Consider the following 72,089-nt stretch of genomic DNA (forward strand, 5'->3'; position numbering starts at 1 on the left):
ACAGGACACACAGCATCAGCAGGTGTAGACTACAGCTAGGGTGTGGAAAGCTGAACAGCTGCTTCAAAGCCATCGACCTTACACAAAATATAGTATTACAGCCTTCCCATACACCATGCATGTGCCCGCTGGACACGTCAACACATAACAAGCATAAGCATACTACATGCCAAATACTAAACATGCACATTAGAAGGACATGTCCGTTGACATGAAGGCGGCAGAATCTTAAAAATAAACACACGTCATGCACAACATGAGTTAATTACATTGTGAGCCCATGGAGCACTGTCAAACATACATGTGCATTGGCAAGGACTCAAAATGACACTATTAATGATGTCACCTGTAATGCAGCAGTAATATTGGGTAGAAGCCTGTCAAGGACTGGCCGTACCTTTCTTCATCAGAGTGGTGTGATGCTCAAAGGGTTCCACCTCCAAATAGCCCCTTGGTCTGAGTACAAATGATAGACACAAAAGGGTGATCAAGCGACGGAAGGAGAGGATGGGAACTGCTGGGAGGGAGACCTGAAACAGAGGCAAATAACCATTAGGAGTACATTCTCATGTCACTGCTAATACAAAAACCTCATGTGATACACTGTACCAGTCACACCTGGTAAAATGACTGGAGACAACATTACATTAGTCATCATGCTATCACATCAGATCCGATGCAATGACACGGACACATAAAACCTAGGACAGTCTGTGATCCATTAGAGTATTGTGAAACGCTCACAAGTGAGCAACCATGCAATGAGACCTATGTTGGTAAAAATACATTCACTGGCTCAGATGCGGTGGACCTCACAAACAAATGAAAACAGTTGGCAATGCTACTTACGCAGACTGTGATATCTGTTTTTGATCATGTGTACCCATAAGGGCCATGTAGGCAAAATTTACTTCACCCACAACAGCTGTAAGAATCACATATGATGAGGAAGCTAATGACCTACATGCAATGAAGGCACTGTGTAGCCAGTCTTTTGATCTATCAACATAGCATTACTAAGCTAAACATGAGATGCTGTTAGAAGAAATATCAACTGGAAGTAAAGTTGAACCAAACCACAAAATGATACCCTACCATTGCACATAAATGCTGCACAGGACTCGAGAATGCTCCACTGGTGCAACACAATAATTAAGATATGCATCATCCCAACATTGTCATGTCTCAAGCAAAACATACATGGCATCATGTGATTCAAAACAGAAGTGCTACTCACTGTGAAGGCTGGTGGAGCAGTATTTTCAACCTGCACGGCGGTAACGACATGACAGTGACATGAAATAGTGCAACAAGGGGCAATGCATCCATGTCCACAGATTCACAGGACAATTCTCAGGACATGTGGAACATACAGTGGGCAACACCTACACGACATGGTAGAATGGCAACCAAACTGGACTGTCCCACAAGGTGGAGGTGAGGATCCAGTCACATTCAAATGCACACAGTGATGCTGCAATCCCCCACAGAGTCCGTGTTTGAGACCTCTGACACAATGTCAAACCATGGTATATGCAATGTTGCAGTGGCAATGTCTACACACATTGATGCATCCACCAGAGTATACAACTACAACACATGACTGTCAGATGGGGTGACTATCCTGTCATGGGAGTGGGCATACAGGTAATAAGTAACATATTGTTGTTGCATGTATTCATGGTCACACTACATGCACATGAACATGTACCACACGTTTCAACACATACCAACGGTAAACAGCCTCGTATGAGTCCTTACCAAAAATGACTTCTCCACATGTCCATGCATTCTCCTTTGATTAGGCTGACGTTGCAATCATCTTCAGCAATAGCAGGGTGACCACGATGACCCAAACGGACAACAGGCAGGGTGAGCTGTGGATGAGAGTGGCACACAAGGGGTCAAATTCTGTACAATGTCATTCAGACAATGTCCTGTACAATATCCAGTTGTTATAGTACACCTGTACATTCCAAGTACACACATAGCACGTATGTGTGTTGCATTACATCTGCACCTGTGTGACACAGCACTACAGACATCCAAGTGACATTGCATACAGTCTGCTGCATACACATCATGCTACCCATGCAACTCTGTAATACATGTATTACATATAACCAGCTATCACTCACCATTATGAGAAGAAGTTGCGGATGAGGTGACTCCGGGTATCATATTCTACCTCCTCATCACTGGTATCCTGGGCAAGGCCTTCATCCTCTACGGGCAGATGACAGCTCATCAGGGTCAAGGTAGAGCGGCACGGCCTTCTCCACTGCCATGTTGTAAAGCATGCAACACGCAGTGAAGATGTCACACACCTTGCGTGGGCTGTATTGGAGGGCTCCGCCTGTCCTGTCCAGGCACCTGAACCGGCTCTTCGGGACTCCAAATGTCCGCTCAATCACCCGCCTGGTCTTCCCATGAGCATTGTTGTACCGCTGGTCTGCAGCTGTCCTGGGGTTGCGTAGTGGAGTCATTAGCCACGGCATGTTTGGATATCCAGCGTCTCCTGCAAATCCACATCATGGAAATGAGTTTGTAATATGATTCAGATGAAGAAGGTGTGACATACTGCCATACATAGCTGACAGAGTATACTCACCAACAAGACATGCCCGGTGGTTGTGCAGCTGCAGCATCATCTGTGGTACCCTGCTACGCCTCATGATGAAAGCATTGTGGCACGATCCTGGAAAACGTGCAGAGACATGTGAGATAATCATGTTGGCAAGACACACCACCAGGGCATTTATTGAGTGGTAGTGTTTCCTGTTGCGATACGCTTGCTCCTGAGCCTGTGGTGGCACCAGACTAACATGTGTACCATCAATTGCACCAATTACATGTGGCATGCGTCCCAGGGCATAGAATTCCCCCTTGACATCTGTCAACTGTTCTGGAGTAGGGAATGTGATGAATTCATCAAGGTGGAGCAACATCGCAGCCAAAACATCTGTCAATACACGGCTGAACATGGTCTGAGACATCCCTCCCACATCAGCTATGGTCAATTGGAACGTACCTGTGGCAAAGAAATTGAGGGCTGCCATCACCTTTACCTTGGGTGTCAGCACCGTTGGATACCTGTGTCGTGGTTGCAGGTGAGCCTCCAGTCTGTCCGTCAGGTCCTTGATCATCTGTCTGGTGAAGCGATAACGACGGATGCAATTGCGTTCCCTCATGCCTTCCAAGTCAGGTAACGGCCATTCCAGAGGGGGTGCCCTGCAATACACCAATATTAGGAAATGTGTTCAACTGTCTGACTAAGACAATAACAATGTACATGGCTCAAGCAACACTGCTTCAACAAATCTAGACAAGTGTGAGTGTGGCGTGGGAGACACACTGTTGTAACATCTTCCTACTCCCAGCCACTCCTCCGTGAACAGTACAAGACCTGTGGTCTGTGGAATGGATATGACATGCATACAAAATATCGGATGGAAAGGTCTTATTGAGCATGACAATGTATCATCTCAGTGACACACGGCATGTGAATGTCAGTAGGAGGCTGACCTGCACATCCAGACAGCTTACAGCAATACACACACCACATGTGGCATCATTTGCACAGTTCTGACATAGTTATGTTGCGGTGTGATATTTCCCTAACTATTACATGAACATCATCATACTGCATTAATGTTTGATTAGTCACAAATGGTCTGTGATGCCATCACACATATGAGCGCTTCATTAACACAAGTGGCATGGTGTGCGTACATTAGAAACTCTGTAATCACGGCAAGGACACAATATGGATGCTCCTACAGAAGATGTACTGAAATGTATGAACTGGTTACTTACCTTGCGTAACAAAATATCATAATGGAACAGTGGTAAGTAGCATGTTCCTGACTTTGAATACATACCAATCTTCAGACAACTTTGCCTCCCTGGATGCCATCTATGTGAGTCGGGGATATTGAGCCATCACTGGATGAAATACGGTGTCGCTGACTGGCATCCTACAAGTGCTTGGCCAAGTATTGCCCGTACCTACAACGCACACTCTGCCAGCAGTTACACAACCATGTCCCACAGACAGTGTGGAAAGCGGACAAAGAGGCATGTGATGTTGTAAGACCTCAGTCCCAGACTCAGGGAGGATGATGACATCTGTCCGTACTGCTCAGATCTCTTGGATACCCTCTACAGCGGAGCTATGGGTAATGTGTTCTGTGATTTGGCGGGCAGGATGCCCATGCTCTCTGGGGTGGGGTGGGAGGACAGGGCACATGGCCGGTCCGGGGAGGGGTGTGGTCGTCTGACAACGTGCCTATCTACAGCCAAACATGCAGCGTGCCTGTACATGCAGAACAATATAGATACAGTACATTCCTCAGGATAGGCCTGCAGACGCTCAGTGAAGCGTGACTGCACTTGAAGGACCTCAGTGAGGAGGTTGGTCCTCACCGCCGCAACGGGGAAATGATTGGGCAAGGCTATGGCCGCCCACATAAACATTACACTGTACGTTGGCCGCTCATCCATTAACACGTTTGGAGTAGAGACATCACCAGTGCCTGGCTAGGTGTCCAGACCACTTGCATGCCCCAGTCCACTTGTCCTGCCACCTTGGGACCGACACTCATGTGTCAGTGGGTCTTCAAGTCCCTCCCAATACTCATTGACACCCATTTCCTGATAATCAGGCCTGTCATGAGCTGTGGCAGGCTCGTAGGAGTTGAACCCCCCCTGCAGCATTAATGGCGGTATACTGCCGCACAGTTCCCACGCCAATGCCATACAGGGTGTGGTATCGGGGACACCACCACCCAAGAACGGCGCAAAGGCTGGCACCTGGGGGACAGTTGCCAGTGAGGTTGTGAGGTGAACCAGCGAGGACCAGGATCAACATTCAGATCCTTTCTGTCTCAGCGGGTCTGGCACAAATGCGCCGCCTGCGTCAGGGACGAAGTGAGTGATGGCGTCACGGGCAAATCACCAGACGCGCAAGTGCCCCCAGACGGGTCCGCTGGGCCCGAATCTGCCGCGTAGGCCTTTGGTGGTGTGAGGGACATCATGGACATGAGTACCACAGGTCATGGTGCAGGCTACAACGGCTGCAAATCTGACAGAGCCGCGTGGGTGGTGTCACCTGAATCCCATGCAGCGTTGCATGTGCATTGTGTAGATTTGGAAGTGTAATGACATCTCTTTCACATATATGGGTTACCTGACGACTTGGCCCTGGAGGACTGATGTCAAATCCAGGGGCTATGATGTCTCAACACCCACGCCCAGGCACTCCTCCTATGTCCAGACCATGAGCCATTGTGCTGCAGGGACAACTGCTGGAATCTGAGCGGCATGTGTGACCAATCACACCTGCATTCATATGTCTGGTCCCAGCAGTTGGAGCAGCTCTACTTGTCTTGCTTGACGTGAACACTGTGGAGACACCGACGGTGAGGGTCAGTCACCAACATGAGAGGGTTGCAATCCTCACAGGCTTTGAAATGGACATCCCTATTGGCACCGTCCTGAGTCAGACAATCCAAGTGAAATGGTCAGAAGTGATCGTACTATGATCTTGTTTCAAAAATGAGTTAGGTTACACTTATACGGGACCAGCGCAGGTGTTGTTAATACAGAGGACCTGACATGAGCATGCTGAGGTCACGTATGAGTACCCAGACAATGTCATCACGGCACACACAACGCCAACAACACACGGTGGGCCGCAGGACATGCCTACCGACACACAAGTGTACTACTGAGCGGAAATTGGCATGTCCGGGATGACACGTGGGGATATTCTAAGCTGAGTAATATGATACTGTCCTGAACATTTCATATGCAAACAGCAGGCACAATATCACATATGGCACACACATGACGTGGTGACTCACGGTCATGCTGTGCGTCTATTACACCTCTGTCACCGTGGGCATGTTGCTGTCATCATGTGCCAGTTCCCTGTACTGAATGGTGTGGCAGTCCAGTGTTGATGTGCATCGCAATATGTTGTAGACGTTACGCCGGTGCAAAGTGTTGTATGCATGTGATGCACATGTGCTGAAGGAGTAATGACAAGTCTTGCCAGCTCTTCACACATCAACTGAGGCACTAGGTCACAGTCCCTGTGCTTCTTCAATGTCTACAACGGTTGAGTGATGGAGTCGAGTTCCACTCCAATCCCAGCGCACAGCGTCAGACGTGTTTAGTAACTTTTCACCAAATTCAGTAATTCCAACTCATACTCTCAAATTATTCTTCGTTCAGTTTTTATTTTTCAAATTCATTTCACACGTAATATGCGCATGTGTTAATAACTTCTCATGACACGGATATGCTCCAGGCCTTTTTCCGTGCACGTTATGTCAACAATAAACATCCTTGGTTGTGAGATTTAATATACCCAATGCATTTCGGATTGTTCAAAATCCTTCATCAGGGGTTCACTACAAAATAAAAGACATTGCTGTCACCATCTGATTCAAAATTCTCTAACATTTTGTCCATTAAAATTACATTTCAACAAATCCATACTTTGTTTTAGGCAAAACATATCAACAGCGCTTTCCCTCTAAACATAGAACTGAGTGCCCCCGTTATCAAACCTATCATAACTTTTATCAACCTATACGATGTCTTTTAAATTAAATTGCATCCAATTTCTCTCATACCTGCCCCGCCTCTAAATTTTAACCTCTTAATTTAGAGGCGGGGCATTCCCGCAGGTGCTTTATCAGTAGCATTTTGTGGCGCATTGTAAGAAGGACTCGTTAGTGAAAGCAACGACGAGAGCAACACTAGACCCGGTATGAGAGAAATTGGATGCAATTTAATTTATAAGACATCGTGGGTATATTAAATCTCACAACCAAGGATGTTTATTGTTGACATAACGTGCACGGAAAAAGGCCTGGAGCATATCCGTGTCATGAGAAGTTATTAACACATGCGCATATTACGTGTGAAATGAATTTGAAAAATAAAAACTGAACGAAGAATAATTTGAGAGTATGAGTTGGAATTATTGAATTTGGTGAAAAGTTACTAAACACGTCTGACGCTGTGCGCTGGGATTGGAGTGGAACTCGACTCCATCACTCAGCCGTTGTAAACGTTTACGTGAATGAGGGGCGGATCACGTATCCCATGGCGCACGCATTAAGCATAAAAACCAAGTTAAAAAATGAATACCTGGACTTTAAACGAGGTGTGCACGACAAACTTCTCCAATTGATATCTTCTTCAATGTCTGCCACACTTGGGGCATGCTGATGTGAGGATGCCATGCTGATGTATGCATCCACATTGTCAACATGAGGGTAGACTACATCCCTGCTATGTGATGTCCTGGAGTCACTCTCCCAATGGTGACATGAAGGAGGTCAGGAACGCAGCCTACACAAACGTTCACTTGAGCATGTCTGACGCACTGTACATACGCCTCGTTTCCCTATTGCATTTCAGCCCTACGCGAGCAAAGCGTACCCCAATGGTACGTGCGTGTGTACGCCTCGTTTCCCTATTGCATTTCAGCCCTACGCGAACAAAGCGTACCCCAATGGTACGTGTGTGTGTACGCCTCGTTTCCCTATTGCTTTTCAGCCCTACGCGAGCAAAGCGTACCCCAATGGTACGTGCGTGTGTACGCCTCGTTTCCCTATTGCTTTTCAGCCCTACGCGAGCAAAGCGTACCCCAATGGTACGTGCGTGTGTACGCATCGTTTCCCTATTGCATTTCAGCCCTACGCGAGCAAAGCATATCCCAATGGTACGTGCGTGTGTACGCATCGTTTTCCTATTGCATTTCAGCCCTACGCGAGCAAAGCGTACCCCAATGGTACGTGCGTGTGTACGCCTCGTTTCCCTATTGCATTTCAGCCCTACGCGAGCAAAGCGTACCCCAATGGTACGCGTGTGTGTACGCCTCGTTTCCCTATTGCTTTTCAGCCCTACGCGAGCAAAGCGTACCCCAATGGTACCTGCGTGTGTACACCTTGTTTCCCTATTGCATTTCAGCCCTACGCGAGCAAAGCGTACCCCAATGGTACGTGCGTGTGTACGCCTCATTTCCCTATTGCTTTTCAGCCCTACGCGAGCAAAGCGTACCCCAATGGTACGTGCATGTGTACGCCTCGTTTCCCTATTGCTTTTCAGCCCTACGCAAGCAAAGCGTACCCCAATGGTAAGTGCGTGTGTACGCCTCGTTACACCATTGAATGGGTTGCATTGGCAACGGCAATGTCACCTTACTTGTGTGGGTATTTGATTGAATACATAGGGAACATCTAGGGGAACAGTGGACAGATCAAAATGCAACCAGGTTGTCATGGATACTGAATTTTTTGAGCCTCCTACAGGTGTTAGAGAAAATTCAGTTGGGCAAAAGTATACAATGTTGCATAAGTTGTTGTTCAGCTCAGGCTCAGTTTTCAAACCATGCATATGTGTGTCATGTCCTTATGTGTGAAGTGATTGGATGGAACGTAGGATGCTAACTATGGTGGCCTATCAAACACTACTCCTTGGACTCACAGCCCCTCTGCAGCACAGATATAAGGCAGCATGTGGCTGTGGTAGGGCACTTGCCTGCACAACATTGGTGTGGTAACCACAGCTGCTGTCTCTGAATCCTCTGGACCCTGATTGGCTTAGCATGGAGAGGGCACCTGCATTCACTGATGGTGAGAACAAGGCCCTGCTGGATGCCCTCCTGCCTAACTACAGCAAGCTGTATGGGAGACCAGAGGATCAGGTGAGTGATGTGTGCAATACCTTGCAGTGTGCACCTGTTGTGTGTGTGACATTATAGCCACTGTGTATGTATAGTGTCTAGATGCAATGTTGTTGGGAGTGAGTGCCAGGGTGTACAGTGTTGTTACTAGAGGGTTATTTGTTGCAGTGGGGTGTGTGACAGCGTGTCACGTGCTGCAGTGCACCCAGACGTAGCATACATTGCTCAGTGAGTGCCATGCTCGGAGAGTGTTTAGCACCCATCATGTCATCTGTAGCCTTTCAATGGCATGTCATGCAGTGGTGTTTGCTCACACGCCACATACTCGTGGCCAAAAATGCTAATGTGTTTAGCTTACAATGCCCTGTTATCATCAAGTTTTTTGTGCACATATGTGTGTGTTTGGAACATGGACCAGGTGTACTGATGCTGTTTTACTTTACATTTGTGACAGGTATCTGCCTATGAGAAGGGTGAAATCTGGCTGGACATCGCCAGGGCTGTCAGGAGCGAGTGGGGGCCTCACAGGAGGCTCCTGAACATCAAGAAGAGGTGGCAGGACATCCGGTGCTGGAGCCGCCGCATCGCCAGAGTACAGCTAAAGCTGGAAGCTCCACGCCGGCATGGCGGCACCCGCCACCTCACCCCCAACATGCTCTGGGTCCTGTAACTGGTGTTCCCAGACCTCCATAGGCAGTTGCAGGAGGGACAGCAGCAAGTAGTGGGTAGGTTTATGTCTGTTTGTTGTGATGTGTGTCACATGCTCCCTGCAGTGCTCAAAGACATGGTTACACTCCCATAGTTTGAGTGTTGTGGTCAGACAGGCACTCCATGCATTGGCCTCAGAATGTCCCCGTTTCTGCAGCTGCTTCTTTACATGCCTTGCCCTAATCCACTTTTGACCTGCGCTTTGGATGATGTTTGTTTTTCACATGTACTCCTATGGTGCAATGTCTATGTATGCATCTTCCTTTGCACATCATCATTTTGGAGGGGGGTCTGTGACACCTGTTGGAACCTTACATGTACTATTAACCAACAGAAAAGCCAATACTGGAGTCTCAATAAATCAACGAGCTGATTTCAATAAAGGTTGCTTTGATTGGAGCAAAAAACAACCGTTTGTCTTATTAAACCATGCAAATTTATTTAATTTTTGCAAGCGTTCTTTTTTTCTTTTTTCAGCACATTATTCGTCGTGCATGGAAAATACAAAATGAACAATGAAATAAGTTTTATATACAATATATACAAACATGTAAATGCACCATTTCATATACACTTGGCCATACATTCATACACAAACCATTCAAAACAGATGACAGTACAAGAAACACTGTGTCCAGGCATCGGAAAATAAATCAGTGGAAAATATTTCTTTTCATATTTTTGCAATGTCGTTGTAATTATCACGAGATCCCTCGTGGACCCAAATGAATGCAATAACTATTCCAACGTGATAATAGTAACCAGATGCGGGACTGAAAAGCTGGTCGACGCGTTTCAAACCCCTAGAAATTGGTGGGGTTCTCCTCAGGACCGTGTTGGTTCTCAATCCAATAGTTAAACCGACAACTTGAGGGTTTCCAAAAAGAATCGTATTTCCCAATAGGTGTAGTCACAGCAGCCGCGAGCGGGCAGCTTCAGACTCGCTGCTCTAATAGTTTCTTGGGCGGCCGCTCCTTTTCGAAGAGGGAGCAAGGCGGTAATCCTTCTCCTTAGCTGGTGTGCATAGTTCATCCGGCTGGAGTCCTCGGCCGCCCAAGAAACTATTAGAGCAGCGAGTCTGAAGCTGCCCGCTCGCGGCTGCTGTGACTACACCTATTGGGAAATACGATTCTTTTTGGAAACCCTCAAGTTGTCGGTTTAACTATTGGATTGAGAACCAACACGGTCCTGAGGAGAACCCCACCAATTTCTAGGGGTTTGAAACGCGTCGACCAGCTTTTCAGTCCCGCATCTGGTTACTATTATCACGTTGGAATAGTTATTGCATTCATTTGGGTCCACGAGGGATCTCGTGATAATTACAACGACATTGCAAAAATATGAAAAGAAATATTTTCCACTGATTTATTTTCCGATGCCTGGACACAGTGTTTCTTGTACTGTCATCTGTTTTGAATGGTTTGTGTATGAATGTATGGCCAAGTGTGTATGAAATGGTGCATTTACATGTTTGTATATATTGTATATAAAACTTATTTCATTGTTCATTTTGTATTTTCCATGCACGACGAATAATGTGCTGAAAAAAGAAAAAAAGAACGCTTGCAAAAATTAAATAAATTTGCATGGTTTAATAAGACAAACGGTTGTTTTTTGCTCCAATCAAAGCAACCTTTATTGAAATCAGCTCGTTGATTTATTGAGACTCCAGTATTGGCTTTTCTGTTGGTTAATAGTATTAGTTGGACTCAGCCTTTCTGAGTAATGAGTCAAGGCCCTCTTTTGATTCTGGAACCTTACATGTGGCACCACATGTGCACTGTGTCTGCCGTTCTCCATATTTAGGCACTGATCTTGAGTCTAAACATGTGTCTTCTGCACGAGTCAGCCTCAGTGGCCTTTGTCCATGGTATTCTTTCAAATAGTCATGTGTTGGCTACAGGTGCACAATGTACATGTGCAATATTTTGGGCTTATGCATACTCACACTGGGCAGTGCGTGTGTGCATAGTTGCCACATGAGTCAAATGTTCTTTGTAATTACTATTGATGGCCAGTCACACAATGAGGCTTGGGGTGTCAACAGCTGTGATGCCAGTGTGAGGTGATGTTACACTTGGTTCAGGTCCCAGGATGGCATCACATGTCACTTCAGGAAGGACTTTTCCCATGTGGCACAAGGTGTAAGGAAATTCAACATGTGCAGGTCTGGGTTTGGGTGGCAGGGTGTGTAAATGAGCTGTGATGCTTCATCAGCTATCCCGTTGTCAGGCAGTCAATCATCATTGTGTCGCTCATGATAGATTTTTCCCTTCACTGTTGCTTGTATCCTACTATACATTATGCTTAGTGTCTCTCGCAATTGGCCACAACTAGACTTATCATTGTGCAGTGTTCAGTCTCCTGTGACTCATGATGCATGCCATGTTCAGAAATAAAGCCTAATGAATTGTAGCTGACATGTCTGATGTGTACAGGTGACTGATATGTTTTTATTCTTCTCCTTGGCCACAGCATCATCATCTGAATCTGGAGGGGACACAGGCGCGGACCAGGAAGAGGGACACACCGACAGTGCCACCTGCTTTGAGGAGTCAGAGGGAGGCAGTGGCACGGAGGGTGATGAGAGTCTGCTGGCCGGACGACATGTGACTGACACATCTTACCATGCCGACAACTCCGAGTCAGACTCTCAGGAGGAGGGGGAATATGCAGCAATGGTCTCTCCATCATCTTTGGCTGGCGTCCCCTCCTCCAGTACCATCTCCACCCTCCCTGTCGTTAGTGTCCCTAGGGTCCGTGCTAGCACCTGTGTCTCCTTTATTCCCTGCACCGCAGCCCCTGTCCCTGTGTCCCCTGCTGCCCTCAGTGCTGAGACTGTGGACCTACTCCGGCAGATTGCATTAGGTCAGACATCCATACTGACTGTCCTCCATGGACATACACAACTGATTACACAGTTGGTGTCGTTCATGGAGGGCATGTCGTCGGCCATGTCTGATCTACGTCGGAGTGTGGCTGCCATAGAGTCAACACTGACGGCAGCAATGTACTCCGAGCAGCATCTGTCTCCCCCCCATCCTTCAGACCCATCCAGCTCTGCCTCTCCCATATCTACACAACATACACGCAGACGCCACAGGTCACACACACCCAGCACACCCACACGTCAGAAAAAGCTCAAAGCTCCACGCACGCAATCTCAAGGGGATGTAGGCACACCCACAGGGAGAGGGGACACAACGCACACACGCATCCACACACCCAGGAGTACAGACTCACAGCCCTCTACCTCCACCCCCAATGTGTCCCCGGGTTCAGGTGGTAGTTTTTCCACACTGGCTGAGGTGTGCAGCCAGGTTTTCGAAGCTACTTTTGGCAATACACCAGCCAGTGTGGCTGAATGCACTACACCTGCACCCACTCCGCCTGTCCTTCCCTCTCCTGTCCATGCAGTGCCGGAGGATTCCACAGATGGTGGCCACATCGTTTCCACTGCAGATTAAACGCCATGTGCAGGCAAGTTTGGGTGTGCCCACACCCATGGAGGTACAAACTGTTGCTCAGACTTTTTTGGACTGGACATTGGCCTTTAATGAGCAGGGACTCTTATTTGCGTTTCTTTTTTGGAGCAGCTGAATAAAGCAATTCTTGTTATTTTCTGTAGTTGACTTTGTGTGATAATGTCTGTGACTGCTGTGTGCCTGGGAGCTGGTGTCATGTTGTAATTTAGGTATGTTCATATGTGTCAATCTCCAGATGGTAATGCGGTTCACAATGGTATGTGTTTTTGCGTAACAGCTGGGCAGGGGGGGATGTTAGCCACACACACTCTGATGCTGGGCACTGGTGGGCACTGGGGGGCACTGGTGGGGGGGGTGTTAGGCACACACTTTGATGCTGGGCACTGGGGGGCACTGGGGGGGGTGTTAGGCACACACTTTGATGCTGGGCACTTGTGGGCACTGGGGGGCACTGGTGGGGGGGGTGTTAGGCACACACTCTGATGCTGGGCACGGGGGGCACTGGTGGGCACTGGGGGGGGGTGTTAGGCACACACTTTGATGCTGGGCACTGGTGGGCACTGGGGGACACTGGGGGGGGTGTTAGGCACACACTTTGATGCTTGGGCACTGGGGGGCACTGGGGGGGCACGGGGGGGTGTTAGGCACACACTTTGAAGCTGGGCACTGGGGGGCACTGAAGGGGGAGTGTTAGGCACACACTTTGATGCTGGGCACTGGGGGGCACTGGGGGGGGGTGTTAGGGACACACTCTGATGCTGGGCACGGGGGGGCACTGGTGGGCACTGGGGGGGGTGTTAGGCACATACTTTGATGCTGGGCACTGGGGGGCACTGGGGGACACTGGGGGGGGGTGTTAGGCACACACTTTGATGCTGGGCACTGGTGGGCACTGGGGGGCACTGGGGGGGGTGTTAGGCACACACTTTGATGCTGGGCACTGGGGGGCACTGGGGGGCACTTAAGGGGGGTGTTAGGCACACACTTCGATGCTGGGCACTGGGGGGGAATTGGGGGGGTGTTAGGCACACACTTTGATGCTGGGCACTGGGGGGCACTGGAGGGCACTGGTGGGGGGGTGTTAGGCACACACTCTGATGCTGGTCACTGGTGGGCACTGGGGGGCACTGGTGGGCACTGGGGGGTGTTAGGCACACACTCTGATGCTGGGCACGGGGGGCACTGGTGGGCACTGGGGGGGTGTTAGGCACACACTCTGATGCTGGGCACTGGTGGGCACTGGGGGGCACTGGGGGGGTTGTTAGGCACACACTCTGATTCTGGGCACTGGTGGGCACTGGAGGGGGGTGTTAGGCAAACACTTTGATGCTGGGCACTGGGGGGCACTGGAGGGGGGGTGTTAGGCACACACTCTGATGCTGGGCACTGGTGGGCACTGGGGGGCACTGGGGGGGGTGTTAGGCACACACTCTGATGCTGGGCACTGGTGGGCACTGGAGGGGGGTGTTAGGCACACACTTTGACGCTGGGCACTGGGGGGCACTGGAGGGGGGTGTTAGGCACACACTCTGATGCTGGGCAAGGGGGGGCACTGGGGGGCACTGGGGGCACTGGAGGGGGGGTGTTAGGCACACACTTTGATGCTGGGCACTGGTGGGCACTGGGGGGCACTGGGGGGGTGTTAGGCACACACTTTGATGCTGGGCACTGGGGGGCACTGTGGGGCACTGGAGGGGGGGGTGTTAGGCACACACTTTGATGCTGGGCACTGGTGGGCACTGGAGGGGGGGTGTTAGGCACACACTTTGATGCTGGGAACTGGTGGGCACTGGGGGGCACTGGTGGGGGGGTGTTAGGCACAAACTCTGATGCTGGGCACTGGTGGGCACTGGGGGGCACTGGGGGGCACTGGTGGGGGGGTGTTAGGCACACACTCTGATGCTGGGCACTGGGGGGCACTGGTGGTGGGGTGTTAGGCACACACTCTGATGCTGGGCACGGGGGGGCACTGGGGGCACTGGTGGGGGGTGTTAGGCACACACTCTGATGCTGGGCACGGGGGGCACTGGTGGGCACTGGGGGGGGTGTTAGGCACACACTTTGATGCTGGGCACTGGTGGGCACTGGGGGCACTGGTGGGGGGGGTGTTAGGCACACACTCTGATGCTGGGCACTGGTGGGTGTTCTGATCACCACTTACACTTACAATCACATTGCAGGCGTATGTGCCACACGTCAATTGCACTGGTGTAGTGCGGTGACGTACCGTACCCCCTGGTCGATGACGTAGGTACGGCCAGTCTCCGTATTGCACTGGTGTAGTGCAGTGACCTGCCGTACCCCGTGGTCGATGACATAGGTGTGGCGTATTGCGCTGGTGTAGTGCGGTGACGTACCGTACCCCCTGGTCGATGACGTAGGTACGGCCGGTCTCCGTATTCGCACTGGTGTAATGCGGTGACCTGCACACACTTCGATGCTGGGCACTGGGGGGGAATTGGGGGGGTGTTAGGCACACACTTTGATGCTGGGCACTGGGGGGCACTGGAGGGCACTGGTGGGGGGGTGTTAGGCACACACTCTGATGCTGGTCACTGGTGGGCACTGGGGGGCACTGGTGGGCACTGGGGGGTGTTAGGCACACACTCTGATGCTGGGCACGGGGGGCACTGGTGGGCACTGGGGGGGTGTTAGGCACACACTCTGATGCTGGGCACTGGTGGGCACTGGGGGGCACTGGGGGGGTTGTTAGGCACACACTCTGATTCTGGGCACTGGTGGGCACTGGAGGGGGGTGTTAGGCAAACACTTTGATGCTGGGCACTGGGGGGCACTGGAGGGGGGGTGTTAGGCACACACTCTGATGCTGGGCACTGGTGGGCACTGGGGGGCACTGGGGGGGGTGTTAGGCACACACTCTGATGCTGGGCACTGGTGGGAACTGGAGGGGGGTGTTAGGCACACACTTTGACGCTGGGCACTGGGGGGCACTGGAGGGGGGTGTTAGGCACACACTCTGATGCTGGGCAAGGGGGGGCACTGGGGGGCACTGGGGGCACTGGAGGGGGGGTGTTAGGCACACACTTTGATGCTGGGCACTGGTGGGCACTGGGGGGCACTGGGGGGGTGTTAGGCACACACTTTGATGCTGGGCACTGGGGGGCACTGTGGGGCACTGGAGGGGGGGGTGTTAGGCACACACTTTGATGCTGGGCACTGGTGGGCACTGGAGGGGGGGGTGTTAGGCACACACTTTGATGCTGGGAACTGGTGGGCACTGGGGGGCACTGGTGGGGGGGTGTTAGGCACAAACTCTGATGCTGGGCACTGGTGGGCACTGGGGGGCACTGGGGGGCACTGGTGGGGGGGTGTTAGGCACACACTCTGATGCTGGGCACTGGGGGGCACTGGTGGTGGGGTGTTAGGCACACACTCTGATGCTGGGCACGGGGGGGCACTGGGGGCACTGGTGGGGGGTGTTAGGCACACACTCTGATGCTGGGCACGGGGGGCACTGGTGGGCACTGGGGGGGGTGTTAGGCACACACTTTGATGCTGGGCACTGGTGGGCACTGGGGGCACTGGTGGGGGGGGTGTTAGGCACACACTCTGATGCTGGGCACTGGTGGGTGTTCTGATCACCACTTACACTTACAATCACATTGCAGGCGTATGTGCCACACGTCAATTGCACTGGTGTAGTGCGGTGACGTACCGTACCCCCTGGTCGATGACGTAGGTACGGCCAGTCTCCGTATTGCACTGGTGTAGTGCAGTGACCTGCCGTACCCCGTGGTCGATGACATAGGTGTGGCGTATTGCGCTGGTGTAGTGCGGTGACGTACCGTACCCCCTGGTCGATGACGTAGGTACGGCCGGTCTCCGTATTCGCACTGGTGTAATGCGGTGACCTGCCGTACCCCGTGGTCGATGACGTAGGTGCGGCGTATTGCGCTGGTGTAGTGCGGTGACGTACCGTACCCCCTGGTCGATGACGTAGGTACAGCCGATCTCCGTATTCGCACTGGTGTAGTGCGGTGACCTGCCGTACCCCGTGGTCAATGACGTAGGTGCGGCGTATTGCACTGGTGGAGCTTTGAGCTTTTTCTGACGTGTGGGTGTGCTGGGTGTGTGTGACCTGTGGCGTCTGCGTGTATGTTTGTAGATATGGGAGAGGCAGAGGTGGATGGGTCTGAAGGATGGGGGTGAGTCAGATGCTGCTGGGAGTACATTGCTGCCATCAGTGTTGACTCTATGGCAGCCACACTCCGACGTAGATCAGACATGGCCGACGACATGCCCTCCATGAACGACACCAACTGTGTAATCAGTTGTGTATGTCCATGGAGGACAGTCAGTATGGATGTCTGACCTACTGCAATCTGCCGGAGTAGGTCCACAGTCTCAGCACTGAGGGCAGCAGGGGACACAGGGGCAGGGGCTGCGGTGCCGGGAACAAAGGAGACACGGGTGCTAGCACGGACCCTAGGGACACTAACGACTGGGAGGGTGGAGATGGTACTGGAGGAGGGGAAAGCCAAAGATGATGGAGAGACCATTGCTGCATATTCCCCCTCCTCCTGAGAGTCTGACTCGGAGTTGTCGGCATGGTAAGATGTGTCAGTCACATGTCGTCCGGCCAGCAGACTCTCATCACCCTCCGTGCCACTGCCTCCCTCTGACTCCTCAAAGCAGGTGGCACTGTCGGTGTGTCCCTCTTCCTGGTCCGCGCCTGTGTCCCCTCCATATTCAGATGATGATGCTGTGGCCAAGGAGAAGAATAAAAACATATCAGTCACCTGTACACATCAGACATGTCAGCTACAATTCATTAGGCTTAATTTCTGAACATGGCATGCATCATGAGTCACAGGAGACTGAACACTGCACAATGATAAGTCTAGTTGTGGCCAATTACGAGAGACACTAAGCATAATGTATAGTAGGATACAAGCAACAGTGAAGGGAAAAATCTATCATGAGCGACACAATGATGATTGACTGCCTGACAACAGGATAGCTGATGAAGCATCACAGCTCATTTACACACCCTGCCACCCAAACCCAGACCTGCACATGTTGAATTTCCTTACACCTTGTGCCACATGGGAAAAGTCCTTCCTGAAGTGACATGTGATGCCATCCTGGGACCTGAACCAAGTGTAACATCATCTCACACTGGCATCACAGCTGTTGACACCCCAAGCCTCATTGTGTGACTGACCATCAATAGTAATTACAAAGAACATTTGACTCATGTGGCAACTATGCACACACGCACTGCCCAGTGTGAGTATGCATAAGCCCAAAATATTGCACATGTACATTGTGCACCTGTAGCCAACACATGACTATTTGAAAGAGTACCATGGACAAAGGCCACTGAGGCTGACTCGTGCAGAAGACACATGTTTAGACTCAAGATCAGTGCCTAAATATGGAGAACGGCAGACACAGTGCACATGTGGTGCCACATGTAAGGTTCCAACAGGTGTCACAGACCCCCCCTCCAAAATGATGATGTGCAAAGGAAGATGCATACATAGACATTGCACCATAGGAGTACATGTGAAAAACAACCATCATCCAAAGCGCAGGTCAAAAGTGGATTAGGGCAAGGCATGTAAAGAAGCAGCTGCAGAAACGGGGACATTCTGAGGCCAATGCATGGAGTGCCTGTCTGACCACAACACTCAAACTATGGGAGTGCAACCATGCCTTTGAGCACTGCAGGGAGCATGTGACACACATCACAACAAACAGACATAAACCTACCCACTACTTGCTGCTGTCCCTCCTGCAACTGCCTATGGAGGTCTGGGACCACCACTTCCAGGACCCGGAGCATGTTGGGGGTGAGGTGGCGGGTGCCGCCATGCCGGCGTGGAGCTTGCAGCTTTAGCTGTACTCTGGCGATGCGGCGGCTCCAGCACCGGATGACCTGCCACCTCTTCTTGATGTTCCGGAGCCTCCTGCAAGGCCCCCCCTCACTCCTGACAGCCCTGGCGATGTCCAGCCAGATTTCACCCTTCTCATAGGCAGATACCTGTCACAAATGTAAAGTAAAACAGCATCAGTACACCTGGTCCATGATCCAAACACACACATATGTGCGCAAAAAACTTGATGATAACAGGGCATTGTAAGCTAAACACATTAGCATTTTTGGCCACGAGTATGTGACGTGTGAGCAAACACCACTGCATGACATGCCATTGAAAGGCTACAGATGACATGATGGGTGCTAAACACTCTCCGAGCATGGCACTCACTGAGCAATGTATGCTACGTCTGGGTGCACTGCAGCACGTGACACGCTGTCACACACCCCACTGCAACAAATAACCCTCTAGTAACAACACTGTACACCCTGGCACTCACTCCCAACAACATTGCATCTAGACACTATACATACACAGTGGCTATAATGTCACACACACAACAGGTGCACACTCCAAGGTATTGCACACATCACTCACCTGATCCTCTGGTCTCCCATACAGCTTGCTGTAGTTAGGCAGGAGGGCATCCAGCAGGGCCTTGTTCTCACCATCAGTGAATGCAGGTGCCCTCTCCATGCTAAGCAAATCAGGGTCCAGAGGATTCAGAGACAGCAGCTGTGGTTACCACACCAATGTTGTGCAGGCAAGTGCTCTACCACAGCCACATGCTGCCTTATATCTGTGCTGCAGAGGGGCTGTGAGTCCAAGGAGTAGTGTTTGATAGGCCACCATAGTTAGCATCCTACGTTCCATCCAATCACTTCACACATAAGGACATGACACACATATGCATGGTTTGAAAACTGAGCCTGAGCTGAACAACTTTGCAACATTGTATACTTTTGCCCAACTGAATTTTCTCTAACACCTGTAGGAGGCTTAAAAAATTCAGTATCCATGACAACCTGGTTGCATTTTGATCTGTCCACTGTTCCCCTAGATGTTCCCTATGTATTTAATCAAATACCCACACAAGTAAGGTGACATTGCCGTTGCCAATGCAACCCATTCAATGGTGTAACGAGGCGTACACACGCACCTACCATTGGGGTACGCTTTGCTCGCGTAGGGCTGAAAAGCAATAGGGAAACGAGGCATACACACGCACGTACCATTGGGGTACGCTTTGCTCGCGTAGGGCTGAAAAGCAATAGGGAAACGAGGCGTACACACGCACGTACCATTGGGGTACGCTTTGCTCGCGTAGGGCTGAAATGCAATAGGGAAACGAGGAGTACACACGCACGTACCATTGGGGTACGCTTTGCTCGCATAGGGCTGAAATGCAATAGGGAAACAAGGCGTACACACGCACGTACCATTGGGGTACGCTTTGCTCGCGTAGGGCTGAAATGCAATAGGGAAACGAGGCGTACTCACGCACGTACCATTGGGGTACGCTTTGCTCGCATAGGGCTGAAATGCAATAGGGAAACGAGGCGTACACATGCACGTACCATTGGGGTACGCTTTGCTTGCGTAGGGCTGAAATGCAATAGGGAAACGAGGCGTATGTACAGTGCGTCAGACATGCTCAAGTGAACGTTTGTGTAGGCTGCGTTCCTGACCTCCTTCATGTCACCATTGGGAGAGTGACTCCAGGAAATCACATAGCAGGGATGTAGTCTACCCTCATGTTGACAATGTGGATGCATACATCAGCATGGCATCCTCACATCAGCATGCCCCAAGTGTGGCAGACATTGAAGAAGCACAGGGACTGTGACCTAGTGCCTCAGTTGATGTGTGAAGAGCTGGCAAGACTTGTCATTACTCCTTCAGCACATGTGCATCATATGCATACAACACTTTGCACCGGCGTAACGTCTACAACATATTGCGATGCACATCAACACTGGACTGCCACACCATTCAGTACAGGGAACTGGCACATGATGACAGCAACATGCCCACTGTGACAGAGGTGTAATAGACGCACAGCATGACCCTGAGTCATCACGTCATGTGTGTGCCATATGTGATATTGTGCCTGCTGTTTGCATATGAAATGTTCAGGACAGTATCATATTACTCACCTTAGAATATCCCCACGTGTCATCCTGGACATGCCAATTTCCGCTCAGTAGTACACTTGTGTGTCGGTAGGCATGTCCTGCGGCCAACCGTGTGTTGTTGGCGTTGTGTGTGCCGTGATGACATTGTCTGGGTACTCATACGTGACCTCAGCGTGCTCACGTCAGGTCCTCTGTATTAACAACACCTGCGCTGGTCCCGTATAAGTGTAACCTAACTCATTTTTGAAACAAGATCATAGTACGATCACTTCTGACCATTTCACTTGGATTGTCTGACTCAGGACGGTGCCAATAGGGATGTCCATTTCAAAGCCTGTGAGGATTGCAACCCTCTCATGTTGATGACTGACCCTCACCGTCGGTGTCTCCATAGTGTTCACGTCAAGCAAGACAAGTAGAGCTGCTCCGACTGCTGGGACCAGACATATGAATGCAGGTGTGATTGGTCACACATGCCGCTCAGATTCCAGCAGTTGTCCCTGCAGCACAATGGCTCATGGTCTGGACGTAGGAGGAGTGCCTGGGCGTGGGTGTTGAGACATCATAGCCCCTGGATTTGACATCAGTCCTCCAGGGCCAAGTCGTCAGGTAACCCATATATGTGAAAGAGATGTCATCACACTTCCAAATCTACACAATGCACGTGCAATGCTGCATGGGATTCGGGTGACACCGCCCACGCGGCTCTGTCAGATTTGCAGCCGTTGTAGCCTGCACCACGACCTGTGGTACTCATGTCCATGATGTCCCTCATACCACCAAAGGCCTACGCGGCGGATTCGGGCCCAGCGGACACGTCTGGGGGCACTTGCGCGTCTGGTGATTTGCCCGTGACGCCATCACTCTCTTCGTCCCTGACGCAGGCGGCGCATTTGTGCCAGACCCGCTGTGACAGAAAGGATCTGAATGTTGATCCTGGTCCTCGCTGGTTCACCTCACAACCTCACTGGCAACTGTCCTCCAGGTGCCAGCCTTTGCGCCGTTCTTGGGTGGTGGTGTCCCCGATACCACACCCTGTATGGCACTGGCGTGGGAACTGTGCGGCAGTATACCGCCATTAATGCTGCAGGGGGGGTTCAACTCCTACGAGCCGGCCACAGCTCATGCCAGGCCTGATTATCAGGAAATGGGTGTCAATGAGTATTGGGAGGGACTTGAAGACCCACTGACACATGAGTGTCGGTCCCAAGGTGACAGGACAGGTGGACTGGGGCATGCAAGTGGTCTGGACACCTAGCCAGACACTGGTGATGTCTCTACTCCAAACGTGTTAATGGATGAGTGGCCAACGTACAGTGTAATGTTTATGTGGGCGGCCATAGCCTTGCCCAATCATTTCCCTGTTGCGGCAGTGAGGACCAACCTCCTCACTGAGGTCCTTCAAGTGCAGTCACGCTCCGCTGAGCGTCTGCAGGCCTATCCTGAGGAATGTACTGTATCTATATTGTTCTGCATGTACAGGCACGCTGCATGTTTGGCTGTAGATAGGCACGTTGTCAGACGACCACACGCCTCCCCGGACCGGCCATGTGCCCTGTCCTCCCACCCCAACCCAGAGAGCATGGGCATCCTGCCCGCCAAATCACAGACCACATTCCCCGTAGCTCCGCTGTAGAGGGTATCCAAGAGGTCTGAGCAGTACGGACAGATGTCATCATCCTCCCTGAGTCTGGGACTGAGGTCTTACAACATCACATGCCTCTTTGTCCGCTTCCCAGACTGTCTGTGGGACATGGTTGTGTAACTGCTGGCAGAGTGTGCGTTGTAGGTACGGGCAATACTTGGCCAAGCACTTGTAGGATGCCAGTCAGCGACACCGTATTTCATCCAGTGATGGCTCAATATCCCCGACTCACATAGATGGCATCCAGGGAGGCAAAGTTGTCTGAAGATTGGTATGTATTCAAAGTCAGGAACATGCTACTTACTACTGTTCCATTATAATATTTTGTTACGAAAGTTAAGTAACCAGTTTATACATTTCAGTACATCTTCTGTAGGAGCATCCATATTGTGTCCTTGCCGTGATTACAGGGTTTCTAATGTACGCACACCATGCCACTTGTGTTAATGAAGCGCTCATATGTGTGATGGCATCACAGACCATTTGTGACTAATCAAACATTAATGCAGTATGATGATGTTCATGTAATAGTTAGGGAAATATCACACCGCAACATGACTATGTCAGAACTGTGCAAATGATGCCACATGTGGTGTGTGTATTGCTGTAAGCTGTCTGGATGTGCAGACAGCCTCCTACTGACATTCACATGCCGTGTGTCACTGAGATGATACATTGTCATGCTCAATAAGACCTTTCCATCCGATATTTTGTATGCATGTCATATCCATTCCACAGACCACAGGTCTTGTACTGTTCACGGAGGAGTGGCTGGGAGTAGGACGATGTTACAACAGTGTGTCTCCCACGCCACACTCACACTTGTCTAGATTTGTTGAAGCAGTGTTGCTTGTGCCATGTACATTGTTATTGTCTTAGTCAGACAGTTGAACACATTTCCTAATATTGGTGTATTGCATGGCACCCCCTCTGGAATGGCCGTTACCTGACTTGGAAGGCATGAGGGAACGCAATTGCATCCGTCGTTATCGCTTCACCAGACAGATGATCAAGGACCTGACGGACAGACTGGAGGCTCACCTGCAACCACGACACAGGTATCCAACGGCGCTGACACCCAAGGTAAAGGTGATGGCAGCCCTCCATTTCTTTGCCACAGGTACGTTCCAATTGACCATAGCTGATGTGGGAGGGATGTTTCAGACCATGTTCAGCCGTGTATTGACAGATGTTTTGGCTGCGATGTTGCTCCACCTTGATGAATTCATCACATTCCATACTCCAGAACAGTTGACAGATGTCAAGGGGGAATTCTATGCCCTGGGACGCATGCCACATGTAATTGGTGCAATTGGTGGTACACATGTTAGTCTGGTGCCACCACAGGCTCAGGAGCAAGCGTATCGCAACAGGAAACACTACCACTCAATAAATGCCCTGGTGGTGTGTCTTGCCAACATGATTATCTCACATGTCTCTGCACGTTTTCCAGGATCGTGCCACGATGCTTTCATCATGAGGCGTAGCAGGGTACCACAGATGATGCTGCAGCTGCACAACCACCGGGCATGTCTTGTTGGCGAGTATACTCTGTCAGCTATGTATGTCAGTATGTCACACCTTCTTCATCTGAATCATATTACACACTCATTTCCATGATGTGGATTTGCAGGAGACGCTGGATATCCAAACATGCCGTGGCTAATGACTCCACTACGCAACCCCAGGACAGCTGCAGACCAGCGGTACAACAATGCTCATGGGAAGACCAGGCGGGTGATTGAGCGGACATTTGGAGTCCTGAAGAGCCGGTTCAGGTGCCTGGACAGGACAGGCGGAGCCCTCCAATACAGCCCACGCAAGGTGTGTGACATCTTCACTGTGTGCTGCATGCTTCACATCATGGCAGTGGAGAAGGCCGTGCCGCTCTACCTTGACCCTTATGAGCTGGAACATCCGCCCGTAGAGGATGAAGGCCTTGCCCAGGATACCAGTGATGAGGAGGTAGAAGATGATATCCGGAGTCACCTCATCCGCAACTTCTTCTCATAATGGTGAGTGATAGCTGGTTATATGTGATACATGTATTACAGAGTTGCTTGGGTAGCATGATGTGTATGCAGCAGACTGTATGCAATGTCACTTGGATGTCTGTAGTGCTGTTTCACACCGGTGCAGATGTAATGCAACACTCATACGTGCTATGTGTGTACTTGGAATGTACAGGTGTACTACAACAACTGGATATTGTACAGGACATTGTCTGAATGACATTGGACAGAATTTGACCCCTTGTGTGCCACTCTCATCCATAGCTCACCCTGCCTGTTGTCCGTTTGGGTGATCGTGGTCACCCTGCTATTGCTGAAGATGATTGCAACGTCAGCCTAATCAACGGAGCATGCATGGACATGTGGAGAAGTCATTTTGGGTAAGGACTCATACGAGGCTGTTTACCGTTGGTATGTGTTGAAACGTGTGGTACATGTTCATGTGCATGTAGTGTGACCATGAATACATGCAACAACAATATGTTACTTATTACATGTATGCCCACTCCCATGACAGGATAGTCACCCTATCTGACAGTCATCTGTTGTAGTTGTATACTCTGGTGGATGCATCAATGTGTCTAGGCATTGCCACTGCAACATTGCATATACCATGGTTTGACATTGTGTCAGAGGTCTCAAACACGGACTATGTGGGGGATTGCAGCATCACTGTGTGCATTTGAATGTGACTGGATCCTCACCTCCACCTTGTGGGACAGTCCAGTTTGGTTGCCATTCTACCATGTCGTGTAGGTGTTGCCCACTGTATGTTCCACATGTCCTGAGAATTGTCCTGTGAATCTGTGGACATGGATGCATTGCCCCTTGTTGCACTATTTCATGTCACTGTCATGTCGTTACCTCCGTGCAGGTTGAAAATACTGCTCCACCAGCCTTCACAGTGAGTAGCACTTCTGTTTTGAATCACATGATGCCATGTATGTTTTGCTTGAGACATGACAATGTTGGGATGATGCATATCTTAATTATTGTGTTGCACCAGTGGAGTGCGAGCATTCACATGATTCTCGAGTCCTGTGCAGCATTTATGTGCAATGGTAGGGTATCATTTTGTGGTTTGGTTCAACTTCACTTCCAGTTGATATTTCTTCTAACAGCATCTCATGTTTAGCTTAGTAATGCTATGTTGATAGATCAAAAGACTGGCTACACAGTGCCTTCATTGCATGTAGGTCATTAGCTTCCTCATCATATGTGATTCTTACAGCTGTTGTGGGTGAAGTAAATTTTGCCTACATGGCCCTTATGGGTACACATGATCAAAAACAGATATCACAGTCTGCGTAAGTAGCATTGCCAACTGGTTTCATTTGTTTGTGAGGTCCACCGCATCTGAGCCAGTGAATGTATTTTTACCAACATAGGTCTCATTGCATGGTTGCTCACTTGTGAGCGTTTCACAATACTCTAATGGATCACAGACTGTCCTAGGTTTTATGTGTCCGTGTCATTGCATCGGATCTGATGTGATAGCATGATGACTAATGTAATGTTGTCTCCGGTCATTTTACTTCACAGGCGTGACTGGTACAGTGTATCACATGAGGTTTTTGTATTAGCAGTGACATGAGAATGTACTCCTAATGGTTATTTGCCTCTGTTTCAGGTCTCCCTCCCAGCAGTTCCCATCCTCTCCTTCCGTCACCTGATCACCCTTTTGTGTCTGTCATTTGTACTCAGACCAAGGGGCTATTTGGAGGTGGAACCCTTTGAGCATCACACCACTCTGATGAAGAAAGGTACGGCCAGTCCTTGACAGGCTTCTACCCAATATTACTGCTGCATTACAGGTGACATCATTAATAGTGTCATTTTGAGTCCTTGCCAATGCACATGTATGTCTGACAGTGCTCCATGGGCTCACAATGTAATTAACTCATGTTGTGCATGACGTGTGTTTATTTTTAAGATTGTGCCTCCTTCATGTCAACGGACATGTCCTTCTAATGTGCATGTTTAGTATTTGGCATGTAGTATGCTTATGCTTGTTATGTGTTGACGTGTCCAGCGGGCACATGCATGGTGTATGGGAAGGCTGTAATACTATATTTTGTGTAAGGTCGATGGCTTTGTAGCAGCTGTCCAGCTTTCCACACCCTAGCTGTAGTCTACACCTGCTGACGCTGTGTGTCCTGTGCCCCACTTGTCTGTAAGGGCCCTGATACAGTGACTGTGATCTTTGGTCATTACTGTGCCATGCATTGACCCCGAGTGAGTCAGACACTCCTGCCTTCACATTCACATGTAACTCTGTGGCTTGCAAATGCCCTTGCGGTATGTGCCCATTTGACAAGTTGTCACACCCCTCCTGCCGTCATATCTTCACTCATTGCTGCTGCATGCACAGGCACGATGCAGCACACACGATCCAGGTACACAGACACCCACAGTATGACCCTCCTTCCATCCTTTTGTAGAGCATGCTCCTGCCACCCTACACACAGACAACACCAGACAATCACCCTCCTGGTATCACAATGCTTCTGACTCAGCCACTGCAGCTTATGTGTCTGTGTGTGCAGCACATACTGGCACAACTATGCAGATTCACATGACATTGGGTCTACGTACCACCAGGTCATGTGCCATGTACAGCACACACACACCTTCCATAGGCACAATATTGTACATTGTTACCTTGTCAACACCACAGCAGGAAAAATCATCTTGCTAACAGTCACGTGGCAGTACACAACCTGGTCACACCACTTCGACATAGCTTTCACAGTCAGTCAAGTTGCCACAGGGGACACACACCATGACCACGTCTCTTGGGTGTGGTGTGATTTACCCAGTCTGGTGTAGGTATGTGTCAGACATGGGTAGTTGTTCTGTATGCGTTGCTCCCATAACAGGAGTCTAGTACTTGTAGCTACATAGGGGTAGGTCACCTAGTCAGGTGTGCTTGTGTAGAGAGCAACAGCCCATTGCCCACAGTCTGTCCTGCCACCCTTGTCCTTTGCGCCATTCATGACATCCACAGTACTGCATCATGTTGATGATAGTTCACATAACCCTAGGACACAATTGTAGGTACTCCCTACGTGGACAACTAGTTTTGTCACAATGATCTGTACACCTCAATGAGACTCTCCTGGGCCTGGCTGTGATAGCAGTTTGGCATCCAAACCCCCCTCCAGCATTTACTATCCCACACAGTTGTGTCTTGCCATCCATGTATATAGTTGTTAGTGATTTCTGACCGATGTGTGTCCTCACACGGAATCTGATACAAGTGTGTGGATTGCTGCTGTTTGTTGCATACCCTTGCATTGTAAACATTTGCACACACATATCATTTTATGCTGTGGTTCAAAGATAAATTGACAAATGCGTATGTGGTTCAGTGTATGTATTTGGTGATCTTGTGCTGGAAACGTGAATAGGTGCTGTACATAAAGGGGTTGAATCCAAAGTTCAGTGGTGGAGATGAGATGCCTTACAGTTACTCTCAACAGAGTCCAGGCCACAGTGCTTGGCATCATCGGGTAGACTGTGACCAGCAAGTCCATGTGGGAGAGTCGCATAGGGGATACTGTTGCACCCAGGGCAATATGCCAGGTCCTGTGTCCTGGGAGTCGTGCATGGGCCACTGCCCCTCAACGTCTTAGCCGTGGACGACCCACCTTCCTTGGGGGGCCCTCAGGTGCAGGCCTGGACGATGCATGGGAAGCTACGTCAGAGAGTTCCTCCTCCTCCGCCTCCCCCCTCCCTGCGGCTGGTGTCACACTTTGCCGTGATGTTGATGGCCTTGTGACACAGGGAGGGTGCTGCATGTTGGCAGCTATCTGACGTAGTGATTGGCTCATTTCCCGATGCACCGTCAAGAGCTGAGCCAGACTTTCCTCCACCCTTCCATAATGTTGTTGTTGCCTGGCTATTTGCTCTGCCTGCTGTTCTTTCACCTGGTTGAGGACCTCCGCAAGCTGGCCTACCTCCCTGGTGTCCCGCCGGTATGCCTCCAGGATGTTAGTGAGTTCAGGCATACCGGGCCCTGCAGCTGGCTGTCCAGATTCCGGCCTCCGCCTTGCACCTCTGCCACCACCCTGACCCACATGTGCATCGCCTGCACTTGTGGGCACATCCAGTTGACGGGCCCCCAGAGTGCTGACAGAGTGGAGGTTGTCAGCCACCTCAGGGGCGCCCGACAAAGGGTGTCCCTCATCTTCAGACAGGCCCTCTGATGGATCATGTGCAAGGCTCTGACCTGTCTGCTGTGATGTGTTGGGAATGGTTCTGGTGGTTGGCAGAGATGTTTCTGGTACAGTTGCTGCAGGTGTTTGGGATCCAGAGGTGCCAGGTTGGTTGGGGTCATCCACAGTGCGTTGAGTGGCATGGCTGTCGGTGGGGTCTGTGTCCGGCTGAGCCTGGGACTGGGATCCTTCTCCCCCCTGGGGGGGGTTGGGCTCCACACGTTGCCCTGTGTGTGGGAGAGAGAGAGACACTGTTAAGGCACTATCAAGTGACATATTGTTTATTTATCCATTATCTGCATCACTGTTCCACATGCTTTACATTGTTGTCATTGTTCAGTTGTGCATGTTGTGGTAGTAAATTGACATGCACTCAGGGGTATTTTCATTCTTCCATTCTCTTGACAATGACTGACACAGCCATTGCTGTGTCTTGTATTGCCGGCACAACACATGTTAAGCATTGCTCAGGTTGACGCAACATCCAGGATATGGTGAAAATCCTTATGCCTGCGTCAAGCATGCACAGAGTTTAGATGCAGCATGTTGATGTAAGAGACAGGGCATCATACATTTGCATGACATCAACTACTTTGGATGTATTTTGCTGTTCGGTGATGGCCACACAATGCCAACACCCCTGGACCTGTACACACACTTATCGATCATGGCTTTTGAACGTGTCACTTCTCTAAGACGCATCACCTTGTCAATACCCATGTCCATGTTGTTACTTACTTGCATCCACATCAGTCATGAGATGGGGCACGTGCATTGTTTGGAAGGCAGAATGGACTGGAGCTTCTGCAATGTGCATGTCTTACTTGTATGCATATTCATATGAGTGAGTGTTTAGTTGTGATACATGACAATTGTGACATTGTTGCACTCCTATGCTTGTCCCCAGGGGAAGAGTTTCTGTAAGGGGTGTGTATGACAGGCCATGTCAGTAGTTTGCGTGTGATTAGCAAGCCTCCATCGTTAATAATTTGGCTGCCCCCTGATGTGGCATGCTGACATATTTGTGATTTTGGGTTCATGCACAGGATGTGTGACCTTGTCCTGGTGTTTGTGTTTGCAGTGATCACATGAGAGACTTGTGGTGCCTACACCTGTGCCCATTGTGTACTACAGACCATTCCCAAATGTGTGTCCTGACACAGTACATTGTCCACTGCAAATGGTGGGTGTGTTGCAGGCAATTAGTAGATGACTGCTGTCCCTGGACATTCATCTCTATGGTGTTTTGAAGGCCTGTGCAGTGCTTGGGTGCAACTGTCTGCGTGCCCAGGGGGCTGAGGTGAGGTGACTGAGGCAGGTAGACAGAGAGATGGAGGGAGACAGAGGGAGGGAGGGAGTGCAACAGGGGGAGGGGGCGACAGGGGGAGGGGGCGAAAGAGGGAGAGGGCAACAGAGGGAGTGGGCGACAGTGGGAGTGGGAGAGAGAGGGAGACAGGGATGGAGCCAGGTTGTTTGTGCGTGCTTGCTCGCTACACTGCCTTACTGTGCCACAAAATGTTGCTTCTCTGGAATGCCGGGCCCCGGGGGAAGCAGAGTCGCAGACTAGTCTTCCCCCGGGGTCTTTTGCGCAGGGGATAGGCCAGGTAGGGGAAGGGGAGGAGTCAGGGGGTGGGTATTTAGGCGCGGGGGAGGAAGGGAACTTCCTCTTTCTGCGCCTGGCACCATCGGGCGGGAGATCAAAAGGAGGTTAGTTTAGGGCTAGTTATTCTTGGAGTTACCGTAGTGTCAGGTTTGGGTAGGAGTTCGTCCGGAGCTGTTTCACGGCAGCTGTTTTTTTTTTGTACAAGCCTGTAGCATGGTTTTTGGCGAGATGTCGGGGGTATCCGCGGTACAGGTCCGGGAGGCCTTGCTGTTGCTCGCGAGGGCCGGTCGGGAAGACCTTATCCAGCCGGGGGTTTTGGTCCAGGCCTGGGTGGGGGCCAACAGGGGCACGCGCGCTGCCTCGGCCGGGGTTAAAGCCGCGGTGGTGGCCTGCCAGGATGATGAGCAGGACGCTGCGGGCCCGGATTGACGAACGGAGGGGGGGCGGAGTGCCCAAGGACCCGGCGCGAGGCGGGAAACGCAGGAGCCTGCCCCACGGGCCTTCCCTCTGCTCGAGTTTTTGCCTGGGGCCTCGGGGGCGGCCGTGAGGGCCGCGCCCCCGCGCTTCCGGCTCAAGGGCCTCTGCTGGTGCTTGCCGGCGCTACGCAGGGTGAGGGGCAGGCGGACAGCCTTTCTGGGCCTGCCCTGGAGCAGGCGGGAACACCGGGTGGGGGGGGCCCTGGGTTTTCTGGGCGGCCGGCTCTCAATGATCCTAAGGAGGATGTGCTTGGGGACGCCTTGCGAGAGTCTGAAGGGCGGGAAGAAGAGGCCCACATTGACCTGTCCACCGGCTCTAGGGCTGGCACGCCGGCCATGGCGAGGCAGGTGGCGGTGGGGGACCTGGGGGGCTGGAGTGGGACCCCCACTCTGGTTCCCATTGGCGGGCCTGATTGGGTTCCTGGTTTTCCGCAGGTGGGTTTCTTCCCCCAGGGGGCTGAATTTTTGGGCTACTGCCCGCACCCTCCCCCTTAGATCTGGGGTGCTGCTTCCTGGGAGGACAGGGCCCGGGGAGAGAGGATCTTGGAGCAGATTCAGGAGGTCAGGTGGGCCGAGGAGACACGGGCCAGGGTGGGGGCCATGTGGGGCCATGAGGTTGAGGGCCCTCCCACCCCGACCTCTGAGGAGGAAAGGGAAGTGGAGAGGGAGGAGGAGTCTAGGGCCAGGAAGGCAGTGCAGGTCCACCCCCCCAGGGGGGGTATGGCAGGTGTAGGGACGGCCAGGACGGCTTTGAGGCCCGATGGTGCTGGGGCCCGCTCAGGTTTGAGCGACCTGAGGGGTGGGCGGGGATCCAAGCCGGCGGCTGTCGGCCGAGCCCGGGGGGTGCCTGGCGGGGGCGCAAGACGGCTCCAAGACGCAGGACGGAAGCAGTAGGGCAGTCCGCGGTGGCTGTCCCTCCACCGAGGGCTCGGGCACCTGCAACGCGTGGCGGATCTGGAGTGTGTGGGCGGGGAGGTGTGCATAAAGGTGTGAAACGTGCGGTGAAGGAGGTGGACAATGTGGGTGTGGATCTGGAACCGGTGCTTGAGTTGGATTATGGTGCCAAGAGTGATGAGCTGGAAGACGGGGAGGTGCGGGATGACTTGGAAGGCGTAGGCGGCGCAGCGGACAACGGCGACCTTGGTGTGTTACAGGTCAAAACGGCGACGAAGACAAAGGCCGGATCGGCGGCAGTCCAGGTGACGGAGTCCAGAGGACGGCCCCGGGAGCGGACCTCGGCACTCACAGGTGAGGGTGCCTGGTGGGCAGCTTGGGAGGACGCCCCGCGGGAGGGGGAAGGTCGGAAGAGGACTTGCAGGTCGGTGGGTGTGGGGGACGGTTCAGTGCGGGAGGCGGTGGGGCCATCGGGCGATCCACCCGGGGATGGTAAGGAGGTGGATGGTAAGTCGGTGACTTTGGGGGTGCAGACGGACAAAGGGGATGGTAAGGATGAGAAGGGAGTGAAGGTGCCTGAGAAGCTCCCATATATGGGGCTGGCGATGCCTCTGGGGTCGGTGACGATGGAGAATTGGACGTCAGCTTTCTGTTGGCGCACCTTCCTGCGGCCAAAGTGAGGGAGATTCTGGCATGTTTGGAGTGGGCTGTGGGGGAACGGCGGATTCCTTTGAGGGCAGTGCAGAAGCTTCTGGGTTTCCTGAACTTTGCGTGTAGGGTGGTGCAGGCAGGGCGGACGTTCTGCAGGCGGCTCGGTATGGCCATGTCGGGGCGGTACTTCCACATCACAGGGTCAGGATCTCCATGGGTGTGAGGACGGACTTAAGGACATGGGTTACCTTCTTGCAGGACTTCAACGGTGTGTCTTAGGACTTTGACGAGGAAAGGGCGGTCTGGCAATGCCAAATTTACTCTGATGCGGCTGGGTCAGCGGGGTTTGGTGTCTTGTGGGATGGCAGGTGGTGTGCGGAGAGCTGGCCGGCCTCCTGGATCAAACAGGGCAGGAGCATTGCCTTCTTGGATTTCTTCCCTTTGCTGGGACTCATGGCCATCCACCCCATGCTGCTGGGCACTGTTGTAAGTCCACCCCTGTAACATGTTTTTCTTGTACACTCACCAGGCTCAATTGCTCCTGCTATTCCATGTACTCCCGCCGGTGCCAGCAGCTCCATGACTTTCTGCTCCCAGGGATGGTATACAGGAGGTCTGCGGGGACCACCACCTCTAGTGTGGTGTGCAGCGGCGTAGTCCTGGTCCATCTTCCTCCTGACCATCCTCCGCAGATCGTACCACCTGTTCTGGCAATCCGCCCTGGTGCGCCTGATGGGTGCAACAGCATTTACTTGTGGTGCCTACACCTGTGCCCATTGTGTACTACAGACCATTCCCAAATGTGTGTTCTGACACAGTACATTGTCCACTGCAAATGGTGGGTGTTTTGCAGGCAATTAGTAGATGACTGCTGTCCCTGGACATTCATCTCTATGGTGTTTTGAAGGCCTGTGCAGTGAGGGAGTGCAACAGGGGGAGTGGGAGAGAGAGGGAGACAGGGATGGAGCCAGGTTGTCTGTGTGTGCTTGCTCGCTACACTGCCTTACTGTGCCACAAAATGTTGCTTCTCTGGAATGCCGGACCCCGGGGGAAGCAGAGTCGCAGACTAGTCTTCCCCCGGGGTCTTTTGCGCAGGGGATAGGCCAGGTAGGGGAAGGGGGTATTTAGGCGCGGGGGAGGAAGGGAACTTCCTCTTTCTGTGCCTGGCACCATCGGGAGGGAGATCAAAAGGAGGTTAGTTTAGGGCTAGTTATTCTTGGAGTTACCGTAGTGTCAGGTTTGGGTAGGAGTTCGTCCGGAGCTGTTTCACGGCAGCTGTTTTTTTTTTATACAAGCCTGTAGCATGGTTTTTGGCGAGATGTCGGGGGTATCCGCAGTACAGGTCCGGGAGGCCTTGCTGTTGCTCGCAAGGGCCGGTCGGGAAGACCTTATCCAGCCGGGGGTTTTGGTCTAGGCCTGGGTGGGGGCCACCAGGGGTACGCGCGCTGCCTCGGCCGGGGTTAAAGCCGCGGTGGTGGCCTGCCAGGATGATGAGCAGGACGCTGCGGCCCCGAATTGACGAACGGAGGAGGGGCGGAGTGCCCAAGGACCCGGCGCGAGGCGGGAAACGCAGGAGCCTGCCCCCGCGGGCCTTCCCTCTGCTCGAGTTTTTGCCTGGGGCCTCGGGCCTCGGGGGCAGCCATGAGGGCCGCGCCCCCGCGCTTTTGCCCCAAGGGACTCTGCTGGTGCCGGCCGGCGCTACGCAGGGTGAGGGGCAGGCGGACAGCCTTTCTGGGCCTGCCCTGGAGCAGGCGGGAACACTGGGTGAGGGGGGGCCCTGGGTTTTCTGGGCGGCCGGCTCTCAATGATCCTGGGGAGGATGTGCTTGGGGACGCCTTGCGAGAGTCTGAAGGGCTGGAAGAGGAGGCCCACATTGACCTGTCTACCGGCTCTAGGGCTGGCACGCCGGCCATGGCGAGGCAGGTGGCGGTGGGGGACCTGGGGGGCCGGAGTGGGACCCCCACTCTGGTTCCCATTGGCGGGCCTGGTTGGGTTCCTGGTTATCCGCAGGTGGGTTTCTTCCCCCAGGGGGCTGAATTTTTTGGCTACTGCCCGCACCCTCCCCCTCAGATCTGGGGTGCTGCTTCCTGGGAGGACAGGGCCCGGGGAGAGAGGATCTTGGAGCAGATTCAGGAGGTCAGGTGGGCCGAGGAGACACGGGCCAGGGTGGGGGCCATGTGGGGCCATGAGGTTTAGGGCCCTCCCACCCCGACCTCTGAGGAGGAAAGGGAAGCGGAGAGGGAGGAGGAGTCTACGGCCAGGAAGGCAGTGCAGGTCCACTCACCCAGGGGGGGTATGGCAGGTGTAGGGACGGCCAGGACGGCTTTGAGGCCCGATGGTGCTGGGGCCCGCTCAGGTTTGAGCGACCTGAGGGGTGGGCGGGGATCCAAGTCGGCGGCTGTCGGCAGAGCCCGGGGGGTGCCTGGCGGGGGCGCAAGACGGCTCCAAGAAGCAGGACGGAAGCAGTAGGGCAGTCCGCGGCGGCTGTCCCTCCACCGAGGGCTCGGGCACCTGCAACGCGTGGCGGATCTGGAGTGTGTGGGCGGGGAGGTGTGCAGAAAGGTGTGAAACGTGCGGTGAAGGAGGTGGACAATGTGGGTGTGGATCTCGAACCGGTGCTTGAGTTGGATTATGGTGCCAAGAGTGATGAGCTGGAAGACGGGGAGGTGCGGAATGACTTGGAAGGCGTAGGCGGCGCAGCGGACAACGGCGACCTTGGTGTGTTACAGGTCAAAACGGCAACGAAGACAAAGGCCGGATAGGCGGCAGTCCAGGTGACGGAGTCCAGAGGACGGCCCCGGGAGCGGACCTCGGCACTCACAGGTGAGGGTGCCTGGTGGGCAGCTTGGGAGGATGCCCCGCGGGAGGGGGAAGGTCGGAAGAGGACTTGCAGGTCGGTGGGTGTGGGGGACGGTTCAGTGCGGGAGGCGGTGAGGCCATCGGGCGATCCACCCGGGGATGGTAAGGAGGTGGATGGTAAGTCGGTGACTTTGGGGGTGCAGACGGACAAAGGGGATGGTAAGGATGAGAAGGGAGTGAAGGTGCCTGAGAAGCTCCCATATATGGGGCTGGCGATGCCTCTGGGGTCGCATCTCTCGGAGAAACTCAAGGAGCGGATCTGGAAACATGAGTTTGTCGATGTCTTTAAGTTGCTCCATAGGGAGGTACAGGCTATGGAGGGGTCTAAAGAGGAGGAGTGGGAGCTGACGAGGTGCCCTAGGGTGCCGGTGACGATGAAGAATTGGACGTCAGCTTTCTTGATCTATGCCAGCGTTTATTGCCAGAGGTATTTGGACAGGGCGATTGCACCTTTTGAGTACATGGATATCATTCGCAAGGCACAGATGCAGTTCGGAGGTTTTGCTTGGTTAAGCTATGATGAGGAGTTTCGAGCAAGGGTTAGCGCGAATGCCGAGATGTGTTGGGGGGAGGTGGATCAGGAGCTTTGGATGCAGTGGATGGCGTTGTCGCACTCCACGGCGTCCACTCACACGGCCAGCGGCCTACCGGTGGTGTGTTGGTTGGCGCACCTTCCTGCGGCCAAAGTGAGGGAGATTCTGGCATGTTTGGAGTGGGCTGTGGTGGAACGGCGGATTCCTTTGAGGGCAGTGCAGAAGCTTCCGGGTTTCCTGAACTTTGCGTGTAGGGTGGTGCGGGCAGGGCGGACGTTCTGCAGGCGGCTCGGCATGGCCATGTCGGGGAGGTACTTCCACATCACAGGGTCAGGATCTCCATGGGTGTGAGGACGGACTTGAGGACATGGGTTACCTTCTTGCAGGACTTCAACGGTGTGTCTTAGGACTTTGACGAGGAAAGGGCGGTCTGGCAATGCCAAATTTACTCTGATGCGGCTGGGTCAGCGGGGTTTGGTGTCTTGTGGGATGGCAGGTTGTGTGCGGAGAGCTGGCCGGCCTCCTGGATCAAACAGGGCAGGAGCATTGCCTTCTTGGATTTCTTCCCTTTGCTGGTGGCACTGGTGGTGTGGGGGGAGGAATTTCGAAATAGGTCAGTGCTCTTCCACGTCGACAATATGACGGTGGTGGAGCTGGTGAATCATCAGAGGGCAAGGGACCTGAGGGTGCTGTGACTGTTGTGGAGGTTCATGTTGGCGTGTCTGCAGTTGAATGTGGTGTTTCGGGCTAAGCATGTCCCTGGGGCGAATAATGACATTGCGGATGCTTTGGCTCGTTCGCAGTGGCAGCGGTTTCAACACCTGGCACCGGGAGCGGATACGTGCAAGACCGAGCTGCCGGCCGGCATCTGGGCCTTGGGGGATTGAGGATGATTGGGCTGGTGGAAGGATCACTGGCTGCGACCACAAGGAGGACTTATCGTTTAGCATGGTCTGAATTTAGAGCTTTCATGGGCTGGATGGTGGATGGGGTAGTGAGTGGGGAGTCAACTGTGGTACAGGGGCTGAGGAGTTACGTGTTGGCTTGCATGGATCGGGGTTTGACTGCGGCTACGATATCTGGAAAGTTGGCAGGGATATCGTTCTACTGTGTTTTGTTCCTGGGCTTTGACCCAACTAAGGATGTGATTCTGGCCAGAATGTTGCGGGGTTGGGGCAGGGAACGTGGGGTTGGGGGGGGGGGGTAGGCTGAGAGAGGCGGTGACGTTTGAGTTGTTGGTCAGGCTGGTGGGGGTGTTGCCGGAATGCTGTTATGACCTGGGTGAGGTGGGTCTTTTCCGCTTGTGCATGGTGTGGATGTTTTTCGGGGCGTTCCGGGTGTCTGAGCTTTTGGGTACGAGAAGTGGGGCTGGGAGGTTGTGTGAGGAGGTTCGTGTGGATGAGGGGCTCTTGGGTATTTGGCTGCGATGCTCCAAGACGGATCCATTGGGCAGAGGCAAGTGGGTGTGGTTGAACGAGTCTGGCGTGGCGGTTTGCCCAGTGTTGGAATGGCGAACTTTCCTGGGGACAGGGGGGGTGCGTTGTGGGGAGATTTTTTGTCACGCATCTGGCGCGAGAGTGACGGCGGGCCAGTTGTTGGCCGTGTTGCGTAAGGCCTTGAGGCGTTTGGGCATGGATGAGGCTGGTTTTGGGACCCACTCTTTCCGGATTGGGGCTGCGACTGCGGTGGCAAGGTTGGGTTGGTCCTGGGATAGGATTAGGAGGATTGGGCGATGGAAGTCGCACTGTTGTGAGAGGTATGTGAGGAAGTAGGATGGTCCCAGGCAGGATGTTGGTTGTTTTGGACTGTTTTTCTTGTTCTAACATCTTTTTCTTCGTAGGTTGTGTGGGTGGACCGGGCGGTAGGACAGTGACTTGGATTGTTGGGCACTCCTTCGTGCATTGGGCATCCAAATATGCGGAGCAGCAGGTTTACGGCCGTAACCTGGGACTGAAAGGACACTTGCACGAGGTACAATGGTGGGGCAGAAGTGGAATGCGATGGGGGCACTACTGCCCTGGCTCGCAAAAAGTGGTCCCACAGAGGGGATGGCCGGATTTGTTGATCATTCTTCTGGGGGAGAACGACCTGGTGCAACTGTCTGCATCGGCATTGTTACAACTCATGCAGCGGGACCTGGAGGTTTTGAAATAGAGGCTTGCGGGGACCTGCATTGCCTGGACGGAGTTGGTCCCCAGAAAAGTGTGGCGAGGGGCTGTGAAGCATGGAGCCATAGAGAAGGCTCGGAGGAAGCTCAATAGGGCTATGAGACTCTACTGTGCGGACAAGGACATTAAGGTTATTGCACATGGCGGGATACGACTGGAGGAGCCGTTAGTTTTCAGGGATGACGGGGTGCACTTGTCCCAGCTGGGCAATTCGTACTACATGATGGAGATGAGAGATGTGGTGAGCAAGTTGTGGAATGAGGCTATCTGGTGTCGCAGGTAGTGAATGGTGTGTGTGTGGTGGATGGGCAGCCCTGAAGGGGGTGGGGCAGTGAACCACCCTACAGGAGGTTCACTGGTTGGCAGGATTTTAAGGGACAAGGGGGTCAAGAGCGGGCACACCTATCCCTTGGGGGGGAGTTCGTAGGGCGGATAGAAGCGTGAATGGCACGACGCAAGGAGTGGGGCTGGATGACGAGTGATTGAGGGGCAAGAATAAAGCGTGGTTGGAGCCTCTAGGGCTTGGGATGAAGCGGGACGAGTGAAACGAATGAGGGGGCAGTGTGAGTGGGGGTTTGTTGTTATTATTATGTTGATGTTACTGTTATGTAAAGATTCGCAGTTCTGGTCTAATGAAATGGCCTTTTACGCTGACACTGCATGGTCTGTTTATTGCGCGAGGTGTGTCCACCACATGAAATTGTTTGTCAACTGTAGTATACTATCTTGTGTGATATTTCCCTATCCCTGTGCATTGGGCATGGTGCTTGGGTGTGTCCCTGGGACATATGGGATGGGAGTAGCCTCCTACCCTCCACCTTCCACCCTTTGTACCTCCCCCTTGCATCAATCCCCATGTTGTTTAGTCATGCTGGGACTCATGGCCACCCACCCCATGCTGCTGGGCACTGTTGTAAGTCCACCCCTGTAACATGTTTTTCTTGTACACTCACCAGGCTCAATGGCTCCTGCTATTCCGTGTACTCCCGCCGGTGCCAGCAGCTCCATGACTTTCTGCTCCCAGGGATGGTATACAGGAGGTCTGCGGGGACCCCCACCTCCAGTGTGGTGTGCAGCGGCGTAGTCCTGGTCCATCTTCCTCCTGACCATCCTCCGCAGATCGTACCACCTGTTCTGGCAATCCGCCCTGGTGCGCCTGATGGGTGCAACAGCATTTACTTGTGGTGCCTACACCTGTGCCCATTGTGTACTACAGACCATTCCCAAATGTGTGTTCTGACACAGTACATTGTCCACTGCAAATGGTGGGTGTGTTGCAGGCAATTAGTAGATGACTGCTGTCCCTGGACATTCATCTCTATGGTGTTTTGAAGGCCTGTGCAGTGCTTGGGTGCAACTGTCTGCGTGCCCAGGGGGCTGAGGTGAGGTGACTGAGGCAGGTAGACAGAGGGATGGAGGGAGACAGAGGGAGGGAGGGAGTGCAACAGGGGGAGGGGGCGACAGGGGGAGGGGGCGACAGAGGGAGAGGGCAACAGAGGGAGTGGGCGACAGTGGGAGTGGGAGAGAGAGGGAGACAGGGATGGAGCCAGGTTGTTTGTGCGTGCTTGCTCGCTACACTGCCTTACTGTGCCACAAAATGTTGCTTCTCTGGAATGCCGGGCTCCGGGGGAAGCAGAGTCGCAGACTAGTCTTCCCCCGGGGTCTTTTGCGCAGGGGATAGGCCAGGTAGGGGAAGGGGAGGAGTCAGAGGGTGGGTATTTAGGCGCGGGGGAGGAAGGGAACTTCCTCTTTCTGCGCCTGGCACCATCGGGAGGGAGATCAAAAGGAGGTTAGTTTAGGGCTAGTTATTCTTGGAGTTACCGTAGTGTCAGGTTTGGGTAGGAGTTCGTCCGGGGCTGTTTCACGGCAGCTGGTTTTTTTTTGTACAAGCCTGTAGCATGGTTTTTGGCGAGATGTCGGGGGTATCCTCGGTACAGGTCCGGGAGGCCTTGCTGTTGCTCGCGAGGGCCGGTCGGGAAGACCTTATCCAGCTGGGGGTTTTGGTCCAGGCCTGGGTGGGGGCCACCAGGGGCACGCGCGCGGCCTCGGCCGGGGTTAAAGCCGCGGTGGTGGCCTGCCAGGATGATGAGCAGGACGCTGCGGGCCCGGATTGACGAACGGAGGGGGGGCGGAGTGCCCAAGGACCCGGCGCGAGGCGGGAAACGCAGAAGCCTGCCCCCGCGGGCCTTCCCTCTGCTCGAGTTTTTGCCTGGGGCCTCGGGGGCGGCCGTGAGGGCCGCGCCCCCGCGCTTCCGCCCCAAGGGCCTCTGCTGGTGCCGGCCGGCGCTACGCAGGGTGAGGGGCAGGCGGACAGCCTTTCTGGGCCTGCCCTGGAGCAGGCGGGAACACCGAGTGGGGGGGGGGGCCTGGGTTTTCTGGGCGGCCGGCTCTTAATGATCCTGGGGAGGATGTGCATGGGGACGCCTTGCGAGAGTCTGAAGGGCTGGAAGAGAAGGCCCACATTGACCTGTCCACCGGCTCTAGGGCTGGCACGCCGGCCATGGCGAGGCAGGTGGCGGTGGGGGACCTGGGGGGCCGGAGTGGGACCCCCACTCTGGTTCCCATTGGCGGGCCTGGTTGGGTTCCTGGTTTTCCGCAGGTGGGTTTCTTCCCCCAGGGGGCTGAATTTTTTGGCTACTGCCCGCACCCTCCCCCTCAGATCTGGGGTGCTGCTTCCTAGGAGGACAGGGCCCAGGGAGAGAGGATCTTGGAGCAGATTCAGGAGGTCAGGTGGGCCGAGGAGACACGGGCCAGGGTGGGGGCCATGTGGGGCCATGAGGTTGAGGGCCCTCCCACCCCGACCTCTGAGGAGGAAAGGGAAGCGGAGAGGGAGGAGGAGTCTAGGGCCAGGAAGGCAGTGCAGGTCCACCCCCCAGTGGGGGTATGGCAGGTGTAGGGACGGCCAGGACCGCTTTGAGGCCCGATGGTGCTGGGGCCCGCTCAGGTTTGAGCGACCTGAGGGGTGGGCGGGGATCCAAGCCGGCGGCTGTCGGCCGAGCCCGGGGGGTGCCTGGCGGGGGCGCAAGACGGCTCCAAGAAGCAGGACGGAAGCAGTAGGGCAGTCCGCGGCGGCTGTCCCTCCACCGAGGGCTCGGGCACCTGCAACGCGTGGGGGATCTGGAGTGTGTGGGCGGGGATGTGTGCAGAAAGGTGTGAAACGTGCGGTGAAGGAGGTGGACAATGTGGGTGTGGATCTCGAACCGGTGCTTGAGTTGGATTATGGTGCCAAGAGTGATGAGCTGGAAGACGGGGAGGTGCGGGATGACTTGGAAGGCGTAGGCGGCGCAGCGGACAACGGCGACCTTGGTGTGTTACAGGTCAAAACGGCGACGAAGACAAAGGCCGGATAGGCGGCAGTCCAGGTGACGGAGTCCAGAGGACGGCCCCGGGAGCCGACCTCGGCACTCACAGGTAAGGGTGCCTGGTGGGCAGCTTGGGAGGATGCCCCGCGGGAGGGGGAAGGTCGGAAGAGGACTTGCAGGTCGGTGGGTGTGGGGGACGGTTCGGTGCGGGAGGCGGTGAGGCCATCGGGCGATCCACCCGGGGATGGTAAGGAGGTGGATGGTAAGTCGGTGACTTTGGGGGTGCAGACGGACAAAGGGGATGGTAAGGATGAGAAGGGAGTGAAGGTGCCTGAGAAGCTCCCATATATGGGGCTGGCGATGCCTCTGGGGTCGCATCTCTCGGAGAAACTCAAGGAGCGGATCTGGAAACATGAGTTTGTCGATGTCTTTAAGTTGCTCCATAGGGAGGTACAGGCTATGGAGGGGTCTAAAGAGGAGGAGTGGGAGCTGAGGAGGTGCCCTAGGGTGCCGGTGACGATGGAGAATTGGACGTCAGCTTTCTTGATCTATGCCAGCGTTTATTGCCAGAGGTATTTGGACAGGGCGATTGCACTTTTTGAGTACATGGATATCATTCGCAAGGCACAGATGCAGTTCGGAGGTTTTGCTTGGTTAAGCTATGATGAGGAGTTTCGAGCAAGGGTTAGCGCGAATGCCGAGATGTGTTGGGGGGAGGTGGATCAGGAGCTTTGGATGCAGTGGATGGCGTTGTCGCACTCCACGGCGTCCACTCACACGGCCAGCGGCCTACCGGTGGTGTGTTGGTTGGCGCACCTTCCTGCGGCCAAAGTGAGGGAGATTCTGGCATGTTTGGAGTGGGCTGTGGTGGAACGGCGGATTCCTTTGAGGGCAGTGCAGAAGCTTCTGGGTTTCCTGAACTTTGCGTGTAGGGTGGTGCGGGCAGGGCGGACGTTCTGCAGGCGGCTCGGCATGGCCATGTCGGGGCGGTACTTCCACATCACAGGGTCAGGATCTCCATGGGTGTGAGGACGGACTTGAGGACATGGGTTACCTTCTTGCAGGACTTCAACGGTGTGTCTTAGGACTTTGACGAGGAAAGGGCGGTCTGGCAATGCCAAATTTACTCTGATGCGGCTGGGTCAGCGGGGTTTGGTGTCTTGTGGGATGGCAGGTTGTGTGCGGAGAGCTGGCCGGCCTCCTGGATCAAACAGGGCAGGAGCATTGCCTTCTTGGATTTCTTCCCTTTGCTGGTGGCACTGGTGGTGTGGGGGGAGGAATTTCGAAATAGGTCAGTGCTCTTCCACGTTGACAATATGACGGTGGTGGAGCTGGTGAATCATCAGAGGGCAAGGGACCTGAGGGTGCTGCGACTGTTGTGGAGGTTCATGTTGGCGTGTCTGCAGTTGAATGTGGTGTTTCGGGCTAAGCATGTCCCTGGGGCGAATAATGACATTGCGGATGCTTTGTCTCGTTCGCAGTGGCAGCGGTTTCAACACCTGGCACCGGGAGCGGATACGTGCAAGACCGAGCTGCCGGCCGGCATCTGGGCCTTGGGGGATTGAGGATGATTGGGCTGGTGGAAGGATCACTGACTGCGACTACAAGGAGGACTTATCGTTTAGCATGGTCTGAATTTAGAGCTTTCATGGGCTGGACGGTGGATGGGGTAGTGAGTGGGGAGTCAACTGTGGTACAGGGGCTGAGGAGTTACGTGTTGGCTTGCATGGATCGGGGTTTGACTGCGGCTACGATATCTGGAAAGTTGGCAGGGATATCGTTCTACTGTGTTTTGTTCCTGGGCTTTGACCCAACTAAGGATGTGATTCTGGACAGAATGTTGCGGGGTTGGGGCAGGGAACGTGGGGTTGGGGGGGGGGGGTAGGCTGAGAGAGGCGGTGACGTTTGAGTTGTTGGTCAGGCTGGTGGGGGTGTTACCGGAATGCTGTTATGACCTGGGACGAGGTGGGTCTTTTCCGCTTGTGCATGGTGTGGATGTTTTTCGGGGCGTTCCGGGTGTCTGAGCTTTTGGGTACGAGAAGTGGGGCTGGGAGGTTGTGTGAGGAGGTTCGTGTGGATGAGGGGCGCTTGGGTATTTGGCTGCGATGCTCCAAGACGGATCCATTGGGCAGAGGCAAGTGGGTGTGGTTGAACGAGTCTGGCGTGGCGGTTTGCCCAGTGTTGGAATGGCAAACTTTCCTGGGGACAGGGGGGGTGCGTTGTGGGGAGATTTTTTGTCACGCATCTGGCGCGAGAGTGACGGCGGGCCAGTTGTTGGCCGTGTTGCGTAAGGCCTTGAGGCGTTTGGGCATGGATGAGGCTGGTTTTGGGACCCACTCTTTCCGGATTGGGGCTGCGACTGCGGTGGCAAGGTTGGGTTGGTCCTGGGATAGGATTAGGAGGATTGGGCGATGGAAGTCGCGCTGTTGTGAGAGGTATGTGAGGAAGTAGGATGGTCCCAGGCAGGATGTTGGTTGTTTTGGACTGTTTTTCTTGTTCTAACATCTTTTTCTTCGTAGGTTGCGTGGGTGGACCGGGCGGTAGGACAGTGACTTGGATTGTTGGGCACTCCTTCGTGCATTGGGCATCCAAATATGCGGAGCAGCAGGTTTACGGCCGTAACCTGGGACTGAAAGGACACTTGCACGAGGTACAATGGTGGGGCAGAAGTGGAATGCGATGGGGGGCACTACTGCCCTGGCTCGCAAAAAGTGGTCCAACAGAGGGGATGGCCGGATTTGTTGATCATTCTTCTGGGGGAGAACGACCTGGTGCAACTGTCTGCATTGGCATTGTTACAACTCATGCAGCGGGACCTGGAGGTTTTGAAATAGAGGCTTGCGGGGACCTGCATTGCCTGGACGGAGTTGGTCCCCAGAAAAGTGTGGAGAGGGGCTGTGAAGCATGGAGCCATAGAGAAGGCTCGGAGGAAGCTCAATAGGGCTATGAGACTCTACTGTGCGGACAAGGACATTAAGGTTATTGCACATGGCGGGATACGACTGGAGGAGCCGTTAGTTTTCAGGGATGACGGGGTGCACTTGTCCCAGCTGGGCAATGCGTACTACATGATGGAGATGAGAGATGTGGTGAGCAAGTTGTGGAATGAGGCTATCGGGTGTCGCAGGGAGTGAATGGTGTGTGTGTGGTGGATGGGCAGCCCTGAGGGGGGGGGGGCAGTGAACCACCCTACAGGAGGTTCACTGGTTGGCAGGATTTTAAGGGACAAGGGGGTCAAGAGCGGGCACACCCATCCCTTGGAAGGGGAGTTCGTAGGGCGGATAGAAGCGTGAATGGCACGACGCAAGGAGTGGGGCTGGATGACGAGTGATTGAGGGGCAAGAATAAAGCGTGGTTGGAGCCTCTAGGGCTTGGGATGAAGCGGGACGAGTGAAACGAATGAGGGGGCATTGTGAGTGGGGGTTTGTTGTTATTATTATGTTGATGTTACTGTTATGTACAGATTCGCAGTTCTGGTCTAATGAAATGGCCTTTTACGCTGACACTGCGTGGTCTGTTTATTGCGCGAGGTGTGTCCACCACATGAAATTGTTTGTCAACTGTAGTATACTATCTTGTGTGATATTTCCCAATCCCTGTGCATTGGGCATGGTGCTTGGGTGTGTCCCTGGGACATATGGGATGGGAGTAGCCTCCTACCCTCCACCTTCCACCCTTTGTGCCTCCCCCTTGCATCAATCCCCATGTTGTTTAGTCATGCTGGGACTCATGGCCATCCACCCCATGCTGCTGGGCACTGTTGTAAGTCCACCCCTGTAACATGTTTTTCTTGTACACTCACCAGGCTCAATTGCTCCTGCTATTCCATGTACTCCCGCCGGTGCCAGCAGCTCCATGACTTTCTGCTCCCAGGGATGGTATACAGGAGGTCTGCGGGGACCACCACCTCTAGTGTGGTGTGCAGCGGCGTAGTCCTGGTCCATCTTCCTCCTGACCATCCTCCGCAGATCGTACCACCTGTTCTGGCAATCCGCCCTGGTGCGCCTGATGGGTGCAACAGCATTTACTTGTGGTGCCTACACCTGTGCCCATTGTGTACTACAGACCATTCCCAAATGTGTGTTCTGACACAGTACATTGTCCACTGCAAATGGTGGGTGTTTTGCAGGCAATTAGTAGATGACTGCTGTCCCTGGACATTCATCTCTATGGTGTTTTGAAGGCCTGTGCAGTGCTTGGGTGCAACTGTCTGCGTGCCCAGGGGGCTGAGGTGAGGTGACTGAGGCAGGTAGACAGAGGGATGGAGGGAGACAGAGGGAGGGAGGGAGTGCAACAGGGGGAGGGGGCGACAGGGGGAGGGGGCGACAGAGGGAGAGGGCAACAGAGGGATTGGGCGACAGTGGGAGTGGGAGAGAGAGGGAGACAGGGATGGAGCCAGGTTGTCTGTGTGTGCTTGCTCGCTACACTGCCTTACTGTGCCACAAAATGTTGCTTCTCTGGAATGCCGGACCCCGGGGGAAGCAGAGTCGCAGACTAGTCTTCCCCCGGGGTCTTTTGCGCAGGGGATAGGCCAGGTAGGGGAAGGGGAGGAGTCAGGGGGTGGGTATTTAGGCGCGGGGGAGGAAGGGAACTTCCTCTTTCTGTGCCTGGCACCATCGGGAGGGAGATCAAAAGGAGGTTAGTTTAGGGCTAGTTATTCTTGGAGTTACCGTAGTGTCAGGTTTGGGTAGGAGTTCGTCCGGAGCTGTTTCACGGCAGCTGTTTTTTTTTTATACAAGCCTGTAGCATGGTTTTTGGCGAGATGTCGGGGGTATCCGCGGTACAGGTCCGGGAGGCCTTGCTGTTGCTCGCAAGGGCCGGTCGGGAAGACCTTATCCAGCCGGGGGTTTTGGTCCAGGCCTGGGTGGGGGCCACCAGGGGCACGCGCGCTGCCTCGGCCGGGGTTAAAGCCGCGGTGGTGGCCTGCCAGGATGATGAGCAGGACGCTGCGGCCCCGAATTGACGAACGGAGGAGGGGCGGAGTGCCCAAGGACCCGGCGCGAGGCGGGAAACGCAGGAGCCTGCCCCCGCGGGCCTTCCCTCTGCTCGAGTTTTTGCCTGGGGCCTCGGGGGCAGCCATGAGGGCCGCGCCCCCGCGCTTTTGCCCCAAGGGACTCTGCTGGTGCCGGCCGGCGCTACGCAGGGTGAGGGGCAGGCGGACAGCCTTTCTGGGCCTGCCCTGGAGCAGGCGGGAACACTGGGTGAGGGGGGGCCCTGGGTTTTCTGGGCGGCCGGCTCTCAATGATCCTGGGGAGGATGTGCTTGGGGACGCCTTGCGAGAGTCTGAAGGGCTGGAAGAGGAGGCCCACATTGACCTGTCTACCGGCTCTAGGGCTGGCACGCCGGCCATGGCGAGGCAGGTGGCGGTGGGGGACCTGGGGGGCCGGAGTGGGACCCCCACTCTGGTTCCCATTGGCGGGCCTGGTTGGGTTCCTGGTTATCCGCAGGTGGGTTTCTTCCCCCAGGGGGCTGAATTTTTTGGCTACTGCCCGCACCCTCCCCCTCAGATCTGGGGTGCTGCTTCCTGGGAGGACAGGGCCCGGGGAGAGAGGATCTTGGAGCAGATTCAGGAGGTCAGGTGGGCCGAGGAGACACGGGCCAGGGTGGGGGCCATGTGGGGCCATGAGGTTTAGGGCCCTCCCACCCCGACCTCTGAGGAGGAAAGGGAAGCGGAGAGGGAGGAGGAGTCTACGGCCAGGAAGGCAGTGCAGGTCCACTCACCCAGGGGGGGTATGGCAGGTGTAGGGACGGCCAGGACGGCTTTGAGGCCCGATGGTGCTGGGGCCCGCTCAGGTTTGAGCGACCTGAGGGGTGGGCGGGGATCCAAGTCGGCGGCTGTCGGCAGAGCCCGGGGGGTGCCTGGCGGGGGCGCAAGACGGCTCCAAGAAGCAGGACGGAAGCAGTAGGGCAGTCCGCGGCGGCTGTCCCTCCACCGAGGGCTCGGGCACCTGCAACGCGTGGCGGATCTGGAGTGTGTGGGCGGGGAGGTGTGCAGAAAGGTGTGAAACGTGCGGTGAAGGAGGTGGACAATGTGGGTGTGGATCTCGAACCGGTGCTTGAGTTGGATTATGGTGCCAAGAGTGATGAGCTGGAAGACGGGGAGGTGCGGGATGACTTGGAAGGCGTAGGCGGCGCAGCGGACAACGGCGACCTTGGTGTGTTACAGGTCAAAACGGCAACGAAGACAAAGGCCGGATAGGCGGCAGTCCAGGTGACGGAGTCCAGAGGACGGCCCCGGGAGCGGACCTCGGCACTCACAGGTGAGGGTGCCTGGTGGGCAGCTTGGGAGGATGCCCCGCGGGAGGGGGAAGGTCGGAAGAGGACTTGCAGGTCGGTGGGTGTGGGGGACGGTTCAGTGCGGGAGGCGGTGAGGCCATCGGGCGATCCACCCGGGGATGGTAAGGAGGTGGATGGTAAGTCGGTGACTTTGGGGGTGCAGACGCACAAAGGGGATGGTAAGGATGAGAAGGGAGTGAAGGTGCCTGAGAAGCTCCCATATATGGGGCTGGCGATGCCTCTGGGGTCGCATCTCTCGGAGAAACTCAAGGAGCGGATCTGGAAACATGAGTTTGTTGATGTCTTTAAGTTGCTCCATAGGGAGGTACAGGCTATGGAGGGGTCTAAAGAGGAGGAGTGGGAGCTGACGAGGTGCCCTAGGGTGCCGGTGACGATGGAGAATTGGACGTCAGCTTTCTTGATCTATGCCAGCGTTTATTGCCAGAGGTATTTGGACAGGGCGATTGCACTTTTTGAGTACATGGATATCATTCGCAAGGCACAGATGCAGTTCGGAGGTTTTGCTTGGTTAAGCTATGATGAGGAGTTTCGAGCAAGGGTTAGCGCGAATGCCGAGATGTGTTGGGGGGAGGTGGATCAGGAGCTTTTGATGCAGTGGATGGCGTTGTCGCACTCCACGGCGTCCACTCACACGGCCAGCGGCCTACCGGTGGTGTGTTGGTTGGCGCACCTTCCTGCGGCCAAAGTGAGGGAGATTCTGGCATGTTTGGAGTGGGCTGTGGTGGAACGGCGGATTCCTTTGAGGGCAGTGCAGAAGCTTCTGGGTTTCCTGAACTTTGCGTGTAGGGTGGTGCGGGCAGGGCGGACGTTCTGCAGGTGGCTCGGCATGGCCATGTCGGGGCGGTACTTCCACATCACAGGGTCAGGATCTCCATGGGTGTGAGGACGGACTTGAGGACATGGGTTACCTTCTTGCAGGACTTCAACGGTGTGTCTTAGGACTTTGACGAGGAAAGGGCGGTCTGGCAATGCCAAATTTACTCTGATGCGGCTGGGTCAGCGGGGTTTGGTTACTTGTGGGATGGCAGGCTGTGTGCGGAGAGCTGGCCGGCCTCCTGGATCAAACAGGGCAGGAGCATTGCCTTCTTGGATTTCTTCCCTTTGCTGGTGGCACTGGTGGTGTGGGGGGAGGAATTTCGAAATAGGTCAGTGCTCTTCCACGTCGACAATATGACGGTGGTGGAGCTGGTGAATCATCAGAGGGCAAGGGACCTGAGGGTGCTGCGACTGTTGTGGAGGTTCATGTTGGCGTGTCTGCAGTTGAATGTGGTGTTTCGGGCTAAGCATGTCCCTGGGGCGAATAATGACATTGCGGATGCTTTGTCTCGTTCGCAGTGGCAGCGGTTTCAACACCTGGCACCGGGAGCGGATACGTGCAAGACCAAGCTGCCGGCCGGCATCTGGGCCTTGGGGGATTGAGGATGATTGGGCTGGTGGAAGGATCACTGGCTGCGACCACAAGGAGGACTTATCGTTTAGCATGGTCTGAATTTAGAGCTTTCATGGGCTGGACGGTGGATGGGGTAGTGAGTGGGAAGTCAACTGTGGTACAGGGGCTGAGGAGTTACGTGTTGGCTTGCATGGATCGGGGTTTGACTGCGGCTACGATATCTGGAAAGTTGGCAGGGATATCGTTCTACTGTGTTTTGTTCCTGGGCTTTGACCCAACTAAGGATGTGATTCTGGCCAGAATGTTGCGGGGTTGGGGCAGGGAACGTGGGGTTGGGGGTGGGGGTAGGCTGAGAGAGGCGGTGACGCTTGAGTTGTTGGTCAGGCTGGTGGGGGTGTTGCCGGAATGCTGTTATGACCTGGGTGAGGTGGGTCTTTTCCGCTTGTGCATGGTGTGGATGTTTTTCGGGGCGTTCCGGGTGTCTGAGCTTTTGGGTACGAGAAGTGGGGCTGGGAGGTTGTGTGAGGAGGTTTGTGTGGATGAGGGGCGCTTGGGTATTTGGCTGCGATGCTCCAAGACGGATCAATTGGGCAGAGGCAAGTGGGTGTGGTTGAACGAGTCTGGCGTGGCGGTTTGCCCAGTGTTGGAATGGCGAACTTTCCTGGGGACAGGGGGGGTGCGTTGTGGGGAGATTTTTTGTCACGCATCTGGCGCGAGAGTGACGGCGGGCCAGTTGTTGGCCGTGTTGCGTAAGGCCTTGAGGCGTTTGGGCATGGATGAGGCTGGTTTTGGGACCCACTCTTTCCGGATTGGGGCTGCGACTGCGGTGGCAAGGTTAGGTTGGTCCTGGGATAGGATTAGGAGGATTGGGCGATAGAAGTCGCGCTGTTGTGAGAGGTATGTGAGGAAGTAGGATGGTCCCAGGCAGGATGTTGGTTGTTTTGGACTGTTTTTCTTGTTCTAACATCTTTTTTTTCGTAGGTTGCGTGGGTGGACCGGGCGGTAGGACAGTGACTTGGATTGTTGGGCACTCCTTCGTGCATTGGGCATCCAAATATGCGGAGCAGCAGGTTTACGGCCGTAACCTGGGACTGAAAGGACACTTGCACGAGGTACAATGGTGGGGCAGACGTGGAATGCGATGGGGGGCACTACTGCCCTGGCTCGCAAAAAGTGGTCCCACAGAGGGGATGGCCGGATTTGTTGATCATTCTTCTGGGGGAGAACGACCTGGTGCAACTGTCTGCATTGGCATTGTTACAACTCATGCAGCGGGACCTGGAGGTTTTGAAATAGAGGCTTACGGGGACCTGCATTGCCTGGACGGAGTTGGTCCCCAGAAAAGTGTGGCGAGGGGCTGTGAAGCATGGAGCCATAGAGAAGGCTCGGAGGAAGCTCAATAGGGCTATGAGACTCTACTGTGCGGACAAGGACATTAAGGTTATTGCACATGGCGGGATACGACTGGAGGAGCCGTTAGTTTTCAGGGATGACGGGGTGCACTTGTCCCAGCTGGGCAATGCGTACTACATGATGGAGATGAGAGATGTGGTGAGCAAGTTGTGGAATGAGGCTATCTGGTGTCGCAGGGAGTGAATGGTGTGTGTGTGGTGGATGGGCAGCCCTGAGGGGGGGGGGGGGCAGTGAACCACCCTACAGGAGGTTCACTGGTTGGCAGGATTTTAAGGGACAAGGGGGTCAAGAGCGGGCACACCCATCCCTTTGGGGGGGAGTTCGTAGGGCGGATAGAAGCGTGAATGGCACGATGCAAGGAGTGGGGCTGGATGACGAGTGATTGAGGGGCAAGAATAAAGCGTGGTTGGAGCCTCTAGGGCTTGGGATGAAGCGGGACGAGTGAAACGAATGAGGGGGCAGTGTGAGTGGGGGTTTGTTGTTATTATTATGTTGATGTTACTGTTATGTACAGATTCGCAGTTCTGCTCTAATGAAATGGCCTTTTACGCTGACACTGTGTGGTCTGTTTATTGCGCGAGGTGTGTCCACCACATGAAATTGTTTGTCAACTGTAGTATACTATCTTGTGTGATATTTCCCTATCCCTGTGCATTGGGCATGGTGCTTGGGTGTGTCCCTGGGACATATGGGATGGGAGTAGCCTCCTACCCTCCACCTTCCACCCTTTGTGCCTCCCCCTTGCATCAATCCCCATGTTGTTTAGTCATGCTGGGACTCATGGCCACCCACCCCATGCTGCTGGGCACTGTTGTAAGTCCACCCCTGTAACATGTTTTTCTTGTACACTCACCAGGCTCAATGGCTCCTGTTATTCCATGTACTCCCGCCGGTGCCAGCAGCTCCATGACTTTCTGCTCCCAGGGATGGTATACAGGAGGTCTGCGGGGACCACCACCTCTAGTGTGGTGTGCAGCTGCGTAGTCCTGGTCCATCTTCCTCCTGACCATCCTCCGCAGATCGTACCACCTGTACTGGTAATCCACCCTGGTGCGCCTGATGGGTGCAATAGTATTTACCCGGTCTATGATCCTCTCCCACAGGCGAGTTTTTTCTGCCATGCTGGTCTGTCTGACCAATGTGCCAAACAGCTGTGGCTCGACTCTGATGATTTCATCGGTAAGGATCTCCATCTCCGGGTTGGTGAACTTTGGATTCTTGGGTGTGCCCATGGTGTGGTGTGTAGGAGAGTAGGGTCTGCTATCCTATGGTCACCCCAAATTTTTGCTTTTTGCTTCACTGGTTTATGACTTAATGTGGCTGTGGGCCTGCTAATCAGACCCACAGCCTGCTGTTCTCTCTCTAAATTACTGCCAATGCACTCTAGGTGCATTACGAATTGGATACTGGTTCACCTTATTGGCCCCTGTAACAGTGTACCCTAGGTACCCAGGGCATAGGGGTTTCCAAGGCCTACCAGGGGCTGCAGCATGTATTGTGCCACCCTTGGTCTGGCCTCCATATTTGACACAACTGGCTGATCACTCAGCTGGGGTAAGTTGGTGTAATCACCTCTTGCTTAGATATAGTATCCCTATATCTAACCCTAAACTGGACACTAATGTTCCTATCAGCCACTCCTATGGAAGGCCTCATCAATCCTGGAGGCAGAGTGCTTGGAAATATGTGAGAGGGTGCTCTAGTATGAGCTGAGCCTGTCTGCAGCTGTCGGGAACCACTCCCTAAGCTGTTCCGGGATATTGCCATACCATATACTCCTAAGTGCTTTATAATCCTCGCGGTTATATGCTATCTTTGGTTTGGCTTTCTCAAAACATGTCGAGTAAGGTGTCATACGAATTGGAATACTATCCCCTCGACAGTTCTGTCGACGGGGATAGCATTCCACCCTTCTAGAGGGACACGACATGTGTGTAGCCTTAACCCCGGTTAAAGTTAACCAGAGACTCGGCATCACAAAATGGATGCTGCCACCACAGACACGAGTCTGACCTCCTGCTGCTGGGAGTCCTTCCAGCGAGGGAGGCTTGGACAAAGGGTTTCCTGCCTTGGGAGGTGCGAGCACCACCCCAGACAGGGTTTTGTGTATTGGGTAGGACAGGGCTGAATGGATTGAGACATGCCCGGGGCACACAAGGTGTCCCCGTGCATAAGCCAGTCCAAACCGGTCCTGGGACTTTCCAGACCCAGGCCTGGCGAGGAGCTGGACAAAGGAAAGGGGGTGTAACCGCCCCCCTTCCTGGTTCCTCCCAGAGGAGGGGCCTAGTAGGTGATCCACCCCTCCGATTGGGAATAAGAGTGGGAGCAGTGCCATTGCACAGCAGATCATCCTGAATCAACTTTAAACAAAGAAGAAGACTGGACTTCGACATTCTGCTGCTCAGAAGACTGAAGAGAATCTCCCTTGTGGCCTAGGAGTGGCCACCCTGTGAACACAGGTACCAACCAGCGAATCAACATCTGCTTTGCCGCCGCCTCCCGCCGGAGCCGGAGCCCAGAGCCTGACAAAACCCAGACTCCCAGACTTCTCAGAGCCCGATCCACAGTCCCTGCAAAGAAGGGACCCGTGGAGGCACCGAGAGACGTGGGAGCGGACATCTTGGAAGACACCCGAAAAGCTGACAGTGCAGCAACCGAGGCACCCTCGATGTTGTGCTTTGGGTACTGATAACCCTTACCACCGAGCAGCCCTTGCACCGAAGATCAGCCCCCCAGCATCTCCACGATCTGCGTGGGGCCCTTTTGCATTGTGCCACTTGACGCGCCATCCCGGCCACTAGCCAAGTGGTCAGCGGCCATCTTGGCGATGAAACCGACAAACTACACTGCGGGTCTGGTTGCGCCAGACTTGCCCTAGCTCCTGCAGAAAGGAGCCCCCGCTCTGACCTTGCTGGTCCGAGTGGTAAGCATTTTTCTATTCCTGCGTGGCTTGCATTAGCCAAGGCCTGTTTGTTCCAATCAAGTTGACAAAACCGCCAACAGCGAGAAGCCTGCGTGGGACAGCTCGTGATCGACTCCTGGACGTTCTCAACCCCCGGTGTCCACTTGGCTGCAGAGAGAAGCTACACCTCAACGCCTGTTTGCACCCAACATCGCCTGGTTCCAATCTGGTTCCACGGTAGTCACTGGCTAGTGACTTTGAACATTGTCCCCTCTGCATTCAGGTTGTCACATCTTCAGATCCACCCTTGGATCCACCGGAACTCTTCACGTCGAGCCGCCTGCAGCATCTTCAGCTCCAAGCACCATCGACCAGCGTGACGAAACCCGACACTACTTCGACCCTGTGCACCCGCTTCCTGTGGGTGAGGTAACTCAGCTCCGCCGGTGTTCCTACACTGGTACACATCTCAAGGGCCTGTGTCTTAAGTTTCAGCGTTCTAGGTCACTCGGAAGGTTCCGAACTAACTAACTTTGTACTTTTTACGCACCATAGACTTTACATTGGTGAGTGCGTGCACTTTAAACACTGCACCCGAGTCCCGCGGGCCTTTCCCGACTTAGTCACTGCTAGTCTCGAATAGCTCCAGCGATTCCCAAGGCCCTAGGCCTGTTTCCGTTCTGATTGGTATCTCTTATACCACTTTCTTAGTATATGGTTTAGGTGGCCCCTAGGGCTCATCCATATTGTGCAACTTTTGTATATTTTAAACTGTCTTGTGATTTAACGCTTGTGCTTCTGTGCTCATAAAGAGTCCAGGGGATACTTTTAGTTAATAAATCTAAATATATATTTTCAGTATATATCTGTGTGGTGTCCTTTCATTTGGTACTCAAGGGGGTTGTGTACGGTAATACAGCTGGCTTCACATGCCTTTCAGAGTTTAGCCTAAGACTGCTTTGTCCACGTTACCACAAGGATAACTGGTCTATAAGGTTGACTTACAACCAATCATCATAAGGGTTGCTTGGCATGGTACAAAGTGATCACTAGAATTAGTGAGCATTATATACCAGGCCAACTTCTCACATGGTGTGTATGTGATTGAGGGGGTGATAGTGTGTATGGATGAGGGTGTGTGGTTGTGATTGTGAAGGGGGTGGTGTGGGTGTAGATGTGATAGGGTGTATGTGTGAAGGTATGTGGCTGCAATTGTTGGTGTGCTCTCAGTTTCTTTGCTATAATGGGTATGTTGCAAAGGATGATGCGTTGTATGTGTGGAGCCTTTTATAGGTGAAGATGTGGGTGTGGCTTATTTTGAATTGGTTGGGTGTGTCATATATGGGGTGGGTGTCAGTGTTGACCTCTGTTTAGCTGTGACCAGTTCATTCTTACTCAATGGTGTGTACACAGGAGACATGTTTGGTGTTGTTGTGGTGTTTTGGGTTTTGGCGTTGTGTGCGTGCGGTACTTAGGCGTGCGATCGAGTTGTACGGGCCGTTGGCGGGTGGGGGGCTCGGGTACGCTTGTTGGGGGGGGTGTGCGTGCGGTACTTGGCCGTGCGATCGAGTTGTACGGGCCGTTGGCGTGTTGGGGGCTCGGGTACGCTTGTTGGGGGGGTGTGCGTGCGGTACTTGGCCGTGCGATCGAGTTGTACAGGCCGTTGGCGGGTCGGGGGCTCGGGTACGCTTGTTGGGGGGTGTGCGTGTGGTACTTGGGCGTGCGATCGAGTTGTACGGGCCGTTGGTGGGTGGGGGGCTCGGGTACGCTTGTTGGGGGGGTGTGCGTGCGGTACTTGGGCGTGCGATCGAGTTGTACGGGCCGTTGGCGGGTCGGGGGGCTCACGTACGCTTGTTGGGGGTGTGTGCGTGTGGAACTTGGGCGTGCGATCGAGTTGCACGGGCCGTTGGCAGGTCGGGGGCTCGGGTACGCTTGTTGGGGGGGTGTGCGTGCGGTACTTGGGCATGCGATCGAGTTGTACGGGCTGTTGGCGGGTGGGGGGGGCTCGCGTTCGCTTGTTGGGGGGGGTGTGCGTGCGGTACTTGGGCGTGCGATCAAGTTGTACGGGCCGTTGGCCGGTCGGGGGCTCGCGTACGCTTGTTGGGGGGGTGTGCGTGCGGTACTTGGGCGTGCGATCGAGTTGTACGGGCCGTTGGCGGGTCAGGGGCTTGTGTACGCTTGTTGGGGGGGTGTGCGTGCGGTACTTGGCTGTGCGATCGAGTTGTACTGGCCGTTGGCGGGTCGTCGGGGCTCGCGTACGCTTGTTGGGGGGGTGTGCGTGCGGTACTTGGGCGTGCGATCAAGTTGTACGGGCCGTTGCCAGGTCGGGGGCTCGCGTACGCTTGTTGGGGGGGTGTGCGTGCGGTACTTGGGCATGCGATCAAGTTGTACGGGCCGTTGGCGGGTCGGGGGGCTCGCGTACGCTTGTTGGGGGTGTGTGCGTGCGGTACTTGGGTATGCGATCGAGTTGTACGGGCCGTTGGCGGGTGGGGGGCTCGCGTACGCTTGTTGGGGGTGTGTGCGTGCGGTACTTGGCCGTGCGATCGAGTTGTACGGGCCGTTGGCGGGTGGGGGGCTCGGGTACGCTTGTTGGGGGGCTGTGCGTGCGGTACTTGTGCGTGCGAGCGAGTTGCTTGGGGTGGTGCGTGCGGTACATGTGCGTGCAATCTAGTTATGCGGGCCGTTGGCGGGGGGAGGGCTTGCGTACGCTTGTTGGGGGGGTGCATGCGGTACTTGGGCGTGCGATCGAGTTGTTCGGGCCGTTGGCGGGTGGGGGCTCGCGTACGCTTGTTGGGGGGGGTGCGTGCGGTACTTGGCCGTGCGATCGAGTAGTACGGGCCGTTGGCGGGTCGGGGGGCTCGCGTACGCTTGTTGGGGGTGTGTGCATGCGGTACATGTGCGTGCGATCCAGTACGAGCCGTTGGGGGGGTCGCGGTCGCGTAGGCTTGTGCGAGGGGTACAAGTGTGGTATGTATTGATTGCGCTTGCTGTGAGGCATGGGATCCCGTACGAATCCATCTTCATGCGTGACTAATTTGGCCCGTACGAATCGCGTACAGGGTTCCCCAACTGGATCGTACTTGTGTGGTTGTACGGCAGGTTTACAAATCGTACGGTTTGATTTCCGACGCAGAGTCGTACGGGGCTTCGACTGTTGTTCGTACGGATGGCTGATATTCGTACGGGAATAGGCGCAAAAGGATCGTAGTACGCAGGTCGGATGGTTTTTTACAATTCGTACGGATTCGGCTACGAATACGATACGTACGGGGGATTTTTTTTACCGGATCGGAATCGAGCCCTTAGTGTCTGTGTAAATGAAAGAATTATATTTGCACCTTTTTCTATAATCTCCCCTGTCTCTCCTCACAGTCTAATTCTCTCTGCTTATACTGTCCTCTCTTTTCTGATATTTCACTCTTTCAATATTTTCACTTGTCTTTCTTGATAGTGATGTTTCTTTTCAAACTGCCTCCTGTGTTTTTAGTCTCCCTCTGTTGATATGGTCGTTCCTGTCCCCTAATGTTCCCCCTTTTCTTAATACTCCCTCCTCTTCCCTCTTAAGTATCTCTGTTTTATCATACCTCCTCTCAGCAATGCCCCGCTCAATATAGATAGAGTGCTGCATACACTCTTGGGCAGATTTACAAGCATGTTGGGCCTCTTTCTTTTTGTATGGTGTCTCATGTTTGGATGTAATGCTGGCACAAAAGTAATGCTGCAAATTGGAAATGTGTTTTGAAAATGAGTCAGGTTTCTGCACTGTAATGTAGTGCTCATATACATGGGCTGTGTTCTGTCTCTTAAACGTTTTAGTGTGGTAACTGTGTTTTGGTAAAATATATGGTTTTAAACTTTTTGTCCAGAATCACACGGAGTGTCTGTGTAAATGAAAAAACTATATTTGCACCTTTTTCTATAATCTCCCCTGTCTCTCCTCAAAGTCTACCTCTCTCTGCTTATAAAGTCCTCTCTTTTCTGATATTTCCACTCTATCCTTATTTTCACTTGCCTTTCTTGATAGTGCTGTTTGTTTTCAAACTGTCTCCTGTGTTCTTAGTCTCCCTCTGTCGTCATGGTCCTTCCTGTTCCCTAATGTTCCCCCTTATATTTATATTTCCTCCTCTGCCCCCTTAATTTTCTCTGTTTTATCATACCTCCTCTTAGCAATGCCCCACTCAATATAGATAGAGTGCTGCATACACTCTTGGGCAGATTTACAAGCACCTTGGGCCTCTTTCTTCTTGTATTGTGTCTCATGTTTGGATGTAATGCTGGTAAAAAAGTAATGCTGCAAATTGGAAATGTATTTTGAAAATGATTCAGGTTTCTGCACTGTAATGTAGTGCTCATATACATGGGCTGTGTTCTGTCTCTTAATCGTTTTAGTGGGGAAAATGTGTTTTGGTAAAATGTATGGGTTTAAAATGTTTGTCCAGGATCACACTGTTTGTCTGTGTAAATCAAAGAATTATATCTGCACCTTTTTCTATAATCTCCCCTGTCTCTCCTCACAGTCTACCTCTCTCTGTTTATACTGTCCTCTCTTTTCTGATATTTCCACTCTTTCCTTATTTTCACTTGTCTTTCTTGATAGTGCTGTTTCTTTTCAAACTGTATCCTGTGTTCTTGGTCTCCCTCTGTCGTCATGGTCTTTCCTGTCCCCTAATGTTCCCCCTTCTTATCATACTCCCTCCACTGCCCTATTAATTCTCTCTGTTTTATCATACCTCCTCTTAGCAATGCCCCACTCAATATAGATAGAGTGCTTTATACACTCTTGGGCAGTTTTACAAGCACCTTGGGCCTCTTTCTTCTTGTATTGTGTCTCAATTTTCGGATGTAATGCGGGCAAAATACTAATGATGTATATTGGAATTGTATTTTGAAAATGAGTCAGTTTTCTGCACTGTAATGTAGTGCTCATATATATGGGCTTTGTTCTGTCTCTTAAACATTTTAGGGTGGTAAATGTGTTTTGGTAAAATGTATGGTTTTAAACTTTATGTCCAGAATCACACTGAGTGTCTGTGTAAATGAAAGAATTATATTTGCACCTTTTTCTATAATCTCCCCTGCCTCTCCTCACAGTCTACCTCTCTCTGCTTATACTGTCCTCTCTGTTCTGATATTTCCACTCTTTCCTTATTTTCACTTGTCTTTTTTCATAGTGCTGTTTGTTTTCAAACTGCCTCCTGCGTTCTTAATTTCCCTCTGTCATCATGGTTTTTCCTGTCCCCTAATTTCCCCACTTCTTTTTATACTCCCTCCTCTGCCCTCTTAATTCTCCCTGTTTTATCATACCTCCTATTAGCAATGGCCCACTCAATATAGATAGAGTGCTGTATACACTCTTGGGCAGATTTACAAGCACCTTGGGCCTCTTTCTTCTTGTATTGTGTCTCATGTTTGGATGTAATGCTGGCAAAAAAAGTAATGGTGCAAATTGGAAATGTATTTTGAAAATGATTCATGTTTCTGCACTGTAATGTAGTGCTCATATACATGGGCTGTATTCTGTCTCTTAAACGTTTTAGTGTAGTCTAATCTCAGCTCTCTTCTAAAGAGTAATATAGTAGAATGTTTTATACATTTATTTTTCAAAAGTGATAGATCTTTTTATTACTAGATTTTTTTCATCAATACTAAGTCATCATGCCTAAGAAGACAAAACAATGAAAGAAAGAAAGTTATTTAAAGAGAAGTCATCTACAAGATTTACCTCAAGAAAAATGTATAAAGAAGAGGCAAAAATGTCCTGGTAAGAAAATTAAAAGTTTTCTATGAAGATTGGTAAACAGTAAGAGTAGTGTGTACAAAGAAAAAAAGAAAATCGGTGTATCTGCAAGCAAGAGAAAAGACAAGAACTGTGTAGTATTATGTTCTGAAAAAAATGAGTGTAATACAAGGAGGAAAAATGTATACACGGAGATAAGGAAGAAGATGTACTATAATCGAGTTGTATTAAATTTGACTAAGATTGTAAAAGAAAAAGAGCTTTTTACAAAAATAAGAAATATATTGAAAATGTAGTTCAGAAAGCTTTTAAATTGAAAAAAATACTTTTTATTTTAGTAATAAATAGAATTCGATCATTAGTTTAGACAATCCATTTAATGAAGGCCAAAAGTAAGTGGAAAAGATTAATTAACAAATGTAATTTTTCAGAGGTTTTTCAGGGTGAATGGAAACATAGTTCAAGCTCCGAGCCTTTTTTTAATGAAGAAAGTTTTATACAGAGTAATGATTTGTTGCATGCAGTTGACAGTACTGGTCGTGCTTATGAGGTTGAAAATAGTCCTATTGAGAAAGAAAAAATTGTTCCTAGAAATGAGGAACAGTTGTTAGCTGATGAACTTTTAGGGAGACGTCCTAAAGCTCCAGTGTGCACTTGGAATTGCAGTAGTATTTGTAGTGTACGGCAGGAGTCTATTGTTTTTTTACGCAATTTCTTATGTAACTATACTAAGAAAAGTGTTAAACAAAAGATTAAGATGTTGCAAGGATTAGACCCTTGCAGAGTAAGACAAATTACTGTATTGCAAGGACATTCTTTAGCTTGTCTTTCTAAAAAAAGTGTGTCGAAGTGCTTTTCACCATTTCAGAATGTTAGCAGTTCATCTTACTCAAATGAGGAAATTTGTGAGAAGGTTGTATTATGCAAAAAGTCCAGCATTATTGTTAAAAAAGTTGAACAGTGCTCTTTCGCATGGATCTGTATCAGATGTAATTAAGGTTTGTGATGAAATTGAGGTTAGTTATTTTGGTCCTTAAGAACACTGTGCAGAAATTGATCCGTTAATAGACGGAAATGTAGAAAAAAGTGTACAGCATTGTAGTACAGAAAAATTTGAGTAAGAAATTACTAAGTTTGAGGTAATTTCTGGTCAAAGGCCAAATTATTCTTGTATCTGTTGTCGGCGTACTCATTATAAAAATCAGACTAGGACTGTTGATCTGTATGTATAAAGTGAAAATGAAATAATAATGAGTGGAAGGATTTTGCAACTTATTTGTTGGTAGAAATTGTTTTGATTCGGTTTCTGATCAGCGTATTTGTAAATATTGTTATAATAAATTAGATGAGAATAAATGCCTGCTAGAGCTGTGTATAATAATATTGAGTTGGTAAATATTCCTTCTGAATTGATGGATTTAAATACTTATGAGTCTATTCTTATCCAATGTGTTCACCCATTTCAAGCTATTATTCGTATGGAGCCTAAGACAGGGAAATTGCCTCCTTCAGATTTACAGAGAGGGTTAAAGGGAAGAGTTGTATATTTGCCTCTATATTTAAAGAAAAATGTTGAAACAATTGGTGTAGAAAATGTAGAAGATAAACCTTTAGTTATTTTAGTTAATGGTGTTCCTACGAAGAGTAAGAAATCTGGCAGGAAGTAGTGGATGTTAGGAAAGTTAAAAAAGCAACATTGTATTTGATAAAAACAATTAATAAGAAGAATAAATAACTGTAGAAGAAGACAGTGACTTGCCATCTGGACAAATTGAAAAAGTGGATGTGTCCAGAACAGAAGAAGTCTACGAACATTATAGTGATGGGGGATACTATAGAGTTGTTCCAAATGAAAGAAGCAAAGGGAAATCCCATTAGTGTATGGGAAAAAAGCTTGGAAGCTCGCTGCTTTCCTCAGTTGTTTCCAACAGGAAAAGGTGGACGATATTATGACCGACCTGTGCAGATTCCTGCATCTGAATACCGGACATCAAGATTGTATGCTGAAGATCCACGATTTCAACAATGTATTACATATTTGCTTCATCTGTTATTTGAGAGTGACTTGTCTGTACTTTCTTATGCAGTAAATCATATATTGAAAACAGGTGTACATCTGCAAAAGGTTTTCAGCAAAGGAATTCATCTTTGTTTCCTTGAAACTTGCTCTGCAAACTTTCAGTCAACAAAATGAGCGACAACGAGAACGGTGGACCCGCAAGCAATAATGCCCGACCAGGTTTTAACGTTACCGGTTTCCAAGAAACCGACCTGGATGCTATAAACATCCCAGAAAACGTAAGGAAAACCATTGCTATAAAGCTTATACAAAATGTCCTATCATCAAGAGGTGGTAGGGTAATTTTTGTCATAGAGGCACACGAATATCAGCAGACAGAGCTATTGTACTCATGGATTGTCTTCCCAGAAGCAAATCCATTAACACATGTGTTCCAGTTCTACAATGTAGAGGAACCTCCAACGGAATACATTCCTTTCGAGGACATTGAAATTCCACTAACTTACCAAGAGCATCAGCTCTGTTTAAAAGGCGCCCTACAACATCAAAATCACATTACCGGGCTCGGTCCACTAGGTAGACCAGGAGCAACATGGCCGGTACTACCCAGCTATGCACCACATCCTGCCATTGAAGAACTGTCGGGTCCAGAACTATTTTTTCAACTAAAACAATTAATCAAAATACATAGACAATTGTTTCAACATGTCATGCGGACTCTAACAGTCCAACCTCCTATAAGGTTTCCACAGCAAACCCCTTACCAGGGGAACACAAATAAAATTACACCACAGACTATACAATGAGTCATTGGTAAATTACCTGCAAAACGGGAAAAAATTCCATTCTGGATAACTCAGAAGATTACTCAAATAGAGGCAGTATTTCCAGATAGTACACCTCATGAGAAACACAGAATTTTAACAATCTGTTTACCAATGGGGATCGCACCACACCTGGAGGACTGCGACACTTGGGGTACAGTCTTTTCCGCAATCTACACAAAAACTCATGGTGTTCCGTCTATGGCGGTAACACCAGACGTCCTGAAACAGATTCAAAATGAATACGGGGCAGAGCCTGCTTTGAATCTAGGTATAGATGACATATGTTGACATATGTTGTTTTGCATGGGATGTTCTGCTTGATGTAAATTATTTTTCCTTCCTTGTCCAGCAGTTGATTTATATTGATTCCTATTCCACACGCCATGCAACTATTGCATTTGACAAATCCTTTTCTGGCTTCCGTTAGCCAGTTTGTTGTTGTCCTCTTTTCTTGAAGGTTGCTCTTTAACAATTGGTCATTCAAAGATTTTGTCTTTCGGCAGGTGATTAATGGTCCTTTTCCCAGTGTTTCACCTATGTGTGGGTCTTCTGATATCAATTACAAATCTTTTTATACTGCATTTATAATTTATTATTTTCTTTGCTGTAGGCGATTATTAGTCTGGGAGCTTGTTGTTCTTCCTGTTCACTCTCCTGACACTGTCTTTCTTTCTTTGTGATTAATGTATCTACAAATGATTTTGTTTTATCTTTTTTGAGACATGTTTTCAAATCCTTTTATTTACATCGAATGTTCTTAAATCTGCACACTGTTTCAGCAAATTTTATTTCCGCATCTGCATCCTGATTAGTTCTCCATATGGGCTGCTCTTGGTCTGGGAGGTGGGATTCAAACTCTGACCCATGAAGTATACTGTTGTTGGCTGTTTCATTCCTGTATAAAGTGGACTGGATTGTACCTTGAACTATATAGATCTATGAATCTACAAAATGTATGCTTGTTTTACTTGTCGTGCAGGTAAATGATAAGAAAATATTTTTGTTGTTTAATTTGTTAAAATATTTCATGAAGTCAATCTTATTTCCCTTCCATGTGAGGAATAGGTCATCAATAAATCTGACAATGTTATTTTATCCAGTTCTTCATGATTTTCAGTCCCCCATCCTATCTTCTTCTCTCACCAACCCATTGTTATATTGGCATAGTTCGGTGAGAAGGAAATGCCCATGGCAAAGCCGCATTTTTTATGGTTAGGTTTGTGGTTGAAAAAAGAAGACATTACATGGCAGACAAATTCTGTGATTTTCATGGGCATTTTGGAATGTTGCAATTCATTTTTCTTCCTGTTTCAAAAAGTAGGTACATGCTTGTAATCTTATTTCATGTTTGATCGCGGTATAGAGTGATACCACATCCATTGATGCCATCATCATTATTCCAATCTTTTCCTCCTAGTATGCGTAAAAAGTCACCGGTGACTCTAATATATAAACTCAAATTTGGTACTATTGGTGCTAAATAGGTGTCAACATATCTGGATAGATTCTCCTACAAGGAGTCACAAGATGAATCTTTAGGTCTGCCCGGAGGACATATTGGAGTTTTATGGATTTTTGGTAAAAAGAATATAGTTGAAATTGTTGGTTGATCTTTTGTTAGATATTTATATTCATCATTGTAGATGAGTTTCATTAACTCTGTTGTCATTTGGTTAATGGGGTAGATGATAATTTGGTATATTTTTTCTTGTCATTCAATTGCATATTTGCCTATATGCCTCTCTATATAATCCTCTTTTTTTGTAAAACTATATTTCCCCCATTGTCAGCGGCCTTGAATATTATTTGATCATTGTCCATCAATTTATTTTTTAATACTCTTTTTATTGAACAGTTGTAACATTACAGCAGGTGAAGAGTTCAAATCAGGTTGCATCGAGACAGTACAGTAAATTCAAGAGATATTAGTCTCAACGTACAATTTGATGATGTATTTTTCCCCAATCACGTTTGTAGAATATCAGTTTCCACCCTCCCTCTCCGTAATTCCTCTACAGGGGAGAGACATATGCCGCCGCTCAACACATTCCATTTGGCTCATTTTTGGAACCCATTTCTTCGGGCAACTTCTGTTCCTAAATACCTCCTTCACTGCAATCATAGCACCATCCATGTATTTTTCCCATCCCCGTAGCATTAGGAAGTCCCCTGTTCCTCATTTCTGAGCAATATTTCTTTTTGCTAGGGTGAGCCCCAGTGAGACTCAAGCTTGTTCATTGTGAGTTAAATCGGTGGCCTCCAATATGTTGAGTAGGTGAAATTCGTGGGGAATTGTTGATATCTTTCCCACCCACCTCCTTCAGTTTGGTGATGATCCCCTCCCAGTATGGGCGTATAGCGGGACACTCCCAGAATATATGGAAAAACTTCCTTTCTTAGAGCACGGCCTAAGACAACTAGAGTCAGGTCTCCTATCCTTTTTAACCAGTGTGCCTGCAGAAAGATATGTCCTTTGTAGGGTTTTTAATTAAATCAATCTTAGCCTCAATAGGATGGCAACTTCTCTTGGGGATGAGAGTGCCTCTTGCCAGTTCTCCTCCTCTAGGTTTCCTACATCAGCTTCCCAGAGTTGCCGGAAACTCACAAGTGGTTCCGGTTTATTATTTATTAATGTACGATAGGTTAAAGATATTGCTTTACGCAACATGAGTTCCGTTAGAAGTCTGTCCTCCAGTGGGGAAGCTTCGGGCAAAGTTGCACCGCTTGGTACAGCGTTTTGTATGGCATGTCTTATTTGTAGATATTTAAAAGTCTCAGAACTGGCCAATTGGTACTCTGCTTGAAGGTCCTTGAATAGGACTATCACATTCTGCTTCCACATGTCAACAACTGACGAGATACCAATTGTGTCCCACTTATCGAATCCAGGCATTTACTCACTGTACCCAGTTGCTCTGCCTCCCACAGAGGGGTGACCAATGTTATTTTCTTGTTCCATTTTATTTTTTTGGCTACTTGGTGCCAAACTGCTACTGTTATGGCCATGGGATATGTGAGGCGCTGACGTTTGGGGTTGACATAAAGTGCCCTTCTGTAGCCGCAGGGGCTCATTATCCATTTATTTGTCTCGTTCGCTGGTTGGGATGGTGGGGCACACACCCATTGATTAATTACTGCCAATTGGGAGGCCCAATAATATTGATTGAGGTTAGGTAAAGTGATTCCCCCATCATACCACAATTTCGACAATTTATGTGTTGCAATAGGAGGGGTTTTTCTGTCCCATAATAAAGCCCTCACCTCGCTCTCTATGCAGTTGAAGTGCGTGTCTGGAACCCTGTAGGGAGTGTTTTCGAAACACATATAGAAATCGGGGCAGAGACAACATTTTAAACAGTGCCGCCCTGCCTATAAGAGTCAAGGGCAGGGTCCTCCAGTGGAGCACATCATTGTGAAGTTGTCCATCAATGTCTTGATAGCGGTTCGTTCCTTAGATGTTAGATTTTCTTTCGTTGATTGTCTTGTTTTGGTCAGTTTTTCTATTTCACAGATTACAGCATCAGAAAAGAGATAATATTTATTTCCAGGTTATAGTAAACAACAATGTTTTGATTTGCTCACCTGAAAAGTATATACGTTTGCCCTACCTTATTGAGAAAATAAATATATGCATCATGAACAGTAGAACATAGTTGCAGGTAGTTGATATTTGAAAATGATATTCTGTTTTTAAGGCCTGTAAGATTTAAATACTGCTATGTGCACTGTAGTGCGGCGTTGTCTGTTGTATTTTCTAGGAGGACTGTAGTTACTGAGAGGCATTTCTTCTCTAACAACTGATACGAAGTCTACATTTGGCTGACTTTTCACTATGAAATACCGCAGCTCAATTGTAATGTCATTTTTATAAATAGGAACGTTTTTGCACTATGTATGAAGAGATTAATGTGGCCATGAAAAATCAAGTGCAATTTTAAATTGGCACAGAAGACAGAGCAGCACAAGCACGTGAGCACCCACACTCATCAATTAGACTTCCAAAAAAACAATGAAAAATGAAGAATTTGTCAAAGTACATATTTTGATAACACGTGCATATCTGTGGGGATAATTAAATGTAAATATGTCTTCCCATTCCTTTTTGCCCTGAAATTCATTTTCGACTAATAGACCTTTGCTGTAAACATTTAGTCAAAGGAATGTGCTATTCAAAATTGAAAAATAACTAAAATCTAGGCGAAGGGATTACAAGAACTCTCTCAGCATTGTGTAAGGCTATATAAAGATAGACAACATCACAAATCCAATGTTAAACTAATATTGAGACGAAAGTAAACTAAACAACGCACCAGTGAATGATTCTAAACTGTCAAGATGAGCCTTGAAGAGAACACGCGCACCAGGTTATGAGGGGAAAATGTTTATTCCAGGCTTTACTGCTGTTGCAGTGGAATTCCTAATATACTTTCGGACATACTCTAACACTCCTAATGGGGTCTCGGCACCTCTCCTGCCACAAGTGTAAATAGTATGCATGTATTTGCATTTGTTGAGGCACTCTGCTTACGGCGGATATTTTAACTTTTTAACTCATCCAGGCACCTTTTTTAATTTGAAGGGGGGCTTTAACACTTTACCTGGGAAGTGAGGGGAATGGGAAATAGCCTTTACCACGAAGGCTGAACAACGAACATCATTTTCAAGCCCTACCGTGCATATGCCTTAACCATGCATGTGTGTGAAGAGATCATGGTGAGGTAAGTGGGGTTGTAGGGAGTGGGGGTTTGGGTAGTTTTTAGGAAGTGGGGTCTTCGGGGTAGTTTTTTTGAGGATGAGGGGGTTTGTGGTAGTTTTTAGGGGTTAGGGGTTTGCATCGTTTTTAGTGGGTGAGGGGTTCGAGGTAGTTTTGAGGGCTTAGGGGGCTTTTTCGGGTTCAGGGCGGGTCAGGGTAATTTTTAGGGCTAAGTGGGTAGTTTCGTTTTTAGGGGCTTAGGAGGTAATTTAGTTTTCAGGGCCTGGGGGGCCATTTTAGGGTTCAGGGCGGGGCCGGGATGGAGATACATCCCAGGAATTAGTGGGACTGGGTTGTTTTTAGGGCTTGGGGGGTGGGGGGGGGTTAGGGATATAGAGAGGGTGGGGTGAAAAAGTTACTAGGGATGGCAAGGGGTAGTTTAGGAACTCAGGTCAGAGGCATGGGTCGTGGGTTAAGAATTACCTCTGAATTCTTACCACAAAATAAATGTTTATCAAATATGCCTTAACAATGAATGATTCGTTGCAAAGACTTGCGTGGTAAAGGCAAATTCGTGATTAAGAATTTAGTTGTTTGGCCTTCGTGGAACCGGCATGATTGGTTAACACATCCGTGGTTCCATCTTACGACCAAGGGGGATTTTTACCTTTCCTCTTTTAGACCTGGACTTTCTAGGGGCGCCATTTTGGTTAGTGTGCACTCTAGTAGTCCGACCCGTGTGCTCATAAAGAGAGCAACGGCGTGCCGAAGCTCCTCCATGGGTAAGCCATCTGCGCCAGTCAGTGTCCCGGAAGCACCCAGCACCAGCCACTATGTCAGATTTCTTCTACAAGGCAGGCTCTTTACCTCATATGACAGGTCAACTTTGCACAGTTTAGCCCCTAAAAGAAAATGCACTCTACATTCTCCTCCTTGACAACCGAAGATTACGTCTGCCCTGACTGCGCATTGACCCCTAACATGTTAAGAAATAACAGAGCATCCCACTCTTCTTGTCCAGAAGGCCATCAAAAAAGTTCTCATCAGCTCTAACTAATGTGTGGTCTCTTTGGAAAATGAACAACAGGTCTTTGTCTTACTAAATGAGGAGAAATTGGTTGTCTTATTTCTCATAGAAACTTGAGTCTCTGATACAGCCAATCCCACATTAGCTAAATCAATCCATACGAATTACAGAGTCTTGAGGGAGGACCACGAAACAGGTAGAGGGGATGGGATAGCATTAATTCATAAAAAAGGAATTTGAATGTACATCCTTTCTACTTGAAGGTCTCAAGAAGGCAGAGGCAATGGGCTTCTGCCTATCCCTAACTCCTCATCAGTCGCTGGCAGGGGCCCTCATCTACCGGCCTCCTGGCCAGGCTGGCTCTTGCGTGAACTGGCTAGGAAGCACCTTAGCCCCATGGGCCATGAGGTATACCCACTTTATAGCCCTGGGAGGTTTTAATGTCCATCTTGACAACACCTCGGCGCCAGAGGCTTCGGCACTCTTAGACACTAAAAGCACGTTCTCACTTAATCAACATGTTTTTGTCTCCAATTGCCAAGCAGGCCACACATTAGACCAGGTGTTGTCGAATGTGGGTCTGGAGGTGGCCCAATCATCCACTCTTGCATTTACGGTGCAAAAAACTTGTGACAGGCCGCATCCTAAGGAAAATGCACAGGCCCCTTACCAAGCCTTTCACAAAATACAGCAAAGTGACTTGCAGCAAGCCTTGGTAACAAACACCCCAGCTTTATTTGGTGTACTTAAAGAGCATGATGCAAGCTTGAATAGTTGGATTCTAGGGACCATAAATGAGCTTTCCCCCATTACAAGGCGAGCTCTAGCGAGGTAGAAACCAATGGCCTGTGGTTCAATTAGGACCTTGAATCATGCAAAAAACAGTGTAAACACCCTGAAAGGGTATGGAGATGTAAGCTAGAAGATAAGACCTATAAGGTAGAAATAAAAAGCTACCAAACAAAGATGTCTCGAGCTAAAAAAGCCTTCTTTGAATCAAGGATGCAGGTAACAAGACAAATTAGATTTTTAAAATCATTAAATCCTTTCTTAGACCCGAGGTCATATCAAGAGACTTTAAACCAACCGCTGAGTGGTTTAAGGAGATAGAATCATTCTTTCACTAAACGATCACCAGCATTCATGGCAATCTTCTTAACAATGTACAATCTGACCAGACTCCCTTTGACATCCCGGATACCTCCATCTCTTCCACTGGTAATTTCACCCTGGCTAGTTTCGACCCACTGTCCCTCGAGATGTCACTAACATCAATTAGGTGTCAGGCATCAGGCTCGCCATCAGATCCATTTCCAGTTAACTTGTTGACCAAGGCTGCCCAAACTATCAATTCAGTGGTAAATAATATGCTAAATATCTCACTTGTAACTGGCATGGTCCTTGCACACTGGAGACGGGAAAAAGTGCTGCCTCGACTGAAAAAACCTTTGGTGGACCCGAAAGAATCAGCAAGCTCTTGATCAATATTTTGAGGAAAACAAACTATTACATCCCAGTCAATAAGGCTTGCGACAACACTTTAGCACAGAGACAGTTCTTCTGGAAGTACTGAAGAATATCAGAAGAACCCTTGACAAGGGAGGCACGACCATCCTGATCATGTTGGACCTAACAGCTGCTTTTGACATGGTTCCCCATCTAAACTATTCAAGCTCCTCCAGGCAATAGTGATCAGAAGCACTGCCCTGAAATGGCTTACCTCTCTTCTAAGCAATTGAAGCCAACAACTATGGCTTCCCCCATTTTCATCTCAAGCTAGAACTCTGTTGGTGGATGCACCCCAGTGATCAACACTAAACCCCACTTTGTTCAATGCTTACCTCACACCTTTGGCAACATTGGCAGAGCCGATGAGCCCAAAAGTAATCTCATACGTGGACGATACTCAGCTTCTCTTCTCCTGTGGTAGGGCAGAGGATTTAAACGGGAAGCTCTTCTCACATTGTTTCACGGTATTTCAGTGGTTGGTCACGCACTAACTGAAATGCAAGCCAGATAACATTTAGATCATGATCTTTGGAGCTGCCCCTGCCAACTTTCTGAGATCATGCTGGCCTAAGGATGCGCTGCATCCAGGTCTTCTTGAGAGCTCTTTAAGGAATCTGGGTATCAAATTTGACAGTATCCTTACCTCATCCTTTACCTCGTCCTCCCAGATTACCTTCTTAGCAGACTTCAGGTGATGTAAAACTTGGAAGCCAGACTTCTACTCAAACTTCATTCTAGGTACCGCATGTCTACCCTTCTGAAGGCCCTTCCCTGCCTTCCTGTGAAAAAGAGGTTGACATTTAAGCCCATGGTCCTAGTGCAAAATTCTTCACATGACTCAGTAGCAGGGTCTTCAGAGAGAGGATCCATGAATACATCTCAGCTCGCACTTTACATTCTTCCTCTGCTTACCTGGCTAGAGTTCCTCGGATTCATCAACTTAGAATGCACGGCAGATCCTATCTGGGGCCCCTCAATTGGAAAAAGCTCCCAAGAGATATTCGTCTAACCTGTGATCTTGTTTTAAAAAGGAAACTGAAAACCTGGCTTTTCACTCATTCGGAGCCCTTTATTAAAGTTAGTGCCATAAGTTTTGAGCACCAGGACACTCTTTGAGTAGCTGTGCGCAGTACAGATTGTTATAACATACCATAACATATGAGTACGATTTTACTCAGGTTCAATATTTCACCTCAGAGGCAAAGGTCCTCCTATGCACCTTTCTCTTTCACAGTGAGGAGTGAGGAAACAGGATGCCAAACTGTCAGATAGCCAATGAGGAGCTTTAATTGGTTTCAGTTTCAGGTAAAGTACTATCAGAACCACGCTCTTGGAAAAAGTATGGCAACTGGGAGAGCAAACCTCCTGAAGAAGTTTACTATAGCAAGAATCATGCAAACCAAAAGATCTGCTGTGGTTACACAGAAAAAGAGCAAAATAACCTGGCGGCATATTTACTAGGAAATTGCAGGAGTGCAGTGTTAAGCTAAGAAGGCAAACGCCACGCTCCAACAGTTTCCAAATACAGGGGTACACTGTAGTCCCCTTTTGCACCCCTGCCTTTCCCTTAGCACTGGCTCTAAATGTAGCTGTGTAGCGCCCACTATGCAAGGGTGCCTGCATTGCACGGAAAGATTGTTTATGCACACTAAGGTGTCCCTTCCTGCACATAAACAGTCAGTAATGGCATTTTGTAACTACTAGGGGCCTCATTTATGAGAAATGACGCATCGCTGCGTGAAAGCAGCGATGCGTCACTTCTCAGTGCGCCCTCCTTGGAACACCAATGATGCGTCATATTTACAGTATGACGCATCATGTCGCAAGGAGTTACAGATACGTCAGTATTTCTGACGTATCTGGAAGAGCAAAAGTCACGCATTGCTGGGGTGTGACACAAAAGTGACGCAACTCCAGCAATGCGTCCTTTCACATGGGGAAAGCCCCATGTGAAAGGGCGTGCGTCAGTCTTACGCCTGCTGTTAGGCAGGCGCAAGATTTTGATGCAACAGCGTCCTAAAAGTGACGCAGTGAAATCTCATAGATTTCACTGCGTCACTATTAAGAGGCTTTTTGCGGAGGAACGCCCCCTCTGCATACATTATACCTGACGCAGGAATAATGTAGCGCAGGGGTTTACAAAGTGACGCATCTGCTTAGATGCGTCACTTTGTAAATAGTGCGCAACAGGAGGCATGTTTTATGCCCCAGATGCGTCACAAAAAGTGAGGCATCAGAAGCGCAAAACTGACGCAAGGGCTCATAAATAAGCCCCCAGGTGTATTGCAGAATACAGCGCACATAATAGTTGCAACTCGTAATTTTTTTATGATTATTTATGTACAGGAAGGGACACCTTCCTGAACATAAACAATCAATGCCATGTTGCTGATTTTCCGTGTGCTGCACAATCCAGCACACATGGAAACAGCAAAAACGGAGAGAAATAAAGCATTTCTCCTCATTTTGCCATGTTAAAACCAGGTTTTCCCTAGACTTATTTTTGTCTCTGCCCAGTATTTACACCACCCTTGTATGTATGTGTATGGGTGTTGTGGTGGAATGCCCACCGCAACACCCATTGTTCACCCCTTTCACGCTAAGTGTAGCGTGAAAGGGTGCATTATTCACAAGGCGGCCTTAAGCCACTTAATGCCTCCTTGTGAATAAGGCGAAGCTTCTATCCCCACAGGAACTTTGGAAAGAGTGACATTCCTGTGGTGATAGGAGATTGTAAATATGCTCCCTGATGTTCTGAAAATAATCTGCATTTGTCTCAATTTTACACTTAGAAATCAGCACAGTTTTTGTAAAATGACATTTTAAACAATAAGACTCAAACAAATTTCGATAATATGGGTATTGCTGTAAAGATACAAAATCAATGCATATAAGTAACATTTTAAGATTTTCAGTCATAAATCTAACGGTTTGAAATATAAAATCACACATCTAATAAAAATACTCTATCCCTAAATAAAATAATTCATAATAGGAAGGTTTTTGGTCAACAATACACATTCTATAACCACCAAAGCAAGA

Source organism: Lissotriton vulgaris, chromosome 4_1, assembly GCF_964263255.1.
Source record: "Lissotriton vulgaris chromosome 4_1, aLisVul1.2, whole genome shotgun sequence".
Classification (NCBI taxonomy): domain Eukaryota; kingdom Metazoa; phylum Chordata; class Amphibia; order Caudata; family Salamandridae; genus Lissotriton; species Lissotriton vulgaris.